Source organism: Somniosus microcephalus, chromosome 25, assembly GCF_052327205.1.
Source record: "Somniosus microcephalus isolate GS21.2 chromosome 25, FLI_Smic_1.0, whole genome shotgun sequence".
NCBI lineage: Eukaryota > Metazoa > Chordata > Chondrichthyes > Squaliformes > Somniosidae > Somniosus > Somniosus microcephalus.
In genome coordinates this window covers 57,667,968-57,740,056 of record NC_141011.1, presented here as the reverse complement: position 1 = coordinate 57,740,056, position 72,089 = coordinate 57,667,968, and the positions used below count along the sequence as shown (strand labels likewise).

At 46.3% G+C, this 72,089-nt stretch overlaps 1 protein-coding gene across 1 annotated transcript; it reads right to left on the bottom strand.

Annotated features, from left to right (window-relative positions):
* Window positions 1-23,112: 23,112 nt before the first annotated feature.
* Window positions 23,113-41,609, bottom strand: mul1 (mitochondrial E3 ubiquitin protein ligase 1). The gene is made up of 4 exons (XM_085967541.1): window positions 41,443-41,609; window positions 35,057-35,144; window positions 26,393-26,513; window positions 23,113-24,826 (listed from the first exon to the last, which is right to left on the bottom strand). Exons 1-4 carry the CDS (start codon window positions 41,575-41,577, stop codon window positions 24,097-24,099), a joined length of 1,074 nt encoding a protein of 357 aa, XP_085823667.1. The 5' UTR covers window positions 41,578-41,609; the 3' UTR covers window positions 23,113-24,096.
* Between the last annotated feature and the right edge of the window lie 30,480 nt (window positions 41,610-72,089).

Genomic DNA, 72,089 nt, shown 5'->3' with positions numbered 1-72,089 from the left:
AGTGAGTGTACCCCCTGGGCAGTGAGTGTCCCCCTGGGCAGTGAGTGTACCCCCTGGGCAGTGAGTGTACCCCCTGGACGGTGAGTGTACCCCTGGGCAGTGAGTTTCCCCCTGGGCAGTGAGTGTACCCCTGGGCAGTGAGTGTACCCCCCGGGCAGTGATTGTACCCCCTGGGCAGTGAGTGCACCCCCTGGACGGTGAGTGTACCCCCGGGGCAGTGAGTGTACCCCCGGGCAGTGAGTGTACCCCCTGGGCAGTGAGTGTACCCCCTGGACGGTGAGTGTACCCCCGGGGCAGTGAGTGTACCCCCGGGCAGTGAGTGTACCCCCTGGGCAGTGAGTGTACCCCCTCGACGGTGAGTGTACCCCTGGGCAGTGAGTTTCCCCCTGGGCAGTGAGTGTACCCCTGGGCAGTGAGTGTACCCCCCGGGCAGTGATTGTACCCCCTGGGCAGTGAGTGTACCCCCTGGGCAGTGAGTGTACCCCCTGGACGGTGAGTGTACCCCTGGGCAGTGAGTTTCCCCCTGGGCAGTGAGTGTACCCCTGGGCAGTGAGTGTACCCCCCGGGCAGTGATTGTACCCCCTGGGCAGTGAGTGTACCCCCTGGGCAGTGAGTGTCCCCCCTGGGCAGTGAGTGTCCCCCTGGGCAGTGAGTGTTGCCCTGGGCAGTGAGTGTCCCCCTGGGCAGTGAGTGTTGCCCTGGGCAGTGAGTGTCCCCCTGGGCAGTGAGTGTTGCCCTGGGCAGTGAGTGTCCCCCTGGGCAGTGAGTGTTGCCTTGGGCAGTGAGTTTCCCCCTGGGCAGTGAGTGTATCCCCTGGGCAGTGAGTGTTGCCCTGGGCAGTGAGTGTACCCCCTGGGCAGTGAGTGTTGCCCTGGGCAGTGAGTGTACCCCCGGGCAGTGAGTGTACCCCCGGGCAGTGAGTGTACCCCCTGGGCAGTGAGTGTACTCCCTGGGCAGTGAGTGTACCCCCTGGGCAGTGAGTGTACCCCCTGGGCAGTGAGTGTCCCCCCCTGGGCAGTGAGTGTACCCCCTGGGCAGTGAGTGTCCCCCTGGGCAATGAGTGTCCCCCCCTGGGCAATGAGTGTCCCCCCTGGGCAGTGAGTGTCCCCCTGGGCAGTGAGTGTACCCCCTGGGCAGTGAGTGTCCCCCTGGGCAGTGAGTGTCCCCCCCTGGGCAGTGAGTGTACCCCCTGGGCAGTGAGTGTCCCCCTGGGCAGTGAGTGTCCCCCCTGGGCAGTGAGTGTCCCCCTGGGCAGTGAGTGTACCCCTGGGCAGTGAGTGTACCCCCTGGGCAGTGAGTGTACCCCCTGGGCAGTGAGTGTACCCCCTGGGCAGTGAGTGTACCCCCGGTCAGTGAGTGTACCCCCGGGGCAGTGAGTGTCCCCCAGGCAGTGAGTGTACCCCCGGGGCAGTGAGTGTACCCCCGGGGCAGTGAGTGTCCCCCCCGAGCAGTGAGTGTACCCCCTGGACGGTGAGTGTACCCCTGGGCAGTGAGTTTCCCCCTGGGCAGTGAGTGTACCCCTGGGCAGTGAGTGTACCCCCCGGGCAGTGATTGTACCCCCTGGGCAGTGAGTGTACCCCCTGGGCAGTGATTGTACCCCCTGGGCAGTGAGTGCACCCCCTGGACGGTGAGTGTACCCCCGGGGCAGTGAGTGTACCCCCGGGCAGTGAGTGTACCCCCTGGGCAGTGAGTGTACCCCCTGGACGGTGAGTGTACCCCCGGGGCAGTGAGTGTACCCCCGGGCAGTGAGTGTACCCCCTGGGCAGTGAGTGTACCCCCTCGACGGTGAGTGTACCCCTGGGCAGTGAGTTTCCCCCTGGGCAGTGAGTGTACCCCTGGGCAGTGAGTGTACCCCCCGGGCAGTGATTGTACCCCCTGGGCAGTGAGTGTACCCCCTGGGCAGTGAGTGTACCCCCTGGACGGTGAGTGTACCCCTGGGCAGTGAGTTTCCCCCTGGGCAGTGAGTGTACCCCTGGGCAGTGAGTGTACCCCCCGGGCAGTGATTGTACCCCCTGGGCAGTGAGTGTACCCCCTGGGCAGTGAGTGTCCCCCCTGGGCAGTGAGTGTCCCCCTGGGCAGTGAGTGTTGCCCTGGGCAGTGAGTGTCCCCCTGGGCAGTGAGTGTTGCCCTGGGCAGTGAGTGTCCCCCTGGGCAGTGAGTGTTGCCCTGGGCAGTGAGTGTCCCCCTGGGCAGTGAGTGTTGCCTTGGGCAGTGAGTTTCCCCCTGGGCAGTGAGTGTATCCCCTGGGCAGTGAGTGTTGCCCTGGGCAGTGAGTGTACCCCCTGGGCAGTGAGTGTTGCCCTGGGCAGTGAGTGTACCCCCGGGCAGTGAGTGTACCCCCGGGCAGTGAGTGTACCCCCTGGGCAGTGAGTGTACTCCCTGGGCAGTGAGTGTACCCCCTGGGCAGTGAGTGTACCCCCTGGGCAGTGAGTGTCCCCGCCTGGGCAGTGAGTGTACCCCCTGGGCAGTGAGTGTCCCCCTGGGCAATGAGTGTCCCCCCCTGGGCAATGAGTGTCCCCCCTGGGCAGTGAGTGTCCCCCTGGGCAGTGAGTGTACCCCCTGGGCAGTGAGTGTCCCCCTGGGCAGTGAGTGTCCCCCCCTGGGCAGTGAGTGTACCCCCTGGGCAGTGAGTGTCCCCCTGGGCAGTGAGTGTCCCCCCTGGGCAGTGAGTGTCCCCCTGGGCAGTGAGTGTCCCCCCTGGGCAGTGAGTGTCCCCCCTGGCCTGAGCTGTCAGTTTGAGGCTCTAAGGCTCTCCCCTCACCTCCCCTCTAATTGTCGATCTCCCACACCCCAGGATCAGACACTTTGTCAGTTTTCCCCCTGCTTCCTTTCCCCGACCAACGAGTTGCCAAATTGGCCCTTGGAGCTGGCCAGCACCGTGCTGATGAGGCCGATGCACCCGGAGCATCCGCTGCCCACCCAATTACCACAACTGGCACAATCGGTCCCAGCAATGCCCGAGGATCCTCGCGGTTGGTTTCTGATCCTTGTGTTGACCCCCAGAGCTCGAGTGTTAGAAATAAACTGAGAGATGACCACTCTGACTTAATCCACTATCAACCTGTGCCATCCCACTGCTCATCCTTTCAACATCCAAATCTGGAATGGGAGATAAACCTCCCACCTGAGGCTGTCAGCGAATCCAGTGGGGTTTTCCGTTGCCACTACAATAAAAAGGCTCATGGACAGAAGCAAATCGAGCAACATCAAGCTGACAGGAGACTGTGGATAGCTTTGGTCATCTGTGTAATATTTATGATCGGAGATCATTAATCCTCGACACTGTGCCTGGGGGGATCGGGGTCAGGTGTGACCTCAGTCACAGGGAGGGTCAGGTGTCTGAATGCGCTTCAATAGTGTGACATCACATCCGCAGTAATTATTTGCACATTTGTTTTGCATTTGTCGTGTAGATGTGCAACTGTTAAAATATAGCTGCTGCTAAAAAAATTTGCCTCGCTGCGCTGCGCAAACTACATGTTCCATCCTGGCTACTTTGCTGTGCTCCCGCCCTGTGTGTCCCCGGATTCGGTTTAGAAAATATGGTCAGAATGGTGAACCGTGCCACTTTTTGGATACTTTTATCTCTAATAGAAATTTTCAAGATGCACATGGTTTCATACTCTTCTTAAGTATGACTTACTCCAGTATCTTAAGATTGTTGGAATAATAGAAGCTGTGTAACATAACTCTGCAAACCCGGCCTAAAGCAACCACTTCATACAAGTTAACAAGCCAAGGTATTTTGTTAATTGAGCAATTGCAATGAGTGTTGATATAAAGCAGTTTGGATTTTTTTCAATTCACATCCTAGAAATGTTCATTAATCAGGTGTTCAATCAATTTGCAAACTAACATCTTTTGCTGTTTTACTCGAGCATTTCCACAAGATGGCGATCAGGGACCGTGCATGTTGCAGTGTCAAGTACCGCGTGCTGTGATAATAACATTCCTTTCCGTGATATTCTTGCTGATATGTACAATACAAAATATCGGATAGTTCCAAGCAATAATGTTAAACTGTGGCACGTACTCAACAGAACTGCAATGGAGATTGGTGTAAATCAGGCAGTGTAAGCCTTGCTAGCTTTCAAAGGAATGCAGCTGAATTAAAAATCAGGTACAGTACCAATAAAGAAATGCATATTATTGATAGGATGTTGCAGGAATGACTGGGAGGTCAGGAGGTCAAATATACAGCCCAGAAAAAAACCGAGGAATTTTTACTTTGCGTGAGCCAATAAGACCAGTGTAAAATCTCATGTTATTTATTAATAGTTCTTTCTCTTAATTCCATCAGTTTTCTCCCCTTCCTTCCTTTCTGAAGGTATTGACTCCTCACTGGCACATGGTTCCAGGGCACTGGTCATCCTCCAGCACCTGGCCTTGAGCCTGGGCAGGGGATGCCAGAAGGCTATTCGGATGCATGAGGTATCACAGCCAACCCTTAACCTGTTGCTACCCAACTTCCCGCAGGGATCAGTGAATAACAAGGAGTGGGAATCCTGAGCACCTTTCCTCTCCCTATCCTGAGGACATCAAGGCCAGCTGTCCCAACACAAACCACGGATCAAACCTTCTATCTTACGGTCTTATTCCGCTGGGTCATTGGGAGATTATTTTACTATTTTTGAGAATCAGTATAAAACACACAAAATATTTTTGGATACTAAAACAGCAGTTTGATCTTGGATCAGTGCCAAAATGATAAAAATTGTAAATCAGCCAATGATGATATTACATCTCGATAGTCCAGTATTCTTCGTGATGAAGCATTATTCTCAAGCTCACAGCGGTCAGCTTTCAATCTCAGTCTTGACTGATATTTGGACTCAATCACCTCTTGTACGGATAACCGTAGCTGTCGTAAGGACAGCGGGGGTTTGATTGACAGCTGGTTGACGGCTGACGTCATATCCGGGGGCGGGATCCGACGCCATCTTGGCCATGCTTGAAGTACTGTACTACGAGACACAGAGTCAGGACTGAATAAATGGCACTCCACTACAACGGCTTTGGAGACTCGTAATTACGTTATTAAGATAACATTACATGGCACCAGGATTTATAGAACTCACGATAAGGACATACTACAACAATGGAAGGAATAAAACCTCTGGCTAGCCTGCAACTAGAAGGGAATGTGGATGAAAATTGGCGTGTCTTCAAGCAACGCTTTCTGCTCTACCTCACAGCGATTGACACTTCGACTAGCTCTGGAACATGTAAAGTAGCTTTGTTGCTAACAGTTGCTGGCCCGCAGGCAATCGAGCTGTTTAATACATTTACATTTGCAGCCGAAGATGATAAAAATGATCTGGACAAGGTGATAGAACGGTTCGACGAATACTACACTCCAAAAAATGAAACGTATGAGAGATTCGTGTTTCGCTCCCGCGTGCAAAAGCAAGGAGAATCCTTTGATTTTTTTTGACGGACTTGAAAATAAAAGCACAAACATGCAACTTTAGGGACCTGAAGGAATCGATGATACGCGATCAAGTAATTTTTGGAATACTCGACAAGAAGGCGAGGGAGAGAATGCTTAGAGACAATGACCTAAATTTGGATGCAGCTGTGAAAATATGTCATGCTAGTGAACTCTCAGCCATGCAGATGAAAATTTTCGAAGGGAGCAGCACAGCAGCGGGCGGGTGCGCCCTGGGGCTGAAAAACCTGCCGGTGGATGTGGTACACAAAAGGGACACAAGAGGGCCCACGGAGTTCAAGACGATGATGCCTTACGAATGCAGACGGTGCGGTAATAAACACGTAGCCAGACAGTGTCCTGCTTATGGGAAGAACTGTGCAAAATGTAATGGCAGGAATCACTTTGTCAAGATGTGTTTTTGGGAAGAGAAAACTGAATGTAAAAAGACAGTGCATGCTATTGAGAATGAAGAGACAGGAGCAGAGACTTTATTTGTTGGAATGGTGCAAAATGAGTCAAAACAGGGCAAAAATGCTAATGAAGTGCACTCTGTAGGACCAAAGACTGAAGTTTGGATAGCTCCCTTGCTGGTAAATGGCACCATTGTTCCCTTTAAGCTAGATACAGGTGCTAAGGCAAACCTCATAAGTTGGAGTGATGCACGGAATCTCAAAGTGCGACCTAAAATACTGAACAAGACAGTGTCTTTGACGGCATACAATGGACAAAGCATTGAAACAAAAGGAACATGTAGGCTGAATGTTAAGGTAAAAAATCACATTCACGTTTTGACCTTTGTTATAGTGCCTGAAGGACATGAGTCACTGTCGGTGGATAAGGCCTGTGTGGATTTGGGCTTGGTAAAATGAGTCTATACTATCAATGAACTGAACTGTGTGCAGAGTGCCCCCCAAGACAGTACAAATCTGACTCATGAGACTATAGCACACAAATATGCAGATGTATTTCAAGGTTTTGGAGCACTGCCCTTTACATACTCCATCAAACTGAGAGAGGATACACAACATGTGATTCACGCACCCAGGAGAGTTCCAGTGGCTCTCCGTGAAAAACTGAAGAAAGAGCTAGACCGCATGGAGGGACTAGCTGTCATAAAGAAGATTGAGGAACCGACTGACTGGGTAAATTCCATGGTCTGCGTCAATTCAAAGAAAACTGATAAATTGCGTGTCCGCATGGATCCCAAGGACCTTAACGCCAATATCAAAAGAGAGCACTACCAAATTCCAAAGAGAGAGGAAATAGTCAGCGAAATGACAGAAGCGAAAGTCTTCTCCAAGATGGATGCCTCACATGGTTTCTGGCAGTTGAAACTTGATGAAGAAAGTGCTAAGCTGTGCATTTTAACACCCGGTTTGGTCGATACTCCTACCAGCGTCTGCCCTTTGGTATTAGCTCCGCCCCAGAAATCTTTCACAGAGCAATGGAGCAAATCATCGAGGGCCTGGAGGGAGTGCGGGTGTACGTGGATGATCTGGTAGTATGGGGCTCCACTCAGGGGGAGCACGACACCAGACTGGAGAAAACACTTCAGAGAATACAGCAGTATGGACTCAAACTAAATAAAGACAAATGTCGGTTCAGTGTCAATGAAATCACATTCCTCGGAGACAAGATCTCTACAGAGGGGATTCAGCCAGACAAGTCAAAGGTAAAGGCTATACATGACATGGAGAAACCAAAGGACAAGAAAGGGGTTCAGCGGGCCCTTGGCATGGTTAACTACCTAGGAAAATTCATTCCAAATTTAGCAGTGAAAACTGTTCATCTGAGAAAACTGCTGCACCAAGAGACGGAGTTCCAATGGGGACATGAACATGAGAGAGAATGGAAGGGGCTGCTACACATTCTAGCAAGTGAACCCCTACTGAAGTTCTTCTGCCCTAAAAAGAGGACAAAAGTGTCCACAGATGCCTCTAAGAATGGATTAGGGGCTGTCCTTCTACAGGAAGATGAAGGAGAATGGCGACCAGTGGCGTATGCGTCACACTCCATGGCGGCTACAGAGTGCCGGTATGCGCAAAGAAGGAGTGCCTTGGCTTGGCATTTGAGTGTGAAAAATTTCATACCTACATCTATGGTCTTCCCAAGGTTATCCTAGAAACGGACCATAAGCCACTGCTAGGGATCGCAAAGAAGAACCTGTGTGACATGTCACCACGGATACAACGCCTAATGATGAGACTTCAACGTTACGATTTTGAGCTAACATATGTGCCAGGGACACAAATGTTCATTGTAGACACACTATCCAGGGCTGCACCTTACGCCACACAAAACAGTGAAACAGAAGAGGATGTGGCTCTTCATGTGGATATGGTCTACACAGCATTGCCCGCCACACAGGAACAACCATCAGTGATAGTCACAGAGACATCAAAGGACCCAGTCCTGAGTAAAGTAATGAGAAATCTTCAAGAGGGCTGGAAGAAAGGGTCGTGTAAACAATATTATCACATTCAGTCTGAGCTCTCTGTGGTCAATGGATTACTGCTTAAGTGCGACAGGATAGTAGTGCCCACTTCTATGCAACAAGAAATGCTCAACAGGATACGTGAAGGGCACCTGGGTGCAGAAAAGTCAAAAAGGAGAGCACGTGAGGCACTCTACTGGCCAAACATGAACTCTAATATTGACCAGTTGATCAGCGAGTGTGCTACATGTCAGGAGTATCACTACAAGCAAACAAAAGAGCCCCTCATTACCACAGAGTTCCCATCACAACCTTGGGAAAAGGTCGGAACTGAGATATTTCACTATGAAGGAAAAGACTATTTGTTAGTTATTGATTATTATTTCAATTATCCAGAGATGGCTCTCTTGTCCAGTACCACATCAAGAGCTGTGATAACTCACCTGAAGTCAATCTTTTCCAGGCAGGGCATCCCTCTAACCCTGGTCTCTGATAATGGCCCTCCCTATGCCAGTCATGAGTTTCAGTCATTTGCTTCAGAGTATGAGTTTAAGCATGTAATCTCCAGTCCGCTCTATCCTCAGGCTAATGGAAAAGCGGAGAAGGGGGTACAGATTGTGAAAAGACTATTAAAGAAAGCAGCACACAGCAACACTGACCCATATCTGGCCCTGATGTCGTACAGGACGGGCCCGCTAGCAAGTGGCAAGTCTCCAGCTGAGCTCTTACTGGGTTGGAAAATCCGTACACGACTTCCCAGTTATGTCACACCTGACCACAGAGATGAGGTGTGGGCAGACAAGGCTCGGAAACTACAACAGAAACAAAAAACACTTCATGACCGCACAGCCACTACACTAGTGCCGCTACAGGAGAAGGATATAGTTCGCATTGAAGGGCCTGATTCATGGCCTACAAGAGCCACAGTTCTACAACAGGTCACCCCCAGGTCATACAGTGTCATGACAGAGAACGGCAATGTGTTTCGCAGAAACAGGAGGCACCTACTGAAAATCACAGAGACCTTTAAGCCTCAGGAGGACGGAGAGGATGACGAGATGAGGGAAATGCCACAAAGAGATGAGATGAGGGAAATGCCACAAAGTGACGAAGGACACAGTAGTGATAATGTGACAAGGGACCTGTGTGGTACAGACATGAACTTAAGGGATACAACTGGGGTGGTTCAGCAAACACCCGTTCAGCCACGCAGGTCACAGCACACCAGAAAGCCTGTAGTTAAACTTGACCTGTAGACAGGGATTGATAAGACTGTAAACAGTTAATGGACTCCTGGGTGTGGGTAAGGTTTATACCTACCTGCAATTAGTTCAACGGTGTAGTTACACTGACTGTTTCTATATGATGTTAACAAGTGTTCTATGTGTTATGTTATGTTATGTTGTTACTGTGTTATGTCTTCATTGAAGGGGGAAGATGTACGGATAACCGTAGCTGTCGTAAAGACAGCGGGGTTTGATTGACAGCTGGTTGACGGCTGACGTCATATCCGGGGGCGGGATCCGACGCCATCTTGGCCGTGCTTGAAGTACTGTACTACGAGACACAGAGTCAGGACTGAATAAATGGCACTCCACTACAACTGCTTGGGAGACTCGTAATTACATTATTAAGATAACATTACACCTCTGACATTGGTATTCGCCCTGTTCTCAGCTAAACTGCTCAACACGAGCTCTCAGTTACAGAAAGCCCCGTCTCAGGAATGGGAACCCACCGGGGAGCCTGATCCCACCCCATGAACTAAACTGACATGGGGCAGGATTGACTGTGGAAAACTTCCCAGCCCAGAATATCCCATTTTCCTGTGGGAGGCCCAAGCAGTGCTGGTGGGATCGGGTATAACTAGGGATGAAATTAATTAAAATGCAGCAGTGTGTTGTTCTAAAGTTCCAAGATCTCTTTTGGAAGGCAGATGCTTGAGATTCCTCTAACTTGGAGTTCATTGACACTTAGCAAGATTTCAAATCAATACATATCTAATCCTCTGTATTATCTAGTGTTGGGTGAGAAAATCCAACTAGTTTGCTTAACTTTTTAAGAAAGTGTATGTCACACATCTGCACAAAAGCAGAAAAACATTTGGAGGATAACTCAGGCTAAAAACCCATTCGATGGTCAGGGTGCAGCTGAAGGTGGATTCAATCTCGGCTTTCATTTTTAAAGCAACTGCGATATTTACCTTTTTCAATCTAATAAATCATGTCCTGAATATGAGAAGACAACTGGGAATATTCCCAATAATCTGCCAGTGTGTGGATTGTAGTCTTGTTCCCACTAGTCAGAAATTCACAGGTCACTTTTACACAAAGTTGAGGGACACCATGAACCATTTCATAATGATTTTCTGAGTGTCCATATTCCTGAGTATTCAGCCCTTTAAATAGACACAAGGAAATTGTTCTGTTACCTTAAAGGAACATTCAAAGCACCAAACAACTTCAGTGTAATGCCCAGAACCCTCCTAAGCTATTTCATTCTTAGCAGCAATTCCCTTAGCAGAGAGGTCAACAACCAGGGGGCATAGATTTAAAGTAATTGGTCGGAGGTTTAGAGGAGATTTGAGGGGAAATTTCTTCACCCAGAGGGTGGTGGGGGTCTGGAACTCACTGGCTGAAAGGGTGGTAGAGGCAGAAACCCTCATCACATTTAAACAGTACTTGGATATACACTTGAAGTGCTGTAACCTACAGGGCTACGGACCAAGAGCTGGACAGTGGGATTAGGCTGGGTAGCTCTTTGTTGGCCGGCACAGACACGATGGGCCGAAATGGCCTCCTTCCGTGCTGTAAATTTCTATGAGTCTATGATTTCACTATAACTCCCGGCAGCTTAAAAAGATACTTCAATGTGGATGCTTTCCGCTTACCTAGAAATGGCTCTTGAGTGGCTCGGAGGCATTTATTGCAGCGGCCCTTTGAGACAAGATGAAGACGCTGAAATATAGAAGACTAGAATTGCGTGCCTTTTGAAATAAACTGGCAGGGAGAGGGAATGAAAGGGGAGAAGGGGATGGCATTTTTCACAGTGTGTACGAGATTCCTTTCTGACTCAATATCTAAGAAGCCCAACAAGAGAGGAGGCAGTACTCGACCTAGTAATGGGAAATGAACCAGAGCAGATAAGGGAAGTAAGAGTGGGAGAGCATCACAATACAATAAGGATTAAAATAATGATTGAGAGAGATATAGATTGTGCAAAGACCAAAGGAATAGATTGGAAAAGTACCAACTATGAGGAAATAGGTAAGGAAGGTAAACTGGAAGAAAATATTGACAAACAAAGAACAACAGTGGGCAATATTTAACGGGGAGATCAAGGCAGTTCAGGAGAAATACATTCCACTAAGAAATAAGAACCAACTAGCCAATAATGAGATGCCACGGATAAATAAAGAGGCAAGGATAAAATTGAATCTGAAAGAAAATATGCAAAGTACATAAACATTAAAGAAGTGGAAGACAAGAGGGAATATGACAAGTTTAGGAAGGAAGTAAAAAAATTAGGAGGGCAAAGATAAAATATGAAATGAAACTATCAAAGAATATAAGAAGAAAAGTATTCTACAGGCACATAACTAAAACAATGAGAATGAAGATCAGGAAAGGGACATTGAGATGAGCAAGATAAATGCACAGGAGATGATACTGAAATGGCAGGGATACTGAAAATAGATACTTTGCCTCAGTTTACACTGAAGAGGCTAATAAAGAGGAAAAGCCAACAGTGGAAGAAGTCAGGCAGGATATTACAATGGTTAAGATAGAATGAAAGGAGATACGAGACAAACTAGCTAAATTTAAAGAGGACAAAACCCTGGGTCGGGATGTGTTGCATCCGTAGATCCTCAAAAGAAACTAGGGAGGAGATCGCAGAGGCATCAGTATCCATATATTAAAAACTAGCTGGAGTGCCCGGCGGTGCCGAGGCTTTTTCGAAGGCATGTTGTTATTGGAAGAGAGAGAGAGAGCGACTGGGGGGAAGAGAGAGAGCGACTGGGGGGAAGAGGGGGGGAAGGGGAGGGGGGGAGGGGAGGGAGGGGGGGGAGGGGAGGGGGGAAGGAGGGAGGGGGAGGAGGGGAGGGGGGAGGGGAGTCCCCGAGCCCCGCCCCCAGATGTCCCGAGCCCCGCCCTCCCGAGGCCCGATCTCCCGAGCCCTGCCCCCCGATGTCCCGAGCCCCGCCCTCCCGAGCGCCGATCTCCCGAGGCCCGATCTCCCGAGCCCCGCCCCCCCCGATCTCCCGAGGCTCGCCCCCTGCCCCCCTATGATCTCCGGAGCCCCGCCCTCCCGCTGCGCTCTCCCGAGCCCCGAGTCCCGCGCGCGTGCCCTCCCGAGCTCCGCCTTCCCGAGCACCGGCCTCTGGAGCCCCGCCCTCCCGCTCTACCGCTCTCCGGAGCCACGCCCTCCCGCTGCGCTCTCCCGACCCCCGCGCGCGCGCCCTCCCGAGCTCCGCCTTCCCGAGCCACGTCCCCCGCCCGAGCCGGCTTCAAGACCAGAGAGACGCCGCCGCGCAACCTACCGCGTGAGTCCCGGTCAGACTTAAGTCGCGCTCCGGGCGGAAGATGACGCGGACGCTGACTCCCGCCCCGCCCGCCTTTACTAAGATGGCGGCGGTGGCGACGCTTGGCTCAGGCCCGCCTCCTCCAGCCTTCACAAAGATGGCGGCGATCGCTGGCCTTTTGTCGATCGCGACGGGAGGCGCCTAGCTTGGGCGTGGCTGGTCAACAGACGCCCAGGCTTTGAGGCGTGGAAAAACAGTGAAAGGTAGGAAAATTATAGAGGTTAGACAAAAGATTTACAAATGAATTAACTTTTTTTAAAAACAATTTATTTTTTAAAAGCAACTTTTTTTTTGCTGGCAATATAGATTTGAAAAGAAACATGCAGAAAGCGGGAAAAAGAAATGAAAAGTTTGGAATCAAGATGGCGGAGACTCACCTCGGTTCAGAACGGTAAGGCCCGCCCACACACGCACCGATTGGTGGACCGTCAGGTCACCGAAGCGTAGGATTGGTCAATCGTCCCGTCACTCGACCATAGGAGGGCCCGCCCGCACGCGCCAGGAACCCGCCATACGATTGGTCGACCTCGACGTCACTCGATGCTAATGAGCGGATAATGAGCGGAATGTTGAACTTTTTTGGATACCGCGGGCACAATTTTTGTCCGGCCGAAACGTAAATACGCTTAGGACGGTTCTGGAATCGTCAGCTTTCTTTCGATGTAACGCACGTGTAGGTACGCTCTATAACTTTCGAGTTTATTCAATACAGACAGACAGACGGAATAACAGACAGACAGATGTATCCTTTTATATATATAGATTCAACAAAGAATACCAAAACTGAGAGGTTATACCTATCAGGAAAAAATTAACAGGCTGGGACTCTTTTCTCTGGAAAAGGGAAGACTGAGGAAGCCTGATAGAGGTCTTTAAAATGATGAAGGGGTTCGATAGGGTGGATGTGCAGAAAATGTTTCCACTTGTGTGTGGGTCTGGAAGAAGGGGCATCATTACAAGATGGCCACTAACAGATCAAATAAAGAATTTAGGAGGAATTTCTTTACACAGAGAGTGGTGAGAATGTGGAACTCGCTACCACATGGAATGGTTCAAGTGGATTGCATTAATGCATTTAAGATGATGCTTGATGCATACATGAAGGAGAAGGGAGTAGAGGGATACGGGGCAGGGTAGGAAGAGATAATTAGGGTGGGAGGAGGCTCGTGTGGAGTAAAACAGCAGCATAGACCAGTTGGGCTGAATGGCCTGTTTCTGTGCTGCAGATTCTATGTAATTCTTTGAAATTATTTCTCTTACCGAAGAGCAGAATGCCATTTAGATACAAAAAATCCAGTGTTAGTTACCAGAAATGAACGTATTTTTGAAATAGAGTGAATTTTTTCTCAGCTATTGATACTTGTGGTTCTTGTGTCCCTCCGCCAGCAGCAGTGAGTCTCAGACACTGTCTTGTGGCAAAAGCCTTTTAATGATCTCTGCAAGGCAGTTAATGATTGTTAACTAGTGAGTGGGAAAAGTCAATTTTGTCCTGTGTAGATTTAATAATAAAAAATAACTGGCAGTAGAAGTACAGCAGACAAAGAGTAGGTGTAATGTGCATTAAACAGTTGTATGCAGACTTAAGTTTAAGCTTTAGTTAAAGTTTCTCATTTCTTGTTTATTCATGAATTTGAACCAATACACAAAGAAAGTCAGAGTGAGGGCAATGGAGTCCGTGCAGATAAACAATAAAACACTGATAAGATCCAATGTGGGAATAGAACAAATTCAGAACTGGAGGTCACAAAAACAGTCCAGACTAAATCGATTGCTGGCAAGCTCATCTCGTGCACAGCTATAGGGACCACAATATTAGCCTCTGAGATGAGGTTAGTTCAGTCCTCAGACCACAAGAAGCAAGGCTGTGAGAGCTGCTGAGCTCCAGTCCAAACACCCAACAAGAAAAAACGAGCATGTAAAATAAAGAGAGAGTAGATTGTATACCTACCTGAAATACGCTGACCATAAACCGCCATTGGAAGACGGTTTCTCCTGAGTCTGGTGACTGCTCTTAGACTAACCGCCCACCGTACTAAAGGTTTATTTCGCTGTTAATATATCAAATTGATAAATGTTGGATTTTTATAATTTAACTGCAGTGAAGGAGAAACTCATGGTTCTGGTGAAAATGACGTTGTTATAAATCATTGCTTCCTGAACTACAGGTCTTATAAAATAATTGCTAAGATGGCCCTTATACTATGAATATTGGTCTCATAGCAATATCGGTAGAGTGTGATGTGCAGTTGCCAGTTATACGGCAGCTGTGCCTCGCTCTGTACCCAGAGAGCAGAGAGTTCTGCACAGCTGTGTTGCATACAGAGCTCCACTTCCTAACCAACTAATATTTATGGACGGACACGTGGCAGATTAAATTTAAAGCAGAAATGTGCAAAGTGATATATTTTGGTAGGAAGAACGAGGAGAGGCAATATAAACTAAAGGGTACAATCCTAAAGGGGGTGTATGAACAGAGAGACCTGGGGGTATATGTGCACAAATCATTGAAGGTGACAGGGCAGGTTGAGACAGCGATTAAAAAAGCATACAGGATCCTGGACTTCATAAATAGAGGCATAGAGTACACTTTGGTAGGAAGAATAGGAAAACAGAATATTTTTTAAATGGTGAGAAACTTTCAAATGTTGGTGTTCTGAGAGATTTGGGTGTCCTTGTTCAAGAAACACAGAAAGCTAGGATGCAGGTACAGCAAACAATAAGGAAGGCAAATGACATGTTGGCCTTTATTGCAAGGGGGTTGGAGTATAAGAGTAAGGAAGTCTTGCTACAATTGTACAGGGTCTTGGTGAGGCCACACCTGGCGTACTGGGCACAGTTCTGGTCTCCTTATCTAAGGAAGGATATACTTGCCTTAGAGGCGGTGCAACGAAGGTTCACTAGATTGATTCCTGGGATGAGAGGGCTGTCCTATGATGAGAGATTGTGTAGAATGGGCCGATACTCTCTGGAGTTTAGAAGAATGAGAGGTGATCTCATTGAAACATGCAAGCTTCTGAAGGGGATTGACAGGGTAGATGCTGAGAGTTTTTTTCCCCTGGCTGGAGTGTCTAGAACTAGGGGGCATAGTCTCAGGATAAGGGGTGTTTAAGGCTGAGATGAGGAGGAATTTCTTCACTCAGAGGGTTGTGAATCTTTGGAATTCTCTGCCCCAGAGGGCTGTGGATGCTGAGTCTTTGAGTATATTCAAGGCTGAGATCGATAGATTTTGGGACTCTAGGGGAATCAAGGGATATGGAGATCAGGCGGGAAAGTGGAGTTGAGATCGATGATCAGCCTTGATCTTATTGAATGGTGGAGCAGCCTACTCCTCTTATTTCTTATGTTCTTAAAAGCAAGGAAGTTATGATGAACCTTTATAAAACACTGATTCAGCCTCAACTGGAGTATTGGTTCCAATTCTGGGCACTGCACTTTAGGAAGGATGTGAAGGCCTTAGAGAGGGTGCAGAAAAGATTTACAAGAATGGTTCCAGGGATGAGGGACTTCAGTTACGTGGATAGACTGGAGAAGCTGGGGTTGTTCTCCTTAGAGCAGAGAAGATTGAGAGGAGATTTGATAGAGGTGTTCAAAATGATGAGGGGTCTAGACAGAGTAGATAGAGAGAAACTGTTCCCATAAGGGTCGAGAACCAGAGGACACAGATTTAAGATGAGTGGCAGAAGAACCAAAGGCGACATGAGGAAAAACTTTTTTACACTGAGAGTGGTTAGGATCTGGAATGCACTGCCTGAAAGGGTGGTGGAGGCAGACTCAATCACGGCTTTCAAAAGGGAATTGGATAAGTACCTGAAGGAAAAAAATTTGCAGGGCTACGGGGAAAGGGCGGGGGAGTGGGACTAGCTGAAGGGCTCTTGCAGAGAGCCGGCACGGGCTCAATGGCCTCCTTCTGTGCTGTAACCATTCTATGATTCTTAAGGTTAGGGGGGGAAAGGCAAGAACATGGGATCACTCCTACACAACTGATACAAAAGTAAGTTTATAAAGTGCTTGGTGGTGCAAAGCCCAAGCTACAAGAGACAACATACTAGAGATGATCTCACACCGGTCAGCAACAGTGCGGTCAGGAGGCAGCCTGGTATCTGATTCCCTGGTGACACTGCCACTTCTGCATCAATGTGCAGCTGAAGCCATTTCACATCAATGTGGAATCAATAGAAGTAAGAAAAACTTGCCTTTATACTTTCACCACCTCAGGGCGTCCCAAAGCTCTTTACAGCCAATTAAATACTTTTGTAGTGTAGTTACTGTTGTAATGTAGGAAATACAGCAGCCAATTTCCACACAGCAAGATCCCACAATCTGCAATGTGATAATATAACAGCAATACCCAGGGAGTTTGAAAGCTGATGTTGGGAATCATTATTCAGTTGGATTTGACACAAATCTGCATCCCATATTTAATCTTCGAGGCCTTATTGAATCCATCTATTGATTGATCCTTATCTTAGCTGCATTCTGGGAGTGCTTTCCCCTTACAACTAATCAATGTTGGGGATTTAGATTGTGAGGTGAAGGGAGGAGCACTGGCTAAGATACAGCTCGAATAAACAAGAGCAAGTGGTGGTGCAGAAACCCATCGTCGACATTGCATTACTCCTCAGCCGATAAACCTGGGGAGATGAACGTCACAAGACCTGTCTTCAAAAGTAGGATGCTTTCTGAGCACCATGCATTGGGGACTATGCCAAGCTGTTTGTTGAACATGTCGGCACTGCCTTGCAGGATGGATTCACGCCACTGGCAGCTCCAGGGATATGATGCCAATGGTACATTCAATGATTACTTGGGTAGATGCACGCGCCTCATTAGACCTGCATTCAGCTGGTGTCTTAAGATATTACAGAAGTGTCATGATCCATGAGGATAGACGTGAATGCTCAGGACATCCTGAGACTTGTTTTTTTGGGTCCAATATTGGCGGGACAGCAGCTTGCCTTAAAATTAAGGCATTGTGATAGCTGCCTGGGAAACCAGCATTAACTTGCATAATGTAGTACTGAAGGTTGCAAATGAGCTGAGAGTAGAAACCTTTCTGATTCACGTAGGTAGTGGAAATATACAAGGGAGTATCTATGGTCACATGGGTGCAACCTGTAACTCCTGGACCTTTGGGAATCCTGCCAACACTCTGATGCTGTTGTCAGTTGTCCTTGGAGATGAAATTGGCTTCTCAAGCAAACAAAAACATCTGTCACTTGCTTTATACATCTATATATCGTGGATTGATTAATGTAGGTGTTGTCACCAGTGCCACCTTAGAATGATCTGGAGATATTTGCCACAAATTTCCATGGAAGTTCTTCCGATGTGGAATGCTGTTCCTCCAGGGATCCACTGATCATCTGTTAAAGTCATGGAGGGAGATTGGGGAAACCCCTACAGAAATGCTACCCCATGGAAGTTAAATGCTGATTCCTCCACTGCCACTGCTCGGGCTGTGCCTTTGGATGAGGGTGGCTGCAGATCAGTTTGCAGCAAGTGGCACCGCTCAACCACTACCTCCCTTGTGATTCACAGCCTGCACAAGCACTGCTCCTCTGACAGGAGGAGGCATGTTTGTCTTGGTCTGTAAATGTTGGTGAGTGCCAAGCCCCTCTGATGCAACCTGACTTACAAGGCATCAGTCTGTTAGCATTCCTCCTCTTCCAGCAAACACAAATATAGGGGGATTCCAATAAAGACATTCATAGTGGTACCATTAATGAGCTTGGCATAAAACTACTGCTGGTTCAATAGTGGCTACAAGGTTACCTGAACTGCTGAGACAGAACAGGAGGAAATAGAAAAATCATTTTGAAAATGGGCTGTAAATCCTTAATCATAGGCAGGGTTTTAAAACCATTTTTGTTGTGTCTCAGGCTGTTGCAATGCTGGGCTCAAATGTTTCAGTCTAGTCTAATGTTCAATATTCCATTACTCATGTATTTTACATTCAGAAAATATATATATATGACTGTGTAATTGGTGATGTTGTGCCTTAGTTCTTGATCAAGGGCAAGGTGATCCATTGATGTATTCTTTGGGAAGCATGAGAGTGAATGTGAGATAAGGTTGTTGGAACAACTTGTCTTTTCAGCTTGTTTATTATCAGTCACTATTAATTCTGTCAATCACTTTATCCGGCCACTCGTTTAATCACATTCTTCTGAGGTTTTCTACAATTTGGTCTCGTTCTTTTTTTTCTGACCTTGAATTAGTTTTGTAGGAGACAGGAATTTTAACTTTGTTCTGCTTTCTTTGATTTAACAGAGCAAGTTCAAAGGCAGAGTTTTTTTTTCCATATTTTGGAGGCTCATTGATGCTTTCCTAAGGGCCTAAGAACCAGTCCAAATTATGTTTTTTTTTCCCCAAAGAGAATGTGTATCATATGAAGCACACAGCAGATTTGCACTAATATCGATTGACATGCTTCCCTTGTGTAAGCACGTTAATTTAGGCCCATGTAGGTTTAACATTAGATCTGTGTGTGGAGAGGAGGTTAACCATTAAGGATCTGAAAATATGCTTTTGGATTCTTTCATCACATAACCGATACATAAGAACACACAAAGGATAGTAACAATACTGACTAACATTGTCAATACGCCAATAACATAACCTCACCCTATCCCCAATCAGTGTCACAGCCTCCAAACAGCTTGTAATCAAAATACAATAGGGCCACTGTGCTGCAGTGATTCTGGGAATCAGCCGCAGGTCTTCCTACTAGTACTTGGATGCTTAGCACAATGCCAGACAGCGAAAGGACTTGGCCAATATGTTAATTCTTTTTATTATTACTAGTCAATCTCCCATAGAGTTGCGCACAGAGTCAAGACCACGAGCGGTCACTAGGTCAAGCAAAGCCGCAGAAGGGCGAAGCAAGGAAACCATCTCGGGTGGCAGGAAAATACCTCAGAGAAGGCAAGGCAGGAAGGAAATTTGGGGGTGGGGGGGGGGTGGGGGGGAGTGTTCATGAGCCACGATTTTTCCAAATTGGAGGAGGCCGTGTTTTGTTTGTGCCTACCTGCATGGGCAAGATTTAATCATTTCCGAACAGGTACCAATTTCTCCTGGACTCTCCTTCAGACAAGGAACTATGATGTAAAGCATTATGGTGTTCCGAACACTGGCACAGTTTAGCATCAATACCCCCTATCGCAGCATCACCTACAGGTAAGTATAATAGCAAAATAAATATCTGTGATATATTAAATTGCAGGTACAATTCTACAGCTATCAACTTGAGAAAAGCAGCTTTCTAGTAAAGGTTGAAAATTTCTGAATAAATTGCATCCTCTTTAAAAGCCTTTTTTCCAGATATTGTGGGCTAGAATTCCCAAAGCTGCAGGAATGTTGCCACCAGTATCCTGCAGACAGGAAACAGGCCATTAATGGCATTCACTGGCTCTTCAGCGATTGTGTGCAGTGCACTGAACACGTGAGAGCTACATTTAAATGGTAAATTTCATGATAATTGGATGCTAATGAAATCCTCTCACTCATGCATGGATAGCACAAAGGGCTCACCCATCTATAGGTCACGGCTAAACACCAGCCACGTCCAGCCATCCAGGGAGTGATCCCTTAAAGGAGAATTCTTGTATTTTTGATTATTGCAATCAAAATTGAGGAAATGATAATACATTGAATGCTCATCTTTCCTTTAGTTTTTTTTGGATAATACAACATAATATTGGCATCTTGAAGCTTATTCCATCATATTTCTGAATACATCTAAACAACACTATTAAGTGTCCAAAATTTTAATATTCTTTATGCCTGTTAAAAAAAAAAATCACTAATTCTGCATTCAGTTTTCCAGATTTTGCATATATACAAGCAGCCAGTCTGCACTGGTTTCTCAGGGACTCCTTCTGTCCTCACAATAAACTCCCCTCCGCCAGCTTTCACTGGGAGGTTTTGTGCCTTTTACCTTCCATTGTGTGAGACGGTGCCGCTGGGAAACGATCCCCTCTGCAGCACTGTGTCGATGTTCTCTCACTGGAGTAAAGGCTTGTGGCCCAAAGGCTTTCACCCGCACAGAACCACATCCTCACTGCATTCACTCGGTTTTGTGGAGGATAAATGCAGATAAAGGGCAGGATTTTCATTGGGCCATGGAGGCGGGATTGGAGGCGTGTGGGGGGTTAAAATCCCGAAATCGGGGGGCACGAACCCATCCCGCACCCAACCCGCCTCCGTGCCAGTTTCATAGGAGGTGGGTATCCACCCAGCACTGGGACCCGCCTCCCCGAGGCTGGAAGGGGATTAGTGCCAATTAACTGCCTGTTAACAGGTAGTTAACAGGCAGTTTTAAGCCTAATCCCTATTTTTAATGTTGAAGTGTGGGATTCCCGACGGCTCCAAACCACGTCAAGTTAGAGGAGGTGGGCCGTCGGGCTGAAGGGCTTGGAGGGGTCGAGATGTCCGGTGTTCAGGTGAGTGATGGGTGCATGAGTGCAAAGGTAAGTGTGTTTGGTGTGTCTAAAGTGTTTAAATAAGTTTTACATACCTTTACTTACCTTTACAGCCTTCCTTCCTTCAGGTCTCAGGAGTCCCTCATCTCACCGGCACAGAAAGCATAATGGCCGCGATCTGTCAAAAATTGCAGCATTCAGCTTTCTGTTCCGGAGAGATCTCTAAATCAGCCTGAGAGGAAGGAATTAACTTAGAGTACAGATTGTCAGTTTTTGACAGCTTCAAACAGCTGTCGAACGCTGATATTTCATTTGTCAAAAGGTCTTGACAGATGAAATATCAATCTGTGACGTCACCTGTTGCCAGGTGGCCCTTAATTGGCCTGCTGAGCCCGCTGGGTGGGCTCAACAAGGTCAATCAAGTCAAAATCGCGTGGGTTGGCTAGAACTCGATGGAGGCGGGACTACAACCCCGAAAGTTGTAGTCCCGCCTCCTCAATGAAAATCCAGCCCAAAATGTTTCTTCCACTTTAAACTCAACTTTGTCCTTCCTTATTTGCCCATTTAAATTCAATTTTTTTTGTTAAAATAGCACAGCAGTGGAGATTATCAACGAGTTTGCCACTGAAAATTCAGGAACTTGCTCATAGTTCCTACTCCTGGATTCCCTCATAAGAAGCCTTGCATGGTGAAAACATAGGAACAGGAGTCGGCCATTCAGCCCCTCGAGCCTGTTCCACTATTCAATTAGATCATGGCTGATCTGTATCTTAACTCAATCTACCTGCCTTGGTTCCGTAACCCTCAAAATCCTTGCCTAACAAAAATCTATCAATCTCGGCTTTGAAATTTTCGATTGACACCCAGCCTCAACAGCTTTTTGGGGAGAGTTCCAGATTTCCACTACCCTGTGTGTGAAGTGCTTTCTGACATCATTCCTGAACGGCCTTGCTCTAATTTTAAAGTTATAAAGAAAGACTTGCATTTATATAGCGCCTTTCACGACCACCGCACATCCCAAAGTGCTCTACAGCCAAAGTACTTTTGAAGTGTAGTCACTGTTGTAATGTAGGAAACGCAGCAGCCAATTTGCACACAGCAAGCTCCCGAGGGACTGCCTAAGAAGAAGAAGAGAAGCAAGCTCCCACAAACAGCAATGTGATAATGATCAGATAATCTGTTTTAGTGATGTTGGTTGAGGGATAAATATTGGCCCAGGACACCGGGGAGAACTCCCCTGCTCTTCTTTGAAATAGTGCCATGGGATTTTTTACGTCCACCTGAGAGAGCAAACAGGACCTCCGTTTAACGTCTCATCCGAAAGACGGCACATCTGACAGTGCAGCACTCCCTTGGTGCTGCACTGGAGTGTCAGCCTAGATTTTTGTATTCAAGTCTTGGAATGGGACTTGAACCCACAACCTTCTAGAGGCGAGGGTGCTACCCACTGAGCTACTGGCTGACACCTATGCCCTAGAAAAGCTGTTGTTTGAGATATGGGCACATTACAGGCACTGCATTACACTGGAATATGAAATAGTATTATAGCATGATAAATATGCAGTGGGCTGTGAACAGAAAATAATCATGCACTTGGGAATTCAATGTAACTTCTAAATCAGCATTTTAAGTTCTCTATGTATATAATTAAGCAGCACCAAGGGTATTGAAGTGCTCAATGTTTGCCCTCTTTTGCTTGTGGGAAGTATATGCCTTTTTCACCAAGATTTTCAAGGTCACTATTTGCCATTTACAAAGGGGGGTGGGTGTGCCTTAATGCCGTTCCCATAGCTACACAGGAAATCAGCTCATGCTGTTTTTAAGCTCAACTATTGAGTGCTTGCTTTGTGTTTACAGAATTGAGCCAAATTTCCTGCAGTATGATGGAAACAATTTTAAGTTAAATCATCCTTACATTAACAGCGATTGGGAATGAAATTAGGTTTTCTAACCTGAACAGGATCTCAGGTCTGAGATTCATAATTTCAGCACTGCATACAAAATATATATCAAAAAACATCATAATTCACATATCTTCATCCAACTACACAAGATACACAGCCCAGAAACAGGCCATTCAGCCCAACCAATCCATTCCGGTGTTTATGCTCCACTCAATGATGATAAAGCCATTAATAAACACATTGCTTGATTGATAGCTTTGTGGGACATTACACTCACCAGCTATTGCATCTTTGGTTTAAAAACAAGAGTATTTTGTCACTATTTTAAAAATAAAGTTCACTTATCTTTTCTTCATATCTTTAATAAACACAATCCAGTCCAGAAACAATCAAAACCACCACAAAAATATGTTGAATGCACCAGTTATGTCAAAATGGATCCTTAACTTACTTATCGTAGTGCAGGAAGGAAAACCAGACCCCATAAGTAAAGTAACAGACAGTAAAATGCATGATTAAAAATAGACCGATTTGAATTTCTGCTACAAGCCAACATTAGCAATGCTGTCTTCCTTTAATAAGATCAGATCAATATACCAAAAACCGCAGGCAAAAATGGGTGAGTATTTTATGCAAACCTCTTGAGATTAACCCATTATGTAGAAGAGCCTGGTTCATACTGAAGCAGATTGATCAGCAAGTGTATTTGGCAAAATTAACAGCAATTCTTAAAGATGCTGCTGGCACTAGTTCAGAAACCAATTCACTCGAGCTGGCAATGCAGCACATCAGCAGTGAGCCCATCAGGATTCTCTCTTTAAATAAAACATTCTGGACAAAAGAAAATGTTCAACCAGCCAGGATCAGAGTGGCCATGTGATGCCTGGCTTTGAAAGATAAAATGTCAATCGCCCTTCCCAGGTGCTCTAATAGTTTTTGGGCAAAACACTGCAATTTGCAGTACTTACACAAGCTATATTGTGGGGCCGTGTCACGGATGAAAAGATATTTTATTGATAAAATATAATTTCATTAAACATCCCAAATTCTAACTGCAAGCCATAATGATGGGATGCATACCTAGCAATTTAAATATTAATTCTGCATTTCAGCAACGTATGATGATAAACAAAGGGAGATGGAAAATGTAGAAGAAAAAGCCAAATAACAGATAAATTAAGAACTGTAACTCTACTAAACATAGATTTCCACATCAGTTTTTACACAAACTAATTATACCATAGATGAAGGATGAAAGCAGTTAGTTTCCTACCACAATGCATTTTCATTATAGAAAGAGCTATAAAAAATAAACATGTGAATATTTAACTATTGTATAATGGGACTATTCTGGAGATAGTATTTCTACAAATGGGGCATTTCTTAGGAATAGGCAAGGCCTCATAACAATCAGCACAAGAGCAGACATGCCCACACTCCAGAAAGACACAGGACCGGTCCCTGGTCAGACAGATGGCACAGACATTTTGTGGGACCTCATCTTCAGTTAGGTTAAGCTCCTGCAAATGCTGTTTCTTCATTGCCAACATTTCTCTCTGCAGCCTTGACTGCTCCCATTCCATTTTGTAGCATTTATACTGTCGCCATAATATGAAAAATAAGGTTGCACAAGTTGTAATTCCGAACAACAGTGTCAGAATTTTCCACAGCTTTACCCTGGACTCCTGCTTTCGAACCAGGGACTCAAAGTCCAGTCTACTCAAGTAGTACTGCAGCCCCTGTTTTGGAGGCTGTAGCTTAATAAAGCTAGTGTCCAATACAAGCTCCCCAACCCCTGTTACTATGTCTCCATCTCTCAGCATTTCTTCAGTCTCTGTGATCCCCTTTGGCCGCTCACCACTAACGTAATGGCCAAGCATATCCGTAAATGTCTGCACTGCTGGGTGAAACTTTTTATACACCATTTCGAGGTCCAGTTCAGATGACTCCAAGGGTTTAATCACCCTCACCGATATGTTAGGGTTGCCATCAGTAGGCACAAGATTAAAGGGTACAGTATTAGTTCTTTGATGAATAATCTTCTCACAGTCATTCCTGTTGAAAGCAAACACAGTTAAATCTACAGATAAAGGAATACAAGCAGAAGCTCTGGCACGTGCAGGATTGCTGTCCACTGTGCAAGTCTCTTAAGTTTCATTTAGCCCACAAGACATTTTATTCAATGTACTCCCAATTTTTTCCAAGAAGAAAATACCAATTTCAGCTTTAAGTTCTTTGTCAAGTTTTTCTAAAATGATTTACTGACAAGGAGACACCCGAATAGGGTCCTTCATTCACTGACAGCCACTCAGAGTGGCTCCATGGCAAATAAAGGGGGCTACGAGTCAAGTCAGCCTGTGAACCTCTCTGGAAAAGCCTGACCAGATGCTTTAAAACAAATGTTAATTTTACAGAAATAAAGCTATTCAAATGTTAAAAGTAACTTTATTACTCTAATATTATCCTTAAGTAAAAGAAGCATTTAATATAATTATAAAATTTAAAATGTGTAAACACTAAATCTGCCCATCTCTCCTTTGCCCCATTTTTAAATGCCGAACCCACGAGGGAACACTGGATGGCGCCTGCACCCACAATCTACTGACTCAAAACCCAAAGTGATAGCAACTGAGCCACTCTCAGCATATCAACTAAGAATGCTGGCATGGGTAGGTAGTGCAGATTTGAAATAAAAGCTGCATCAAGGTGAATGAATATTTCAAAATAATCGCAAGAATAAAGCTGTAAAGTAGAAGAGAGCATTCAACGGAATGCAAACCTCCCACAATAACCACACAGTTACTCTTTTGCGAAATTATCTTTTAAATCTCTGTATTCACCCCAAACAACCACATCAATAAAATTACACTGGGCATCTTCGTCTCTAAATCATGGCACAGTGAAATCTTAATTTCCCCACCAAAAATGGAGGGACCCCATTCTCAGACAATAATACACATTAGCGGATAATTCAAAAGTCCCAAGTATTGGTCTTATGCAGTTATTACCCTAAGCATGGGAAAGGAATGCCATACAAATAACAAAGAAATGGAGCTGAAACACAAACAGAAGAAGCTGTACAATGAAGTGATGTCTGCAAAGCTTTGTCCTGCAAAATGTCTGGTAGATCATCAGAGCGTGTGTAATGGAAATTTCACTGTACCATTTTTAAAATGAATCCATTAGCAAAAATTCCACCAAGCTGGCTGCAGGTACTGCATTCCATCAAATGTCCTCTTCTGATGTCATTTCTGGGTCTGGCACAGCTTCTATGGAGGAATCTAAAATGGTGAGACTACATCAAGCGTTCCGAGACTAGGGCAGCGGCTCAGCTCACTTGACTTATAGCACGGGATAAATCACTGTGCATGTGCAAGAATACAAGGCTCCAGATCACATTTTAAGCAGTGTGACCACAGAATCCCAAAGTACCAGAAGACCAATTATATTAGTTCAAAAGTAAAATACTGCGCATGCTGGAAATCTAAAATAAAAACAGAAAATGCTGGAAATACTCAGCAGATCAGGCAGCTTCTGTGGAGAGGGAAACAGAGTTACTGTTTCAGGTTGATGCCTCTTCTGCCTGACATTATGGATCCTCTTTGTACATTACAAACTTACCAGAGGTGGGTGGTTCGATTCCACACCATTTTATGCTCTTGTAAAACGAGTCGCTGTATCACTCCTTTGCAACCATCCACAAACTGGCTATTCAGGGTCTCTTTGGTAGACATAACCAAACCTAAAGCAAAACAATGAGTCTATAATTATAATTACAATTGCCAGCTATTTGCACAAATACAATGGCCCGGATTTTGCGTTAATAATATCAGTGAGGCTGTCGGCGCTTGCCGTTATTACAGGGTAAATCGGACAGCAATACCCCGCTCTTCCACAGGGTACACTGTTGCAATCCGCCGATAGACTCGGCACTGAAATCACTGCAATGGCATGAACTTGGGGTACTTGCTCACTAAAGACAGCAGAAATAAGGCTAGTGCATTCAGGAGTGAGATTTTAACGGCATAATAATACTGCTGAACAACCTTTCTGGCCCTGAAAAATTAATTTACAAGTGTGGAGACTCATTCCCTAAGAAAATTAATGTTGCAGATTTAAAAAAAAAAAATTCTGTCTGTCTATTTTCTCTCCCTTAACCCCATCTGTATTTCCCAATCTTTATTTTGCTTTCTGTGCATGATTTAAATCTAATTTGTATATCTTGGTTTGGACTCTGCGTGTCTCAGTGAGGATTCTTCAATCTGATTGGTTGAAGAGTCTCACTGTTTCTTTCCCTGTCCACAGATGTCACAGATCCCCTGTAGAGGGTGCCACGCCGGAACAGACGACGGATTAGAGCAAGTCTCTGCTCAAAAGCCCGGAAAACTCTGTGGGCAGCTGTCAACAAGGTGGCCGTAGAGGAAGAGCAACAAAGGTTCACCAGACTGGTTCCTGGGATGGGGGGGTTGTCCTATGAGGACAGATTGAGTAGACTAGGCTGATATTCTCTAGAGTTTAGAAGAATGAGAGGTGATCTCATTGAAACATACAAAATTCTTACAGGGCTTGACAGGGTAGGTGCAGGGAGGATGTTTCCCCAGGCTGGGGAGTCTAGAACCAGGAGTCACAGTCTCAGAATAAGGAGTCGGCCATTTAGGACTGAGATGAGGAGAAATTTCTTCACTCAGAGGGTGGTGAATCTTCGGAATTCTCTACCCCAGAGGGTTGTGGAGCCTCAGTCGTTGAGTGTATTCAAGACAGAGATCAATGGATTTTTGAATATTAAGGGAATCAAGGGATATGGGGATAGTGCAGGAAAGTGGAGTTGAGGTAGAAGATCAGCCATGATCTCATTGAATGGCAGAGCAGGCTCGAAGGGCCGTGTGGCGGAGCAGGCTCGAGGGGCCGTGTGGCGGAGCAGGCTCGAGGGGCCGTGTGGCGGAGCAGGCTCGAGGGGCCATGTGGCGGAGCAGGCTCGAGGGGCCGAATGGCGGAGCAGGCTCGAGGGGCCGAATGGCCGACTCCTGCTCCTGTTTATTAAGACTGGTGAGTGCCGCTCCTTCGCCACTGACCGCAAAATCTGGGCCTGTGTTAAGATCCAGCCAAGATTCTTTTAAATTGCAATCAAGAATATTACAGTACTTCAATTAACATACAGTATATGGACAGTGTTGGACAGCTGATATAACTAATTTCACTGTGTTCACTTATACCTGTAATGGGTTCAATTCCCAACAAATCAACACTTAACCAAAATGTAATATTGGTTTAATAAGTGCCTGAAGAGACAAGTATCCCTACATTTAGATTTATAACCAAGTGGCCATATACCTGGTAACATTACTAGGAGACCCAAGCTGCCAGTAACCCGAGAGACTCTGGGTTTCTATAAAGGAATCTACACGTTGAGTGGATCAGAAAGTCACAGAATGAACAGCACTGACAGCAGATAACCAGTAGATGGAGCAAAACATTGGGATTATTTCTCTTTAATATTGTTTCATTCATAGAACTGGTTAGATCACACGGAATACTGTGAACAGCTCTGGTCTCCATATTATAAAGAGGATATAGAGGCACTGGAGAAGGTGCAAATAAGATTTACTAGAATGATATCAGAACTGAGAGGTTATACCTGTCAGGAAAGATTGAACAGGCCGGGGCTCTTTTCTCTAGAAAAGAGAAGGCTGAGGGGTGACCTGATAGAGGTCTTTAAAATGATGAAAGGGTTTGATATGGTCGACAAAGAGATGCTGTTTCCACTTGCGGGTGAGACCAGAACTAGGGGCCATAAATATCAGATAGTCACCAATAAATCCAATCGGGAATTCAGGAGAAACTTCTTTACCCAGAGAGGGCTGAGAATGTGGAACTCGCTACCACAGGGAGTGGTTGAGGCGAATAGTATAGTTGCATTTAAGGGGAGGCTAGAAAAGCACATGAGGGAGAAGGGAATAGAGGGATATGCTGATAGGGTGAGATGAGGAAGGATGGAATGAGGCTCGTGTGGAGTATAAACACCGGCACGGACCTGTTGGGCCGGATGGCTTGTTTCTATGCTGTAAATACTATGTAAGAATCGTAAAGTCTTACAGCACAAAAGGAGGCTATTCGGCCCATTGTACGTGTACTGGCTCTTTGAAAGAGCTCTCCAATTAGTCCCACTCCCTTAATCTTTCACCAGAGCCCTGCAATTTATTTCCTTTTCAAGTATTTATCCAATTCCCTTTTGAAAGTTACTATTGAATCTGCTTCCACCACTCTATCAATATTTCTTCATCACTCTTCACCAATATTTATCCCTCAACCAACATAATAAAAACAGATTATCTGGTCATTATCACATTGCTGTTTGTGGGAGTTTGCTGTGCGCTAATTGGCTGCTGTGTTTCCCACATTACAACAGTGACACCACTTCAAATGGAACTTCATTGGCTGTAAAGTGCTTTGAGACATCATGAAAGGCGCTATAGAAATGCAAGTCTTTCTTTCTCTTGCAGGCAGTGCATTCCAGGTCATAACAACTCGCTGTGTAAAAGATTTCCCCTCATCTCTCCTTTGATTCCATTCTTTCTGTGGAATCTATACCCTGTGACAGACCCACCGCCTAACAAAGAATCTATACCCTGTGACAGACCCACCGCCTAACAAAGAATCTATACCCTGACAGACCCATCGCCTAACAAAGAATCTATACCCTGTGACAGACCCATCGCCTAACAAAGAATCTATACCCTGTGACAGACCCATCGCCTAACAAAGAATCTATACCCTGTGACAGACCCATCGCCTAACAAAGAATCTATACCCTGTGACAGACCCATCGCCTAACAAAGAATCTATACCCTGTGACAGACCCATCGCCTAACAAAGAATCTATACCCTGACAGACCCATCGCCTAACAAAGAATCTATACCCTGTGACAGACCCATCGCCTAACAAAGAATCTATACCCTGTGACAGACCCATCGCCTAACAAAGAATCTATACCCTGTGACAGACCCATCGCCTAACAAAGAATCTATACCCTGTGACAGACCCATCGCCTAACAAAGAATCTATACCCTGTGACAGACCCATCGCCTAACAAAGAATCTATACCCTGACAGACCCACCGCCTAACAAAGAATCTATACCGTGACAGACCCATCGCCTAACAAAGAATCTATACCCTGACAGACCCATCGCCTAACAAAGAATCTATACCCTGTGACAGACCCATCGCCTAACAAAGAATCTATACCCTGACAGACCCATCGCCTAACAAAGAATCTATACCCTGTGACAGACCCATCGCCTAACAAAGAATCTATACCCTGTGACAGACCCATCGCCTAACAAAGAATCTATACCCTGTGACAGACCTATCGCCTAACAAAGAATCTATACCCTGTGACAGACCCACCGCCTAACAAAGAATCTATACCCTGTGACAGACCCATCGCCTAACAAAGAATCTATACCCTGACAGACCCATCGCCTAACAAAGAATCTATACCCTGTGACAGACCCATCGCCTAACAAAGAATCTATACCCTGTGACAGACCCATCGCCTAACAAAGAATCTATACCCTGTGACAGACCCATCGCCTAACAAAGAATCTATACCCTGACAGACCCATCGCCTAACAAAGAATCTATACCCTGTGACAGACCTATCGCCTAACAAAGAATCTATACCCTGTGACAGACCCATCGCCTAACAAAGAATCTATACCCTGACAGACCCATCGCCTAACAAAGAATCTATACCCTGTGACAGACCCATCGCCTAACAAAGAATCTATACCCTGTGACAGACCTATCGCCTAACAAAGAATCTATACCCTGACAGACCCATCGCCTAACAAAGAAAGCAAAGCAACAATGCTCCTTTTGGAGCTTTTACTCAGTGCAGCCTATTGGAGTTACACAATCATTGCTCTCCAGTCTTCTCTCAGCCCTGAAGCTGCACTGACTCAGAGCCTCACCTGAAGCCAAAGGCACCGAATGTTAAACTGATGAGATATAATGGCACCGTTCTGAAATGAAGCAACAAGTTCCAAGCATTTTAAGATCACAGCAGAATAGTGGGATTGAAAATAGAATCATACTTAATACCAATCAATGGTCAGTGGTTAGGGGATCCGGTCAGTGTGAGCATTTGGTGATGAAAAATCTGTGCTGGGTCCCACTTACCCCCAGTTCCACACCTTACGAGTTTGATGGCTAAGGCACCGACCCCACTCCTCTCCTCAGCCGCTGTCAGTGCCCTCTGTACACTGGAGGCGGGGGTGGGGAGGGGGGCAGAATGGATGGCAAGGGGCAGGGCAAAGTGGCTGCAGTGAAAGAGGGTAATGCACGGCAATGAAGGGGAGGGAGAAGGGGTAGAAGCTGAGTGGTGCATTGGGGGGAGGAAAAGAAGAGAAGCCGAGAGCAGTACAGTGGGTTGGGGGGAAAAAAGGGGAGTTTGGCATTAACCGAGGAGTGGAGGCAAAGCGTGTCTGCATGAACTCTGGAGGGGTGGAAAGACTACCAACTTGCATGGGCTGGGGGAGGGGGGTAATGGAAGCAGAGTACCAGCTTCACCAGATTAGAGGGGGGAAGCACGGCAGGTTAAACTGACGAGGGAAAGAAAATATTGCCAGCGTGAAATGGGAGGGTTGGAACTATGAGGTTGAGACTATGGAATGAGAGATCAAAAGAACCTCAATGGGACCTTCAGAGCAAGATCTGGTCATGAGCTGGATTCTTATCGGCCATTCACCGCCAACCATCTCTTCTAGTTAGAACTGCACGGTATCTAGGCTGTGGATTTCATCTATATTAGTAGGCAATCCAACCAAGGTGGCTCAAGGACAATTTTAGGATTTCATTAAAACAATGTGGAGACTTTATGGGTAGAATTAAGAAATAGGGAAGGATCTAAGACTGTAGTGGGAGTTGTGTATAGGACCCTGGCAGCAGCTCTGAAGTGCTAGATTGTATAAATGCAGAGATTAGACAAGCGTGTAGCAAAGGCAGAGTGGTTTTAATGGGGAATTTTAACTTTCATATAGATTGGGAAAAGCAGACCAGCACCTGTCAGAAAGATAGTGAATTTCTTTTATGTGTCCGGGATAGTTTCCTATAACCGTATGTCCTAGAGGCAACAAGGGGGCAAGCCATATTAGACATTGGTCCAGAAATTAGGTTCGGGGGCTTGCCGCGCGTGCAAGCCCCCGATGTGCACTTACCCGGCGCGCCGACAGCTGAAGCCTGGGCCTGCTTGGAATTCCTGTCACTGGCCCGGTTCAGCTGTCAGCGCGCTGTGCTTGCCTGATCCAGTGGCGTAGTTAGTTCGATGTGCCGGCTGGGATCAGGTGAGCACTGGGCAGCCAATCAGGGGAGGGAAAACTTCATTCATGAGTTTGATAGTAAGAACTGTCAAACTCATGAAAACTACGGGCGCCCAAAACACTACTTAAACTTTAAATAAAATTTTAAAAAACATCCCACTAATTAAATGAACTATAAATAACTTTTAAAAAACTATTTTAAACAATTATTCAAATTTAAAAAATTTTTTTTTTTTTTTTTTTTTTTTAAATCGGGTCTAAAAATACACTTACCTTACTGTAAAGTCCTTGAAAACAATAAAGCTGTGGAAAAAATGTTATAATTTTAAATAATAGACCACTTACCTTAAAGAATCAAGTCCTTACGTCTCCTTTTTACATTCGTAAAAAGTTGAGGCCCTTACACACGGGCAAACCTGTAAAAAAGAAGGAAGTTCAACGCGTGCGCGCAGAGTCCTGCGCGCACGCGTTGGACCTCTGAGCCCCTTGGAGGAAATGCCGGTTTCCCGCGCATGCGCTGTGCATGCAAGAAACCGGCACTTCCATCGGGTCCACGAACATTTATCCAATAGCAATCATAACATGATCAAGTTCAATGTAGCATTTGAAAGAGAGAAACGCGAAACAGCTACTAAGATTCTAGATTTAGGTAAGGCCGACTTCAATGGGATGAGACAGAGACTGTCCACAGTAAACTGGGCAAATCTGTTAATGGGTAAAATGATAGAAGATCAGTGGGAGATGTTTATAAAAGAATTTAATGTGATACAGAACCAGTTGGGGCAAGAGCTGCGCTTGCCAAAAAAACCCAGCCATGGACAACTAAAGAGGTAAGTGACAGCATAAAACTAAAGGAAAGGGTATACAAAAATGCAAAAAATAGCACAGATCCTAGCAAATGGGAAAGATATAAAGAACAGCAAAAGGTCACAAAACAGATAGTAAGAGCTACAAAAAGGGAGTATGAAAAGAAACTTGCAAGGGATACCAAAATCAATATGAAATTTTTTTACAGTTACATTAGGAAAAAGAGGGTGGTCAGGAGCAATGTTGCCCCCTTAAACTGAAAGTGATGACATTGCCAATGACAATGGGGAAATGGCGGACATGTTGAATAATTACTTTGCGTCAGTATTTACAGTAGAAGAGGAGGATAGCATGCTGGAAATCCCAAGGAAACTAATATTGAATCGGGGACAGGGACTCAATAAAATTAACGTAAGTAAAATAACAGTAATGAAGAAAATAATGGCACTAAAGAGTGACAAATCCCCAGGGCCAGATGGTTTCCATCCTAGGGTTTTAAAGGAAGTAGGTGAGCACATTGCAGGTGCCCGAACTATAATCTTCCAAGTTCTCCAGATTCAGGAACCGTCCTTTTTGTGCCTGTCACTCCGCTTTTTAAGACTGGCGAGAGAGGGAAACCAGGGAATTATAGACCAGTTAGCCTAACATCTATTGTGGGGAAATTGCTAGAGTCTATAATTAAGGATAGGGTGAGTGAACACCTCAAAAATTTTCAGTTGATCAGAGAGAGCCAGCATGGATTTGTGAAAGGTAGGTCATGCCTGACAAACCTGATTGAATTTTGTGAAGAGGTGACTAAAGTAGTGGACAGGGGAATATCTATGGATGTTATTTATATGGAGTTCCAAAAGGCATTTGATAAAGTTCCACATAAGAGACTGTTATCTAAGGTAGAAGCCCACGGAATTGAGGGAAAATTATTGACCTGGTTAGGAAATTGGCTGAGCGGCAGGAGACAGAGAGTAGGGATAATGGGCAGGAACTCAAATTGGCAGGGTGTGACTAGTGGTGTTCCGCAGGCATCTGTGTTGGGGTCTCAACTATTCACGATATTTATTAACAACTTAGATGATGAAAGTCATAGATCCAAATTTGCCGATGACACAAAGATAGGCGGCATTGTAGGCGGTGTAGCTGAAATCATAAAATTGCAAAGGGATATCGACAGATTAAGTGAATGGCAAACTGTGGCAAATGGATTTCAATGTAGGCAAATGTGAGGTCATCCACTTTGGACCTAAAAAGATTGAACAGAGTACTATCTAAATGGTGAAAAACTAAAAACATGGATGTCCAAAGAGACTTGGGGGTTCAGGTACATAGATCATTAAAATGTCATGAACAGATACAGAAAATATTCAAAAAGGCTAATGGGATGTTGGCCTTTATATCCAGAGTTCTAGAATACAAGGGGGTAGGTTATGCTGCAGCTGTACAAAACCCTGGTCAGACCACACCTGGAGCACTGTGAGCAGTTCTGGGCACCACACCTTAGGAAGGATATATTGGCCTTGGAGGGAGTGCAGCGTAGGTTTACCAGAATGATACAGACTTCAAGGGTTGTTACGAGGAGAAATTACACAAATTAGGGTTGTATTCCCTAGAATTTAGACGGTTAAGGGGTGATCTGATCGGAGTTTTCAGGATATTAAGGGGAACAGACAGGGTAGATAGAGAGAAACTATTCCCGCTGGTTGGGGATTCTAGGACTAGGGGGCATAGTCTAAAAATTAGTGCCAGACCTTTCAGGAGTGAAATTAGGAAACACTTCTACACACAAAGGGTGGTAGAAGTTTGGAACTCTCTTCCGCAAACTGCAATTAATGCTCGATCAGTTGTTAATTTTAAATCGGAGATTGATAGCTTTTTGTTAACGAAAGGTATTAAGGGATATGGGACACAGGCAGGTATATGGAGTTAGGTCGCAGATCAGCCATGATTACACTGACTGGCGGAACAGGCTCGAGGGGTCGAATGGCTTCCTCCTGTTCCTATGTGCCAGCTAAGACTACAGCTGCTATGCCAAATGATTCTCTCGTTGGTGCAAAACTATACTGTTTTATTCAGTGTGCAAAGTGAAATACTACATTTTACATCTCACCCATCAATGATTCAAATGCATTAACACTGCATGTATTGAGAGACAGCCATAAACATACCTTCTATTACAGCATACGGAAGACATTTTCCTGGCGCATTCAGCAGAACAGTCTTGAGATCTTGATCTAAAGGAATTTTTGGTGCTTCCTAAAAATTAAAAAAACACATCTAGACTGTAAATACGGCTGTCCAGACTGCCAGTCATTGAAATTACTCCATTTCAACATTAGAGAGTACCCGTCTTGTAAAGCATGTAGCTCCATGTAGTGTAATGAAATAGAAACATAGAAAAATAGAAGCAGGAGTCGGCCCTTCGAGCCTGCTCCACCATTCAATATGACCATGGCTGATCCTCTGTCTCAATACCATATTCCTGCTCTCTCCCCATACCCCTTGAGACCTTTTGTGTCTAGAAATCTATCTATCTCCTTCTTAAATATATTCAGTGACTTGGCCTCCACAGCCTTCTGTGGTAGAGAATTCCACAGGTTCACCACCCTCTGAGTGAAGAAATTTCTCCTCATCTCAGTCCTAAATGTCCTACCCCGTATCCTGAGACTGTGACCCCTCATTCTAGACCCCCCAGCCAGGGGAAACATCCTCCCTGCATCCAGTCTGTCTAGCCCTGTCAGAATTTTATACGTTTCAATGAGATCCCCTCTCTTTCTTCTAAACTCGTGTGAACACAGGCCCAGTCGATCTGATCTCTCCTCATACGACAGTCCTGCCATCCCAGGAATCAGGCTGGTGAACCTTCGCTGCAGTCCCTCTATGGCAAGTGTACCCTTTCTTAGGTACGGAGACCAAAACTGCACACAGTACTCCAGGTGTGGTCTCACCAAGGCCTGTATAACTGTATTAAGACATCCTTGCTACTGTACTCAAATCCTCTTGCAATGAAGGCCAACATACAATTTGCCTTCCTAACTGCTTGCTGTACCTGCATGTTTGCTTTCAGTGACTGGTGTACAAGGACACCCAGGTCCCTTTGTACATCAACATTTCCCAGTCTATCACCATTTAAATAATACTCTGCCTTTCTGTTTTTCTTACCTAAGTAGATAACTTCACATTTATCCACATTATACTGCATCTGCCATGTATTTGCCCACTCACTCAACTTGTCTAAATTGCCTTGAAGCCTCCTCACAATCCCACCTAGTTTCGTGTCGTCAGCAAACTTGGAAATATTACATTTGGTTCCCTCATCCAAATCATTGATATATATTGTGAATAGCTGGGGCCCAAGCACTGATCCCTGCGGTACCCCACTAGTCACCGCCTGCCACCCCGAAAAAGACCCATTTATTCCTACTCTGTTTCCTGTCTGTTAACCAATTTTCAATCCATGCCAGTATATTACCCCCAATCCCATGTGCTTTAATTTTGCACACTAACCTCTTATGTGGGATTTTATCAAAGGCCTTCTGAAAATCCAAATACACCACATCCACTGGTTCTCCCTTATCTATTCTACCAGTTACATCCTCAAAAAACTCCAGTAGGTTTGTCAAACACGATTTCCCTTTCATAAATCCATATTGACTTTGTCTAATCCTGTTGATATTTTCTAAGTGTCCTGTTATCACATCCTTTATAATAGACTCTAGAATTTTCCCTACTACTGATAGGGAGGTATTTGTTTAATTGCTCTGTTTGAAAGAAATTGGTAGATATTAACTGTATTCAGGTTAACATTTACAAAGTGGCAAAAACTAAATATTCGCAGTGCTCCACAACCATTTGTTTTAGCCCACATTACCTAATCACAGGCTGGGGGGGGGGGGTGGCGGTGTTAGAATCTTTAATTTTTATATTTAATGCTCATTTAATACAAAAGAAACTTATCAAATACAATAAAACTAAATAACAAGATTCAAGCTTTTGATCAACAAAATATTTTCAAACATTCCACCAGCATACAGTAAATGACGATCTGTCTGCTTCATTTCTTTGGGAAACAGAAACAGTTGTCCATCTACGCCTTGGGAGAACAACTGTCCTGCGATGAATTCAGGTTGAAACGGTGCCACTGAGCACTGTTCTATAACACCCCACCAGCAATGTCGCCCCGCTTCTCAAGCTTTTTGGTGAATTTATGTATGTTATATAACGTTTTTTCTGTAGAATTGTAAAGGTTAGAAGATTGTGGCCATGGTCTGCGAGTGATAGCACATCAGTAGATTTTCTCATAATGACTGATTCACAGTTACAAACCCAGTCTATCGGCTCGCCCTGTGGACCAGTAGTACCCATAAGGTTGACCTGTGTCCTCGGCCGGCTTGCTGTCTCTGGCCCTTCTCTTCCCCAGCTGTGAGATGTTGACCCAGCTTGGAATTCAGTTCTGTTCCCTCTCCATCAAAAAGCCCAGAGCAGGAATGGAGCGAAGCTGCTACTGTCCTAGCATCTGCAGGTCAGTCCCCAACAGGAGCACCTTTGACTTAATTATTGTAAGCTAATGGTAATAATGTTAAAAACAAGTACAATATATAATTCAAAGTAGGAAGCTATACTGTAGTTAGGGATACCATGGGTCTAAGTGATTTTACAAGTCTCACACTGGAGTGTTCCTGAAGAGAAAACGGGGAATTATAGACCGGTAAGCCTGACATCGGTAGTGGGGAAAATGCTAGAGTCCATTATAAAGGATGTAATAGCAGAGCACTTGGAAAACAGTGACAGGATCGGACAAAGTCAACATGGATTTACAAAAGGTAAATCGTGCTTGACTAATCTACTGGAATTTTTTGAGGATGTAACTGGTAGAATAGATAAGGGAGAACCAGTGGATGTGGTGTATTTGGACTTTCAGAAGGCTTTCGATAAGGTCCCGCATAAGAGATTAGCGTGTAAAGTTAAGGCACATGGGATTGGGGGCAAGGTATTGACTTGGATAAAGAACTGGTTGGCAGACAGGAAGCAAAGAGTTGGAATAAACGTGTCTTTTTCCAAGTGGCAGGCAGTGACTAGTGGGGTACCGCAGGGATTGGTCCTGGGACCCCAGCTATTCACAATATATATTAATGATCTAGACGAGGGAACTAGATGTAATATCTCCAAGTTTGCAGACAACACAAAGCTGGGTGGGCGTGTGTGCTGTGAGGAGGATGCCGAGAAACTCCAGTATGATTTGGACAGGTTGGGTGATTGGGCAGAAGCATGGCAGATGCATGATAATGTGGATAAATGTGAGGTTATCCACTTTGGTGTCAAAAACAGGAAGGCAGATTATTATCTGAACGGCAATAGATTGGGAGAAGGGGAAGTGCAACGAGACCTGGGTGTCCTTGTGCACCAGTCGCTGAAGGTAAGCATGCAGGTGCAGCAGGTGGTTAAGAAGGCAAATGGTATGTTGGCCTTCGTAGCGAGAGGGTTCGAGTACAGGAACAAGGATGTCTTGCTGCAGTTGTACAGGGCCTTGGTGAGACCACACCTTGAGTATTGTGTGCAGTTTTGGTCGTCTTATCTGAGGAAGGATGTTCTTGCCATGGAGGGAGTGCAGCGAAGATTCACCAGACTGATACCTGGGATGGTAGGAATGACGTATGAGGAGAGATTGGGTTGATTAGGCTTATACTCGCTGGAGTTTAAAAGAATGAGAGGGGATCTCATTGAAACTTATAAAATTCTAACAGGACTGGACAGACTAGATGCAGGAAGGATGTTCCCGATGGCGGGGGAGTCCAGAACCAGGGGTCACAGTCTAAGGATAAGGGGTAAGCCATTTAGGACAGAGATGAGGAGGAATTTCTTCACCCAGAGAGTGGTGAACCTGTGGAATTCTCTACCACAGAAGGCAGTTGAGGCCAATTCATTAAATATATTCAAGAAGGAGTTAGATATATTTCTTAAGGCTAAAGGGATCAAGGGATGTGGGGAGAAAGCAGGGACAGGGTACTGAATTTGGATGATCAGCCATGATCGCATTGAATGGCGGAGCAGGCTCGAGGGGCCGAATCGCCTACTCCTGCTCCTATCTTCTATGTTTCTATGTTTACAGGACCTACTGCAAGCTGACCTGGGCTACCAGACGCTGCCCTCCTCCAACCAACTTTAACCCAATAGGTATATCTGGTCTCCATCAACACCTGAACCTCACTGGCCAATTCCGGGTGCCTGGAGCCATCTCAATAACTTAGTGACACAAGAGTGAAAAGAATTTGTCCTTTCGAATGCATTGTTCAAAAATTCGATTTTACAAAAAGATGACTCGAGTGATTAAAGTAGAAAAGGTTTCAATTTCACACGACTATACAAAAACAGAGATCCCATCTTAATGCAATTTATTTTGCATTTAGTTATGTATACGTCATACGTACAGTATGACTCAGCATCACAAGTAGCTTTCTGTAAGATATTTTCATTTACCCAGAAGGAACGATATAACCATTATAAGGAAAATTGGAATATTCAAGGATTTTTTTTTAAACGTCTCAAATTTTGGAAGGGGTTTCAATGCGCTGGCACTTGCCCAATGTGGAGACAAATATCCTTCTTTGCTGCATAAAGCATTGTGCTTTATTTTCACGCAGTGCAGCCGCAAAAGGACTTGCACTCAGGAGGCTTCGGCGGGTACAAGACGCTGTTATAAGACACGTACTGTCGCACTAGACTGGCACAGTGATGCTGAGCCTGCAGACTGCTGGCTCCCTGGGGAGCGGAGCAGATCAGACGCTGGGTATTCTGCGGTGAGTGGCTCACCTCCTGACTCCCCGAAGCCTTTCTACCATCTACAAGGCACAAGTAAGGAGTGTGATAGAATACTCTCCACTTGCCTAGATGAGTGCAGCTCCAACAACACTCGAGAAGCTCGACACCATCCAGGACAAAGCAGCCTGCTTGATGGGCACCCCATCTACCACCTTAAACATTCACTCCTTCCACCACCAGCGCACCGTGGCTGCAGTGTGTACCATCTACAAGATGCACTGCAGCAACTCGCCAAGACTTCTTCGGCAGCACCTCCCAAACCCGCGACCCCTTCCAGAAGGACAAGGGCAGCAGCATGGGAACACCACCACCTCCACGTTCCCCTCCAAGTCACACACCATCCTGACTTAGAAATATATCGCCGATCCTTCATCGTCACTGGGTCAAAATCCTGGAACTCCCTACCTAACAGCACCTTGGGAGTACCTTCACCATATCGACTGCCGCAGTTCAAGAAGGCAGCTCACCACCACCTTCTCAAGGGCCATTAGGGATGGGCAATAAATGCTCTGTCTCTCTCTCCTTCCCTCTCTCTCTCTCTCCTTCCCTCTCTCTCTCCTTCCCTCTCTCTCTCCTTCCCTCTCTCTCTCCCTCCTTCCCTCTCTCCCTCCTTCCCTCTCTCCCTCCTTCCCTCTCTCTCTCTCTCCTTCCCTCTCTCTCTCTCTCCTTCCCTCGCTCTCTCTATCTCTCCTTCCCTCTCTCTCTCTCTCCTTCCCTCTCTCTCTCTCTCCTTCCCTCTCTGTCTCCCTCTCCTTCCCTCTCTGTCTGTCTCTCCTTCCCTCTCTGTCTGTCTCTCCTTCCCTCTCTGCTCTCTCTCCTTCCCTCTCTCTCTCCTTCCCTCTCTCTCTCCTTCCCTCTCTCTCGCTCCCTCTCCGTCTCCTTCTCTCTCTCTCTCCCTCTCCTTCCCTCTCTCTCTCCTTCCCTCTCTCTCTCCTTCCCTCTCTCTCTCTCTTTCCCCCTCTCTCTCTCTCTCTCCTTCTCACACAAAGACAGACAAACTCATCTATATATATAAAAATTATTTCTACTTTTTTCATAACAACACTCAAAAAACCCTCGGCACCGACGGGCACTCCAGCTAGTATATAAATATATATATGTGATAGGGGCCAAGGTTATGATCTGAAATTGTTGAACTCTATGTTGAGTCCAGAAGGCTGTAAAGTGCCTAATCGAAAGATGAGGTGCTGCTCCTTGAGTATACGCTGAGCTTCAGTTGAACAATGCAAGAGGCCGAGGACGGTGAGGTCTGAGTAGGAGTGGAGCAGAGAATTAAAGTGACAGGCCTCCGGGAGCTCGGGGTCCCTGACAGTGAGACCACAGCCAGCGGTATAACTGGGATCCACCGCTCTCAGCTCAGGGAGGGCGGGGCTCAGCACAGACCCCGCCCACACTCTGGGCCCGGCCCGGCCCTGCCCCTCCCCCAGAGCCACGCCCACTGTCTCAGAGCCCCTCCCCTCCCCAGAGCCATACCCACTGTCTCAGAGTCACGCCCACTCAGCACAGACTCCGCCCACATCACGGGGCTCCGCCCATTGTCCAGGAGCCCCGCCCACACTCCGGCCCCGCCCACTCAACACAGGCCGGCCCCAACCCACTGGAGCCACGCCCACTCGATCCGTCGGCCGGCCCCGCCCCGGGGCCCTGCCCCCAGCACCGCTGGGGCGGCTCATAGGCCCGGGGGCCGGGGCCGAGGCCGAGACCCAGTATCTCCCGCTCCCCGCGCGGTGCTGACCTGCAGGCTGCGGGCGGCGGCGCGGTGGCGGCGGTACCGCGAGAGGCTGAGCGCCGTGAGTCCGAGTCCGAGGCCTAGACTGAGGGCCGAGCCGGAGAGAAACAGCGAGCCCGGGGAGGGGCGGCTCCCCGCCATCGCCCCGCATCACCCCGCCCACCGGCACTGGCCCCGCCCCTCCGGCACTGGCCCCGCCCAGTCCCGGCCTTCCCCCCACAATATTAAAAAAAAAGCAAATTTAAATAGCAAGTATTTACCATTTTGCAAAGAATTACACCGGATTACACCGGATATACGGCACAGAAACAGGCCATTCGGCCCAACCAGCCCATGCCGGTGTTTATGCTCCACTCGAGCTTCCTCCCGTCTTTCCTCATCTAAATCTATCAGCATAACCCTCTATTCCCTTCTCCCTCGTGTTTGTCCAGCCTCCCCTTAAATGCATCGATACTATTCGCCTCAACCACTCCCTGTGGCAGCGAGTTCCACATTCTCACCATTCTCTGGGTAAAGAGGTTTCCTCTGAATTCCCGAATGGATTTCTTGGTGACTATCTTATATTGATGGCCTCTAGTTTTGCTCTTCCCCACAAGTGGAAACATTCTCTCTGTATCCACTCGATCAAAACCTTTCATAATTTTAAAGACCTCTATTAGGTCACCCCTCAGCTGCCTTTTTTCAAGCAAAAACTGACCCAGCCTGTTCATAAGAAATAGGAGCAGGAGTCGGCCATTCGGCCCCTCGCACCTGCTCCTCCATTCAATAAGATCATGGCTGATCTTCTACCTCATCTCCACTTTCCTGCACTATCCCCATATCCCTTCATTCCCTTAATATTCAAAAAATTATCAATCTCTGCCTTGAATACACTCAACAACTGAGCCTCCACAGCCCTCTGGGGTAGAAAATTCCAAAGATTCACCACCCTCTGAGTGAAGAAATTTCTCCTCATCTCAGTCCTAAATGGCCGACCCCTTATCCTGAGACTGTGACCCCTGGTTCTAGACTCCCAAGCCGGGGGAAACATCCTCCCTGCATCGACCCTGTCAAGCCCTGTAAGAATTTTGTATGTTTCAATAAGATCACCTCTCATTCTTCTAAACTCCAGAGAATATAGGCCTAGTCTACTCAATCTCTCCTCATAGGACAATCCCCCCATCCCAGGGACCAGTCTGGTGAACCTTCGTTGCAGTCCCTCTATGGCAAGTATATCCTTCCTTAGGTAAGAAGACCAAAACTACACAATACTCCAGGTGTGGTCTCACCAGGGCCCTACATAATTGCAGTAAAACGTCTTTACTCTTATACTCAAATCCTCTTGTAATAAAGGCCAACATACCATTTGCTTTCCTAATTGCTTGCTGTACCTGCATGTTAACTTTCAGTGATCCGTGTACAAGGACACCCAGGTCCCTCTGAACACCAACATTTCCCAATCTCTCACTATTTAAAAAATACACTGCTTTTCTATTTATCCTACCTTTTTTTTCCATGTGTTCATTTTTATTTAACAGATATACAATTTTGCAGTAAAAAAAAATTAGCATAAATTACGAATGTCTAAAGTACATGTTAATTGCGTAAAAAAGACTAATAAACAACAACAACAACAACTTGTATTTAAATAGCGCCTTTAATGTAGTAAAACATCACAAGGCGCTGCACAGGAGTATTTTAAGACAAAAAAATTTGACACTGATCCACATAAGGAGAAATTAGGGCAGGTGACCAAAAATTGGTCAAAGAGGTAGATTTAAAGGAGCGTCTTAAAGGAGGAAAGAGAGGTAGCGAGGTGGACAGCTTTAGGCAGGGAATTCCAGAACTTAGAGCCTAGGAAACAGAAGGCACGGCCACCAAAGGTTGAGCGATTATAATCAGGGATCCTCAAGAGGGCAGAATTAGAGGAACGCAGGTATCTCGGTGGGGTTGGGGGGGGGTTGTGGAGCTGAAGGAGATTACAGAGATAGGAAGGGGCGAGGCCATGGAGGGATTTGAAAACAAGGATGAGAATTTTGAAATTGAGGTGCTGCTTAACCGGGAGCCAATGTAGGCCAGTGAGCACAGAGGTGATGGGCGAATGGAACTTGGTGCGAGTTAGGACATGGGCAGCCGAGTTTTGGATGACCTCACGTTTACGTAGGGTGGAATGTGGGAGGCCAGCCAGGAGTGCATTGGAATAGTCAAGTCTAGAGGTAACAAAGGCATGGATGAGGGTTTCAGCAACACATGAGCTGAGGCAAGGGTGGAGACGGGCGATTTTATGGAGGTAACTAATGGTAAGAGGAGGTTCCATGAATATCCCCATCCTCAATGACGGTGGAGCCCAGCATGTGAGTGCAAAAGACAAGGCTGAAGCGTTTGCAACCATCTTCAGCCAGAAGTGCCGAATGGATGATCCATATCGGCCTACTCCCGAGGTCCCCACCATCACAGAAGCCAGTCTTCAGCCAATTCGATTCACTCCATGTGATATCAAGAAACGGCTGAGCGCACTGGATACAGCAAAGGCTATGGGCCCCGACAAAATTCCAGCTATCGTGCTGAAGACTTGTGCTCCAGAGCTAGCTGCGCCTCTAGCCAAGCTGTTCCAGTACAGCTACGACACTGGCATCTATCCGACAATGTGGAAAACTGCCCAGGTATGTCCTGTCCACAAAAAGCAGGACAAATCCAACCTGGCTAATTACCGCCCTATCGGTATACTCTCAATCATCAGCAAAGTGATGGAAGGTGTCGCCGACAGTGCTATCAAGCGGCACTTACTCACCAATAACCTGCTCACTGATGCCCAGTTTGGGTTCCGCCAAGACCACTCAGCTCCCGACCTCATTACAGCCTTTGTCCAAACATGGACAAAGGAGCTGAATTCCAGAGGTGCGGTGAGAGCGACTGCCCTTGACATCAAGGCAGCATTTGACCGAGTGTGGCATCAAGGAGCCCTAATAAAACTGAAGTCAATGGGAATCAGGGGGAAACGCTCCACTGGCTGGAGTCATACCTAGTACAAAGGAAGATGGTTGTGGTGGTTGAAGGTCAATCATCACAGCCCCAGGACATCGCTGCAGGAGTTCCTCAGGGCAGTGTCCTAGGCCCAGCCATCTTCAACTGCTTCATCAATGACCTTCCCTCCAACATAAGGTCAGAAATGGGGATGTTCGCTGATGACTGCACAGTGTTCAGCACCATTCACAACTCCTCAAATAATGAAGCAGTCCATGCCCACATGCAACAAGACCTGGACAACGTTCAGGCTTGGGCTGATAAGTAGCAGGTAACATTCGCGCCACAGAAGTGTCAGGCAATGAATATCTCCAACAAGTGAGAGTCTAACCACCTCCCGTTGACATTCAACGGCATTGCCATCACCGAATCCCCCACCATCAACATCCTGGGGGTCACCATTGATCAGAAACTTAACTGAACCAGCCACATAAATACTGTGGCAACAAGAGCAGGTCAGAGGCTAGGTATTCTGTGGTGAGTGTCTCACCTCCTGACTCCCCAAAGCCTTTCCACCATCTGCAAGGCACAAGCAAGGAGTGTGATAGAATACTCTCCACTTGCCTGGATGAGTGCAGCTCCAACAACACTCAAGAAGCTCGACACCATCCAGGACAAAGCAGCCCATTTGATTGGCACCCCATCCACCACGTTAAACATTCACTCCCTCCACCACCGGCGCACCATGGCTGCAGTGTGTACCATCTACAAGATGCACTGCAGCAACTCACCAAGGCTTCTTTGGCAGCACCTCCCAAACCCACGACCTCTTCCACCTAGAAGGACAAAGGCAGTAGATGCATGGAAAAACCACCACCTCCAAGTTCCCCTCCAAGTCACACACCATCCTGACTTAGAAGTATATCACCGATCCTTCACCGTCGCTGGGTCAAATCCTGGAACTCCCTCCCTAACAGCACTGTGGGAGTACCTTCACCACACGGACTGCAGTGGTTCAAGAAGGCAGCTCACCACCACCTTGTCAAGGGCAACTAGGGATGGGCAATAAATGCTGGCATTGCCAGCGACGCCCACATCTCTAGTTGTTAAGAAGGCAAATGGTATGTTGGCCTTCGTAGCGAGAGGGTTTGAGTACAGGAACAAGGATGTCTTGCTGCAGTTATACAGGGCCTTGGTGAGACCACACCTTGAGTATTGTGTGCAGTTTTGGTCGCCTTACCTGAGGAAGGACGTTCTTGCCATGGAAGGAGTGCAGCGAAGATTCACCAGGCTGATACCTGGGATGGCAGGAATGACGTATGAGGAGAGATTGTGTCGATTGGGCTTATACTCACTGGAGTTTAGAAGATTGAGAGGGGATCTCATCGAAACCTATAAAATTCTGTCAGGTCGGGACAGACTAGATGCAGGAAGGATGTTTCTGATGGCCGGGGAGTCCAGAACCAGGGGTCATAGTCAAAGGATAATGTGTAAGCCATTTAGGACTGAAATGAGGAGGAATTTCTTCACCCAGAGAGTGGTGAACCTGTGGAATTCTCTGCCACAGAGGGCGGTGGAGGCCAGTTCATTAAGTATATTCAAGAAAGAGTTGTATATATTTCTTAAGGCTAAAGGCATCAAGGGATATGGGGAGAAGGCAGGGACCAGGTACTGAATTTGGATGATCAGCCATGATCTCATTGAATGGCGGAGCAGGCTCGAAGGGCCGAATGGTCTACTCCTGCTCCTATCTTCTATGTTTCTATGTGTCTATAAGTGAATTTATAAAAAAGGTGGGAGTAGGCGGTCTTTGTTATGCTGTGGATATGTGGCCGGGAGCTCATTTTAGGGTCAAATATGACCCCAAGGTTGCGAACAGTGTGGTTCAGCCTCAGACAGATGTTAGGGAGAGGGATGGAGTCAGTGTCGAAGGAACGGAGTTTGTGGCGGGGACCGAAAACAATGGCTTTGGTTTTCCCAATATTTAATTGGAGAAAATTTTTGCTCGTCCAGAACTGGATGTCGGACAAGCAGTCTGACAATTTAGAGACCGTGGAGGGGTGGAGAGAAGTGGTGGTGAGGTAGAGCTGGGTGTCGTCAGCGTACACGTGGAAACTGACGGTGTATTCAGATGATGTCGCCAAGGGGCAGCATGTAGATGAGAAATAGGAGGGGGCCAAGGATAGATCCTTGGGGGACACCAGAGGTAATGATCCAGGAGCGGGAAGAGAAACCGTTGCAGGTGATTCTCTGGTTACGATGAGATAGATAAGAATGGAACCAGGCGAGTGCAGTCTCACCCAGCTGGACAACAGTGGAGAGGCGTTGGAGAAGGATGGAGTGGTCAACCATGTCAAAGGCTGCAGACAAGTCAAGAAGGAGGAGGGATAGTTTACCTTTGTCACAGTCACAAAGGATGTCATTTGTGACTTTGATGAGAGCTGTTTCAGTACCGTGTCAAGGGATTCAAACATGGAATTGCAGGAAAGATGGGCATGGATTTGGGAGGCAACAACACGTTCAAGGACTTTGGAGAGGAAAGGGAGGTTAGAGATGGGGCGCTAGTTTGCAAAGACGGAGGGATCAAGGTTTGTTTTTTTGAGGAGAGGGGTGATGACGGCAGATTTGAGAATAAAATGCGCTTTATTAATGAATAATACAAATTAGATTAGCTTTAACATGTTTACTATAACCTAACCCCAAAAGTTTTTTTTAATTTCCTTTCTTGATATGTATACCCTCATATTTCTGGTATCATTCTTGCAAATCTTCTCTGCACCCTCTCTAGTGCCTCTATATCCTTTTTATAATATGGCAACCAGAACTGTACGCAGTACTCCAAGTGTGGTCTAACCAAGGTTCGACACAAGTTTAGCATAACTTCCGTACTTTTCAATTCTATCCCTCTAGAAATAAACCTTAGTGCTTGTTTGCTTTTTTATGGCCTTGTTAACCTGTGTCACTACTTTCAGTGATTTGTGTATTTGTACTCCGAGATCCATTTGCTCTTCTACCCCATTTAGATTCTTATTTTCCAAGTAATAAGTGACCCCCCTATTTTTCTTACCAGAATGTAATACCTCACAATTATCTGTGTTGAAATTCTTTTGACAATTATATGCCCATTCTGCAAGTTTATTAATGTCTTCTTGTAATTTGTTGCAGTCCTCCTCAGTATTGACTATCCTCCCAACTTGGTGGCATCCGCAAATTTAGAAATTGTGTTTTTGCTTCCAAAGTCTAAATCATCAGTATGAATTGTGAACAACAGTGGTCCCAGCACTGATCCTTGTGGAACACCACTTCTCACCTTCTGCCCTCTGAATAGCTACCCTTTACCCTACGCTCTGCTTTCTGTCTTGAAGCCAGCTAGTTATCCATTCTGCTACTTGTCCCCTGACTCCGCATTCTCTGACCTTATTCATTAATCTTTTATTTGGTACCTTATTAAAGACCTTTTGAAAATCTAGGCATGTTACATCTACTACATTACCCTTGTCTACTCTCTCTGTTACCTCTTCAAAAATTTCAATGATGTTGGTCAAGCAAGGCTTTTCTTTTTGAATGCTGACTATTCATTATTATACTTTTGGTTTGTAGATGTTCTTCTATTTTCTCCTTTAGTAGGGATTCCATTATTTTTCCTACCACCGATGTTAAGCTGACTGGTCTATAATTCCCTGGACATTTGTATCCCCCTTCTTAAATATCGGTATTGTGTTAACTATCTGCCAGTCCTCTGGCACTACACCTTTTTCTAATGAATTATTAAATATGTGTAGTAATGCCTCTGCTATCTCTTCCCTAGATTCTTTTAAAATGCACGGATATAATCCATCCGGACCAGGGGTTTTATCCTCTTTGAGTTTGATTATTTTATTTAATATTGCTTCTCTTTTTATTTTAAATGTGGTTATCTCATTTCTAATCTCATCATCCAATGTCACATCCACCTGATCTGTCTCCCTGGGAAATACTGAAGCAAAGTAATTATTTAATATTTCTGCCATTTCGCTATCGCTGCCTGTGATTTTATCCTGACCGTCCCTTAATGTCCCTATTCCTATCCCAACTTTCTTTGTTTTATTTATGTGCCTGTAGAATATTTTACTCATTTGTTTTATGTTCCTTGATAATTTAATTTCATAGTTTCTCTATCGTCCTAATTTTTTTTACTTCTCTCCTAAACTCTTCACATTCTCCCTTATCATGCTCTCCCCTGCAGTCCATGTACTTAGTGTATGCCTCTTTCTTTACCCTCAATTGTCCCCTTATATCTTTATTCATCCATTGCATCTCATTAATAGTTATCTTGTTCTTGTTTTTTAGCAGAATATATTTTACCTAGACTCTGTTGAACATCATTTAAAATGTTTCCCATTGCTGTTCTACATCATTGTTTGCCAATATTGTTGTTCATTTTATTTTTGCTAGTTCGATTCTCAAGTTCTCTTCCCATCATCTGCCCCTCCCCGGCGACAGTTGTCATTCACAGAGTTAATGTTTCAGGTCAATGACTTTTGAAAGGTCAAACGTTAACTCTGCATTGAGAGTTCTATGAGAAGCCTTAACACTCTTTCTCTCTCCACATATGCTACCTGACCGGCTAACTCCTTTATAATGCCAATTAGGATGGCAATTGTGATCAACCGGTTAACCTTTTAAGGGGGCACAAACAATAGCTAATTGAACTAATCTATCAATATGAACAAAGTTTAAGTCCCTTCATTATTTTAAACACCTCTATCAGGTCGCCCAGAGTCGACCTTCCTCTAAAGCAAATAGACACATCTTTTTAATCCTATCTAGGTAACTAAAGTGTTTTAAACTGGGTACCATTTTTGTGGCCCTCCTCTGAACTTTTTCCAAAGCCTCTATATCACCTTGCTTGGGTATTTGGCACATGATGCATGCAATGATATTCGGAGCATAATAAGTAAGTCTTCCTATTCATACAATTAACAGGTACTCTGGATAGGAGCACTGCCTCACCAAGTGCAGTTGACAATACTAAGGACCTGTGAAAAATTAACTGTGGCATAAAACCTTTGTTGAATTGATGCCTGCTGTTCCTATGTATCGAAGCGTCCCAAATAGCAGTGTCTCAGTGGCCTCCTGTATGTGGTTAGACATAAATTGATTGCGTGATGCTTGTATTATCATCCTTTGAGCTTGGATGGAGCAAGTAGTATAGAGGTTTATGTGACCGTGATTTTCACAGCTACAAGTGAAACACTTGCAGACACAGAGGCTGATTCTATGTCTGTGTGTAACTGATGGTATACGTCAGTGAGAAATTCTCTACTTAAGAAATAAGAACATAGGAACATAGGAACATGAGGAGGCCATTGAGCCACTTGAGTCTGGTCGGCCATTCAATGAGATCATGGCTGACTTGTGACCTAACTCCATATACTCACCTTTGCCCCATATCCCTTAATACCTTTGGTTAAAAAAAGCCATCGATCTCAGAATTAAAATTAACAATTGGTCCAGCATCCATTGCCATTTGTGGAAGAGAGTTCCAAACTTCTACCACCCTTTGTGTGTAGAAGTGTTTCCTAACTTCACTCTTGAAAGGTCTGGCTCTAATTTTTAGACTCTGCCCCCTAGTCCTAGACTAGAATCCCCAACCAGCGGAAATAGTTTCTCTCTCTCTACCCTATCTGTTCCTCTTAATATCCTGAAAACTTTGATCAGATCACCCCTTAACCTTCTAAATTCTAGGGAATACAACCCTAGTTTGTGTAATCTCTACTCGTAACTTTACCTTTGAAGTCCGGGTATCATTCTGGTAAACCTGCGCTGCACTCCCTCCAAGGCCAATATATCCTTCCTAAGGTGTGGTGCCCAGAACTGCTCCCAGTGCTCCAGGTGTGGTCTAACCAGGGTTTTGTATAGCTGCAGCGTAACTTCTACCCCCTTGTATTCTAGTCCTCGAGATATAAAGGCCAGCATTCCATTAGCCTTTTTGATTATTTTCTGTACCTGTTCATGACATTTTAATGATCGATGTACCTGGACCCTAAGTCTCTTTGGGCATCCACCTGTTTTTAGCTTTTTACCATTTAGGAAGTACCCTGTTCTAGTTTTCTTAGGTCGAAAGTGGATGATCTCACATTTGCCTCCCACCATTTTTAAATAGCGGAGTGAAATGCGCAATTTTCCAATCTAAAGGAACGGCTCCTGAATTGAGAGAACATTGGAAGATTATAGTTCGGGCATCTGCAATGTGCTCACCGACTTCCTTTAAAACCCTGGGATGGAAACCATCTGGTCCTGGGGATTTGTCACTCTTTAGTGCCATTATTTTTTTCATTACTGTACTTACGTTAATTTTATTGAGTCCCTGTCCCTGATTCAATATTAGTTTTGTGAGTCAGTCAAGTGACCTCTCAGAGTTCTTGGACAAGACACAAATAGGCAGCACCCAGTAGGTTTGAGCAATAGATCAGATTTATTAAGTTTACAGTGTAATCAATACTTAACATTAGGCGATAGTTGAAATGAATAGCTCGCAGCCCTTGGTCTCTGGAGCCTTTTGGACACAGGCAACGTCGTCGTAAGTCTGTTCCTTTTCTTCACAGCAAATCTCTGTGTAAAGTTGTTCTTTGAGTATCGAGGTTTTAACCCTTTCCTTATCAACAGTTCATTTGGCCAGTGTCCATATATGGTCTTTAACAAAATCACCTTCTTTAATTGGTTCTAATGGTCAAAATAGCATTGTCCCTCAGACTAAGGTAGCATCCTGCCTTGCCACAACCCTATTCTGCTGTCTTGTTATCTTGTTTGTACTTTTTCACCCCATTGGAATTTACCATATCTCTTTCATTTCCTGCCTCCCTGGTACAAGGCCTTTATACCAAGGGCCCATATCAGCGCTGTTTCACTAGCCTTGAGGTATCCAGACTACCTCACTTTAATCTACCAGATAAATACCTTAACTTCCATGATCTCGCTCATTTTATGTCCTTATACTAATTATCCTTTAAATGTTGTTGCAATTAGTTTTGTTAAGTGAAAGCTAAGTTCTACTCAGAATTATAATATGTTATTTAATGATTTGACCTTCACTAGCAGCCTGTGACTGCTTGTTATCAAAACTTAGTCAAAACTGGGTTTGGCTGTCCCTGCAGCTGCATTCTGAACAAGTCTTAGCTTTTCAGTTACCCAGGAGTAATTATGGGTAATATTATTTGGTCAATGGCTACACTTGAAATTATACATATGTGATTCTCATCTGCTAAATATCTTTAAATATCAGCCTTTCCTAAATTTCCTTGGGATTTCCGGCATGCTATCCTCTTCCTCTACTGTAAATACCGAGACAAAGTAATTATTCCACATGTCCGCCATTTCCTTATTATCATTGACAATATCAGCACTTTGAGTTTTTAAGGGGCCAACATTGCTCCCGACTACCCTCTTTTTCCTAATATAATTTCAAAAATTTTTAGGGGGAAATTTTCGGGGGGTCAGTAGGCGTGTTCGGTGTTGGGTCGAGTGGGAAAAAAATAATTTTGACAGCGGGCCGGGACCCCGATATTAACCCACTGCCACGCGCCTCTCCCAGATGTCGGGTCTGTCAGCGCAGAACAGGCCCGACACGCAGTGGCGGGGGAAACAATTTAGGTCATTATGATCTTGTTAACAGCCCATTAAACAGTATTTTGAGCTCACCTTTACATTTTATGAGGTCACCCACGGGGTCCACGCTGCTCAGGAATCACGTCAGGTCAGCAGGTCGGGAGTTGTATGACCATGGAACCATCTCATTACTTGACATGTGCTATAAAAACTCCCATCTCACAGCTGTTCACTTTCCAAGCTCAGCAGCTGTTGCTTACTGCATTTGGAAGACAGATTGAGCTTTATGCAGGTTGCCAATGTTTGAAGTAAACTTTCTATCCAGTGTCATCTCATTGGAACAACCTCTCTCCCCATTCAGGTTGCTTCTGTCATCTCAAGTTCACCAGCTATCTATTACATCAGCATCGGTGCCCTTGAAACTATCTCACCTTGGTCCTCAGAATCCCACCACGATCAGCCCCAACACCAGCAGCACCAGCAGTATCAACAACACCAACCTTCTCTGCAATCAACTGATGCTGCACAGGACACAGGGCATCAGCTATGTGTGGTATTGGGGGCCCAGGCTGTCGGTTGGGGAAGGGGTCTGTCAGGGGTAGTGTGGTATTGGGGGCCCAGGCTGTCGGTTGAGGAAGGGGTCTGTCAGGGGCAGTGCCTAGTGTGGTATTGGGGGCCCAGGCTGTCGGTTGGGGAAGGGCCCGGTCAGGGGCAGTGCCTAGTGTGGTATTGGGGGCCCGGGCTGTCGGTTGAGGAAGGGGTCTGTCAGGGGCAGTGCCTAGTGTGGTATTGAGGGCTCAGGCTGTCGGTTGGGGAAGGGCCCGGTCAGGGGCAGTGCCTAGTGTGGTATTGGGGGCTCAGGCTGTCGGTTGGGGAAGGGCTCTGTCAGGGGCAGTGCCTAGTGTGGTATTGAGGGCTCAGGCTGTCGGTTGGGGAAGGGGTCTGTCAGGGGTAGTGTGGTTTTGGGGGCCCAGGCTGGTGGTTGGGGAAGGGGTCTGTCAGGGGTAGTGTGGTATTGGGGGCCCGGGCTGTCGGTTGGGGAAGGGCTCTGTCAGGGGCAGTGGCTAGTGTGGTATTGAGGGCCCAGGCTGGTGGTTGGGGAAGGGCTCTGTCAGGGGCAGTGGCTAGTGTGGTATTGAGGGCCCAGGCTGGTGGTTGGGGAAGGGCTCTGTCAGGGGCAGTGCCTAGTGTGGTATTGGGGGCCCGGGCTGTCGGTTGGGGAAGGGCTCTGTCAGGGGCAGTGCCTAGTGTGGTATTGGGGGCTCAGGCTGTCGGTTGGGGAAGGGCCCGGTCAGGGGCAGTGCCTAGTGTGGTATTGGGGGCCCGGGCTGTCGGTTGGGGAAGGGCTCTGTCAGGGGCAGTGCCTAGTGTGGTATTGGGGGCTCAGGCTGTCGGTTGGGGAAGGGCCCGGTCAGGGGCAGTGCCTAGTGTGGTATTGGGGGCCCAGGCTGTCGGTTGGGGACGGGGTCTGCCTTCCTCGTGCCAGGCGCTTACAATGGCGTATGGCCAGTATTGCTGCTGCAGGGATTTTAAAGCCCTTGCTAACAGCATTGCAGGGCTCAACAACGATATCCTCTATCTCCCCATCAATCGCAGTGTCCTTGGCTGCTCTGGAATTTTCCTTGCTATGTGGGCCCCCTTTTCTGTGGGCTGCTACCTTTCCTATGAAGCGGGGCTGGGATCGCTGTTTAAGGTGTGACCAGAGCAGGCGTAACCAGGGCCCGTGGATCAGGGCCTTACCGTCTGTTGTACGGTAGTCATTTTTGTGGTATAGGGGAAGGAGAGCATGGTGTTTATAGCAAAGGCACTATCGGACCAAATATTCATGGGTCCATCTGAGGTTTCTTTCACGGCGGTTAGAAGTGCGGCGATGTTGTAGGACTGTCGGTTGCATCGTCGCTGGGTGGTTCTGGCAATACCGCAGCAGACCCGGTGTGGGGGATCCCTCGATGTGATATGAGGACCCATCGACAGACATCTGGGGCTCCCTGTATGGGCTCTTTCTGCACAGGATGGGTCTCAAAGTTAATCAGGGGTAGCGGACATTCATGCGGTTCCCCCTCATAGACTAGAAATTGTGGCAGCAATGTGGTGGGTTTGGAAATGATACCAATGTCTCTTTCCATAAATTCCAATGTCCATTTGCTGAGGCGCTGCGAGGAAACTAGCAAATCTCCAGGTTTCATCAGTAGATTCAGAGACGAGTGAGCGCTGTGAAGGATGGTCGCTTGTAGCCCAGAAATTAAGGTAAAATGATGTACCGCCCAAAGATGGCCAGCAGGCGGCGCTCGCACGCGGTGTACCTCTCTCCTGCCCCCTGCAGGATTCGAGACGCACATTCAATGGGCTGTGGTCGATCAGCTCGCGTTTGGCTCAGGACTGCGGCGAGGCTTTGTTCTGTGGCCCGACCTCCAAATGGAAGGGCTGCGTGGGATCCGGAGGAATCAGACATGCGGCCTGTATCACTGCAGTTTTTAATTTGGCCACGGACTGGGTGTGAGCATCAGTCCATGCCGGGCGTATGTCATCACCCAGCAGTTTTATCAAATCATACAGGGGCTTTGCGCACTCTGCAAAGCCTGGGATAAAGTTCCTTTGGTACCCCACCAAACCCAAGAATGATTGTAGGGCTGTTTTTGAAGTGGGTAATGGTAGTCGCTGTGTTATTTCCTCCTTGTGGGAGTCCGAGGACAATCTCTCTGGAGAAATGGACACTCCCAGAAAGGTAACCCGTTCTTTCACCAACTGAGCCTTGCGGGGATTCACCTTTAGTCCCGCCTGAGCCAACAGTGTCAACAGTTGGTGCAAAAGGGACAGATGCACCTCCATGTTAGCGGTTGCCAGCAGTAGATCATCTCCGTACTGTAGCAAGCAGGTAGGGCGGGAAAAGTCTTTTAAAACGGCAGCCATTCTTTTGTGGAAGATTAAGAACATAAGAACATAAGAAATAGGAGCAGGAGTAGGCCAATCGGCACCTCGAGCCTGCTCCACCATTCAATAAGATCATGGCTGATCTGATCCTAACCTCAAATCTACTATCACTCTGCATCCACCCGAACCCATGTGATCTCCCGGGAGAGGCGAAAAACCAGATAAAGACCCAATGGCCAATTTGGGAGAAAAAAATCTGGGAAATTCCTCTCCGACCCATCTAGGCGATCGAAATTCTTCCAGGAGATCACTCTGTCCCTATATTTTCTACAGTACTTACCTTCTGTAAAGGCGATCTCCACCCCAGCCAGGAACAGGAATAAAACCATCTCCTGAAATCTAACAGAATTAGAACACAGTAGGAGCAGAACCAGGCTACACGGCCCCTGGGCCCGCTCCACTACCCACAGGGCCATGACCATTCCGAACCCAGACTCATGTCCAATTTCCTGCCCGCTCCCCGTAACCCTTTATTCCCTTTACTTCTAGGAAACTATTTCTGTTTTAAATTTATTTAATGATGTAGCTTCCACAGCTTTCTGGGGCAGCAAATTCCACAAACCTACCACCCTCTGAGTGAAGAAGTTTCTCCTCATCTCAGTTTTGAATGAGCAGCCCCTTATTTTAAGATTATGCCCCCTAGTTCTAGTTTCACCCATCATTGGGAACATCCTCACCGCATCCACCCGATCAAGCCCCTTCACAATCTTATATGTTTCAATAAGATCGCCTCTCATTCTTCTGAACTCCAATGAGTAGAGTCCCAATCTACTCAACCTCTCCTCATATGACCACCCCCTCATCCCCGGGATTAACCGAGTGAACCTTCTTTGTACTGACTCGAGAGCAAGTATGTCTTTTCTTAAGTATGGACACCAAAACTGTATGCAGTATTCCAGGTGCGGCCTCACCAATACCTTGTACAACTGCAGCAATACCTCCCTGTTTTTATATTCCAACCCCCTAGCAATAAAAGCCAACATTCCATTGGCCTTCTTAATCACTTGCTGCACCTGCATACTAACTTTTTGAGTTTCGTGCACCAGGACCCCCAGATCCCTTTGTACTACAGTACTTTCCAGTTTCTTGCCATTAAGATAATAACTTGCTCTATGATTTTTCCTGCCAAAGTGCATAACCTCACACTTTCCAGTATTGTATTCCATCTGCCAAATCTCTGCCCACTTACTTAGCCTGTCTATGTCCCTTTGCAGGTTTTTTATGTCCTCCTCACTCACTACTTTCCCTCCCATCTTTGTATCATCTGCAAACTTTGATATGTTACACTCGGTCCCCTCCTCCAAATCGTTAATATAGATTGTAAAGAGTTGGGGACCCAGCACTGACCCCTGCGGAACACCACTAGTTACTGGTTGCCAATCTGAGAACGAACCATTTATCCCAACTCTCTGCTTTCTGTTAGAGAGCCAATCCTCCACCCACGCCAGAATATTACCCCCAATCCCGTGATTTTTTATCTTGAGCAATAATCTTTTGTGTGGCACCTTGTCAAATGCCTTTTGGAAGTCTAAATACACTACGTCCACTGGTTCCCCTTTATCCACCCTGTATGTTACTTCCTCAAAAAACTCAAGCAAATTTGTTAAACATGACTTCCCCTTCATGAAACCATGCTGAGTTTGCCCTATTAAATTATGTTTATCCAAATGTCCCGTTACTGTCTCCTTAATAATGGACTCTAACATTTTACCAACCACAGATGTTAGGCTAACAGGTCTATAGTTTCCAGCCTTCTGCCTACTACCCTTTTTAAATAAGGGTGTTACATTCGCAGTTTTCCAATCTGCCGGGACCTTTGCTGAGTCCAGTGAGTTTTGGAAAATTATTACCAATGCATCCACAATCCCTACCGCTACTTCCCTCAAGACCCTGGGATGCAAGCCATCAGGTCCAGGGGATTTATCCGCCTTGAGTCCCATTATTTTACCAAGTACCACTTCCTTAGTGATTTTAATCGTATTTAGTTCCTCCCCCCCTAGAGCCCCCTGTTTGTCCAGTGTTGGGATATTCTTAGTGTCCTCTACTGTAAAGACTGATACAAAATAATTGTTCAGTGTTTTTGCCATCTCCATGTTTCCCACCATTAATTTCCCGGTCTCATCCTCTAAGGGACCAACATTTACTTTAGCCACCCTTTTTCTTTTTATATAACTATAGAAACTTTTACTGTCTGTTTTTATATTTTTTGCTAATTTACTTTCATAATCTATCTTCCCTTTCTTAATCAATCTTTTTGTTATTTTTTGCTGTCTTTTAAAGACTTCCCAATCTTCCATCCTCCCACTAGATTTGGCTACCTTATATGCCCTTGTTTTTAGTCGGATACTATCCTTAATTACTTTACTTAGCCACGGATGGCTATCTTTTCTTTTACACCCTTTTTTCCTCAGTGGAATATATTTTTTTTGGAAGTTGTAAAATAACTCCTTAAATGTACACCACTGGTCATGTACCGTCTTACCCTTTAATCTATTTTCCCAGTCCACTCTAATTAATTCCGCTCTCATACCTTCATAGTCTCCTTTATTCAAGCTCAGCACGCTTGTTTGAGATCCAACCTTCTCACCCTCTAATTGAATATGGAACTCAACCATGTTATGGTCACTCATTCCAAGGGGATCCTTTACTAGGACATTTTTAATTAATCCTGTCTCATTACACAGGACCAAATCTAAGGTTGCTTGCCCCCTGGTCGGTTCAGTTACATACTGCTCAAGAAACCCATCCCTAATACACTCAATGAACTCTTCCTCAAGGCTGCTCTGCCCAATTTGATTTGTCCAGTTAATATGATAATTAAAATCCCCCATAATTATAGCTGTTCCCTTATTACAAGCCTCAACTATTTCCTGATTAATACTCCGTCCAACAGAGTTGCAACTGTTCGGAGGCCTATAGACTACACCCACTAGTGTTTTTTTCCCCTTATTATTCCTTACCTCCACCCAAACTGTTTCACTATCCTGCTCCTTTGACCCAATATCATTTCTCTGTATTATAGTGATTCCTTCCTTTATTAACATAGCCACCCCACCTCCTCTCCCTTCCTGCCTGTCCTTCCTGATTGTTAAATAACCTGGTATGTTTAATTCCCAGTCATGGTCACCCTGCAGCCATGTTTCTGTAATGGCCACAAGATCATACCCATATGTCATTATTTGTGCCGTTAACTCATTCATTTTGTTACGAATGCTACGTGCATTCAGATAAAGAACTTTCAAATATGTTTTGTAACACTTAGTTCCTGTTTTTTCCCTTTTTAGTACTTTACTTTGTGGGGCCATTGTGGAACCCCTGAGGCAGCATGTCCAGGTGTAGCTCTGGTCCTCAAATGTGAACGCGAATTTATACTGGTCCTCCCTTTTAACAGGGATACTCCAGAATCCATTGGCGATGTCGAGGGTCGAGAAGTACTTGGAACCAGCAGGAATTTGAGATAATATAGTTGGAGCTTCTCTTACTACCGGTGAGCAGGCTGGCATTAGAGAATTTAACTTCCTGTAATCAATAGTCAGTCGCCAGCTGCTATCAGGCTTTTTAACCAGCCATGTGGGTGAATTGGTTGTGAAAGTGCCTGTCCTAACAAACCCTGCTCGACTAGGGATTTGATGGTGTCTCGGATGTAAGGGTGAATCTCCCTTGTCACGGGGTACTGTTTGGTGAATGAGTGGGGGGTCCCTCAATAGACTCTTCGCCTGCCATTTTTCCACAATCGTGCTTGCATGTGGCAAACACCGCGAGGTGTTCCTGAATTAGTTTTGCCACAGCTTCATTTTCGCTCCCCGGACGGTCAAACTCGGATGGTTTTTTAATAGCAGAAACAGAGTGAGCATCTGAAATTTCTATCAATTTTGCATTATTTCTCAGTCCCATCCAAACGCAGTCCCGATTGTAATCTATTACCGCGTCATACTGATCCAGCACATCAGTCCCTAAAATTCCCCTTCCGTCGGGGGTGGTCATCAGCATCGGCGCTGGGACCTTACAGGTGAGGCCTCCCAACTGAGGTTCAGATTCCTTCAGTGTATACGCGGTGGTTGTATCACCATTAAACCCTTTAAGGGCCGTACAACCCTTGCCCGCTGCTGCATGGTGTTCAGGGTATGGGGTGTGGATGATGGTAATGGCTGAGCCAGTGCCTAGAAGCATAATCTGCTGTCGGCCCCCTTTTAAGACAACAAGGACTACTGGTCTCCCGCTACCATCACATCGGAACCCCACTTCCGACCAATCTTTGGGGGCCAAACCCCATCATAGGGTGGATCCTTGGAGGGGTCCCTCCAATGGGTCTGCATTGGCGATAGGATTGTCCATTCCCAATGGGTCTGCATTGGTGATAGGATTGTCCATTCCCAATGGGTGTGCATTGGTGATAGGATTGTCCATTCCCAATGGGTCTGCGTTGGTGATAGGATTGTCCATTCCCAATGGGTCTGCGTTGGTGATAGGATTGTCCATTACCAATGGGTCTGCGTTGGTGATAGGATTGTCCATTCCCAATGGGTGTGCGTTGGTGATAGGATTGTCCATTCCCAATGGGTGTGCGTTGGCGATTGTGTGCACCGGTAAATGATTTTGCATCCCCCCCATGACAATTTGGGCTTTGATGAGAATTATCAACTGGTCCAAGCGTTGATCTGTCCCAGAGGGCTTGGATTCATCCTTTTTTAGAAGGGTAACTAACTGAGCCACTTGTTCCATCCCAGAGGGTTTGGGTTCGTCCCTCGGGAGGTATCTATGCATTGCATCATGGTCCGGTGCCTGTCTGGGTCTCCTGCAGTGTTTTGTTGGGTGACCTTCCTTCTTACAATTAAAGCACTGTCCCCTAAAGGGGTCGTACCTAGATCCCTCCACCACTGACACTGGTTTCTTTGCGGTGGGTGGTGACTTCACCTTTAACTGGTCTTTTACCATCTCCCAGGCTCTTTTGAACGTTAGTCTCTATATCTGTCCACTGATCGGCGGGCCTCACGGCTATGCCCAGGGTGGTTTTAACTAAAGAGTGGAATTGGGTCAGGAACATCGTTTTGAATTGTTCCTGATTCTTTCCAGCTGCAGCATTTGTGGGTGCCTGGTTCTGGGTACGTTCATAGATATCGTACAGGCGATTACTGAAGGCTCTAGCGGCTGAAAATTCAGTAGCCTTAGCGCCTCATTTGAGGCGCTAGAGGGCCTTGCGCCGGAGTTATGGCCAGTAGTGAAATTCCCTGGGGCCCTAAATCGGCGTTGCTCCGGTAGCGCTGCGCCGGCACCGATGACGTCATCGGTGTGCGCAGCGTCCCGGTTGCCGTGGTAACCCGCCCGAACTCCGAAATTGAGTTGCGGCCGCCTCGCCCGTGGCAGCCGCAACCAGCGTTTTGTCAGAGGTGCCTTACTGCAGTTAGCGCCGGCGCATTAAAGGCCCCGCGGCGGCCGGCCGCTTTCCCGCCGGCCGCCTGCCCGCAGCTCCCTCCCCGGACTTCTCTCCCCCCCCTCCCCCCCCCCCCCCCCCCCGGAACAGATGCAAGCCCGGCACTTGTCCGAGGTGCCGGGCTCATTTTTAAGCAGATTTGCGCGGGCCGCGGCCGGGTGCAGGCAGCTCCTCCTTAACGGAAGGAGGAGGCCAGCACTTCCCCAGCCTGCCGCACCGCATCGGGTGCCGCAGCGCCGGAATTGCGGCGCGAAACAGCAGTTAGCGCCCTTTTCCAGGCGCTAAGACCCTTCAGTAGCGCCGGCAGCCATTTGGGCGCGGCGCCACTGAATTTTTGGCGCGCGCAGGGGACTTAGCGCCGGCACTAATTTCCGGCGCTAAAGCCCTGGCTAAGCCAAAACCCAATTTCTAGGCCTAGGGGTCTTATCTGGGCGCTGTTTGCTCTGACTAAGCATAGCCACTAAGTTTAAGTTTTGTATCCCTAAATGGTTTAGGATCACCAGATATAAGTGCACCCAGCAACAATGCAGATACACACACATCGGTGGGTCCAACATGAGATAGAGTAATGTGTCACCTGGTGTTTCACAACTCACAAGTGAGCAAGAGCAGATGGTAAAGACAGGGATAGTAGTGGAGACTCCTCGCTCTGTTCAGCTGCATGCAGACGCTGAGCCTCAGGGGCCATCCAGAAAGAGGGCGACCCTGTAGGTGCAGGGAGAAGTGCAGGAGGCTCTGGCAGGTTTTGCAAATACGATGTCTGCAAATGTTCAGAGAATGGAGGAGTCCATCTCCAACATGAGCACCACCATGTCACAGGCAATGGCGACTGTAGACTCCTCCATGGATAGGATGGCCACCTACATGGAGCAGCTAATGCGCACTCACAGGAGCACATAGTCTTTATGGAGAATAGATGGCAGAGGCTCATAGACCTCCTCTCTAGGAGGGATGTCAGCATAGACGTGGGTCCTCATGGCCCCACTGATTTACGGCAAGGTGCTCTCCAGCTCCTTGACAGCAGGGAAGTGAGCAGGCTGCTTCTACTTCTGCTGAAGACACAGGGCTAGCATCTCGTAGAAGCATGCAGAAGAGAAAGATGACACACAAGTAGATTCACAAGGGTAGCCACTTGGGTGTTTTATCCAATGTTTATGTAAAGTTTCCATTAATGTGCTGTCAAACATAAAAATCTTTATTTTCAACACTTTCCGGTCTTGTACAGATTTGTGTGCACCTTTGTAAGTGAGTTGCAGTGAATGGTGAGACATAACAATACCTCCAGCAATGGTGGTGATTGTGAAAGGAATGGCTTGGTCATTGCAGGGATGCTTTATGTTGTTGCTGTGGGGTGGTGCCAACCTGGCGCATCATGTGGCAGCCATATGGGTGTACAGCGTCAAGTGAAGTAAATCTGGCCATGGTGAGGCCATCCCTGGCCTCCCGGGCAGCAATGTGCTTGGGTGCTGATGCCCTCTGTCCTGTGCAGCATCAGATGATTGCAGAGAAGGTTGGTGTTGCTGTTGGTGCTGCTGGTGTTGGGGCTCATTGTGTTTAGATTCTGAGGACCAAGGTGAGAGAGTATAAATGGCATCCATACTGATGGAATAGATGGCAGGTGAAATAGAGATGATGGGCGCATTCTGTCAATGGTGAGAGAGGTTCTTCCAATGAGGTGACACTAGATGGAGACTTTGCTGGAAAGACTGCAGCCTTCAGAATCTGTGCTGGGAATGCAGTGAGAAACAGCTTCTGCTGAGGAAAGTGATCATCTGTCAGGTGGGAGCTTTTACAGTACATTTAATGCTGTCAACTAATCAGCTGGAACAATGGCCACTGAACTCCCGCCTCAGGTTGACAGATGTGGTTCCCGAGCAGTGTGTTTCCCGTGGCCAAATTTAAATTTAAAAGGTAAGGTTAAAACCACTCTTAAGGATCTGACAATGAGCTACTAATACTTTAAATAGGGTCGCCTGCCTCTGCTGGTCGGGTCGAGTCCGCGCTGACAGACGCACCTGGGGGAAAAGGCGCTTGGGGGCGGGATGATAGCAGGTTCCTGACCCCCTTCCAAAAATAACAACTTTCCCACCCGATCCGCCTCCGATCGTGTCGGTTCCCACCCTGGAAAATTCCAGCCAATGTTTGAGGTGGTGGATGGGGTGCCAATCAAGCTACTACCAGATTGAGTGTGAAATGTTGACAATTACACAGGCTGTGTAATGATTCTACCTGTACAGGTATGATCATCAATTTAAGGCAATAACAGATCACAAACCTTCGATTCCCATGTGCGTCCTGCCATAGTCTATAGTGCTGGCTGCTGAAAGTCCAATCTGATGATAGTTAACTATCACCTTGGATTTGACAGCCTTCTTGACGACATGTTAAAGCACGCTGATCTGGATATGCCACAGATTATTTGGAGAGAAATCCATTAATTTTATAGCTCAACATTCTACACTCAATATAATCACTCCATCTGACTCAAACAAGCTGCACTTTGTCAAGATTTCACCAATACTCGAGCAACATTTATTCTGGGAATTCTCTGAGGAAGTTACCTAAAAAGACTAAATGCTGTGCTACTCCACCTTATAGGAGTCACCAGGACAAATGGAGTCCTTGGTCATGGGTATCTTGCTAGGGGGTCACCTTGGTCTGAACGAGGAATGGGAGGAGGACATGTGGCCAGGCAGAGCAGCACCAGCTGCTGCAGGAGAGATGGGCAGGAGGGCGAGAAAGGCAAGGTGGCATCCTTCCCTCCCCGCACCACCTCTCCCCCACAGGTACAGGACATCCCTCCTCATCTGAACCTCAGTGCCGCATCCAATAACCTGTGTTCCTTCTCCCTCGGTCCCGGAGCCATCCGGAAACCTGCCGCTGTGTGTCAGAGCACTTCACACTTTCAGTGGGAGTGGATACGAGGAGCCCACACATTCTGCTCCACGAAAATAGCATCTAATCAGCGCTTGAGTGCTAAAGCTGCAGGTTTCTGGTTAACACCTGCAGGCACGTTCAAATCATGGTAATCCACAATTAGCCAAAAGGTTGTGCGCTAAATCCAGACTTTCAAACAGGCGTTTCTTATTAGCACAGCACCCATTTAGCACCTGTTTTCCCCTAGTTATTTTTTAAAGTTTTCTGTTTATCTTATAGGAAGAAAACGATGTTGTTTATTCACGCAGCCACTAGAGGGGGAACTAAGAGTTTGTTCTGCTGGAACAGAGATCATGTGGTGATAGTATCACTGGAACAAGCAATGACGTTTCCTGTCAATAAATGATCAATGTTTATAAAAACAACTAGGACAATTTTGCTTCTTGCACAAACTCCACACCATAAACAAGCTCCCCATTCTTATCTCCCTCGGTAGCTGCTTGCGGAGGTTGAATCTGATGATGGACAAGGCTGGCTCCAATCTCACCCTCACTGTCCACATCCCACTGCCTATTTCCATCCCCACTATCTTCATCTTCTACGTCTGGGGAAAACCATCTCCCCAGCTCCTTCACAGCCACAATCTAGCTCTCAACTTCCTCTCCTGCGGCCCTTCATCTACAATGACAGCTTTGCCACTGTTGACTTGCTCACAGGTCCTTCAATTCTGTCTTCAATACCCAAGCCTTGTCCCTATTATGTCCGTGTATAATTGAGACACGGACTGCAGGAGTTGATTATAACAAGTCTTTACTGAATGGAGACAACCTGGAAACTGAAACTACAGAAGCCTGCTAGGGCCTTTTATACAGGGGTGGTCACTGCCGGTACTGCAGTCTGAGACCAGTTATTCCCTTAAAGGTACATACACAACAATTCCTCCCCTTTTAGATAAACAGTACATAACATTCATTTATCAACCAAATAATAACTAATTACAATTACAATTATGGTTGCTAGATACATTGGTTGAAGTTAAGCAATTATAAGTTCAGTCTTTGTGGAGGCTTCCTGATTCTGTCTGGATAACGCCTCTTTGGGATATCAGGTTCTTCTGGCAAGGTCGAGTCGGGATCAATGTCATTGTTTGGTTCGTCTGCTTCCAATATCACCGATTCTGCGGTAAATGCAAGTGGTACTTCGGTTTCATCGCCAGGTGTATCAGATCGTGGTGTGGAGTTGACGTTTTCCAGTGACTCTAGAATCTGGTCAGCATGGCGTCTTACAATGCTCTCTCCAATGTCCACGGTATACATTAGAGGTCCTTGCCGTGTACAGATCGTTCCTGGCTGCCATTTCTCTGTGCGGTAGTCCCGGGCCAAAACTGGTCGACCTATCTTAAAACTCCTGGTCGGCCTTTCATTCATATTCTGAAACTGCCTGTTCTCCACATCTCTTCTGATGTTTGGCTTAACCAAATCCAAGCGGCATCGTAGTCTTTGATTGAAGAACATCATGGCTGGAGTTTGATTGGTAACCGCATGTGTCGCATTCCGGTAGGCAAACAAGAAGTTATCCACCTTGTGTTGTAGGGGTATATCTTCATTACACATTGCCTTGATAGCCTTCTTGAATGTTTGAACGAACCTCTCAGCCAATCCATTGGTGGCTGGATGATATGGGGCGGATGTGTAATGCTTAACACCATTGTTCTTTAAGGACCTCCGGAACTCTTCAGACACAAACTGTGGCCCATTGTCGGAGCAAATCTGTTCAGGCAGCCCATTCCTGGCGAATATGGTCCGTAAGACTGTGATAGTTTATTCTGTGGTGGTTGAGGACATTTTTATTACCTCTGGCCACTTTGAATGTGCATCCACCGCAATTAAAAACATCGAGTCCATAAAGGGACCAGCAAAATCAATGTGCACCCTTTGCCATGGAGATGAGGGCCACGCCCATGGATGTAGAGGGGCTTGTGGTGGGGCATTTTGGACCTTCTGGCATCCTGTACAGCTCTTGGTCATCTCTTCGATTTCTCTATCAATTGCCGGCCACCACACAAACGCTCTGGCTAAGTTCTTCATTTTTACCCCTCCCAGATGACCCTCATGAAGCTCATTGAGCACTCTAACCTTCAATTTGGGTGGAATTACTACTCTGGATCCACACATCAAGGTTCCTCTGCACACTGACAGCTGTTCTCTTCTCGGCGAGAATGCTGGCAGCAGTGGTTTGCCATGTGCTGGCCATCCCTTCACCGTTAAATCATAGACCCAGGAGAGTGTCGGGTCATTTCGTGTTTCCTTTTCTATGTTTGCATTCGTCACAGGGAGACATTCGACTATGGTCGAGTGGAATATCTCCACTGGATCCACTGCAAGTTCTTCTTCCACCGTCGGCAACGGTAGGTGCGACAATCCATCAGCATTCCCATGCTGTTTAGTTCCTTTGTACTCGATGTCATATTGGTGTGCCCCTAGGAAAAGGGACCACCTCTGTAGCCGTTGTGCTGTCATTATCGGTACGCCCTTCTGAGGGTTGAAAATGGAGACAAGAGGTTGATGATCAGTTAGTAGAGTAAATTTCTGACCGTGCAGGTAGTGATTGAACTTCTTCACCCCCCACACCAGGCTGAGGGCCTCTCTGTCAATCTGGGCATAGTTACACTCGGCTGAAGTTAACGAGCGTGACGCAAAAGCTATCGGCCTCTCTGAACCATCAAGGAATTTATGTGACAGTACCGCCCCAATGCCGTAGGGAGACGCATCACACGCCAGTCTTATCGGTAGTGATGGGTTGTAGTGAGCCAATACTTCTCTTGAAGTGATTAGGTCCTTACTCTTCTGAAAGGCCCGCTTACATTCATCGCTCCATTTCCATGCTACTCCCGTTCGTAGTAGGGCGTTCAGTGGGTGCAGAATTGTGGACAAATTCGGCAAAAACTTATGGTAGTAATTCACCAATCCGAGGAATGACCTCAGTTGCGACACATTTTCAGGCGCTGGAGCCTTAACTACCGCTTCAATTTTGTCATGGGACTTATGCAACCCCTCTTCATCAATCACGTGGCCACAATACGATATCTGTTTGTTAAAAAACTCGCACTTGGGGCGATTGGCTCGTAGCCCATGTTCATGTAGTCTAGTGAGCACCTGCTCTAGGATGGCAAGGTGTTCACTGTCATCTTCACCTGTCACTAGGATGCCGTCCAAGTAACACTGAGTCCCCAGAATCCCTAGCAGGACTTGTTCCATCGCTCTTTGCCATATCGCCGGAGCTGATGCTACTCCGAATACCAGTCGATTATACTGGTAAAGACCTTTGTGAGTGTTTATCGTGAGATACTTCCTAGAGGATTCTTCAACCTCCATCTGCAAATATGCTTGTGCTAGGTCAATTTTTGTAAAACGCTTCCCTCCAGATAGTGAGGCGAAGATATCTTCTATCCTTGGAAGAGGATATTGTACTGTGTGAAGGACTGGGTTCACCATCACCTTGAAGTCCCCACAGATGCGAACCTTCCTTGGCTCCTCAGACTTATTGTTTAATGTTTTCTTCATGACAGGAACGATGGGTGTCGCCCACTCACTCCAGTCTACCTTAGATAACACGCCTGCATTCTCCAGATTCTCCAGCTCTGCCTCGACGGCTGGGCGAATTGCATATGGTACCGGTCTTGCTTTGAAAAACTTGGGAATTGCATTCTCCTCTATTTTTATCGAGGCGGTTACGCCTTTAAGAGTGCCCAGTTCTTATTGAAATACCTCTTTGGCGTCAGCTAAGATTGTTGACAATCGTCCAGGAGTGACGTCGTCATCCTTTTTACCAGCCACCGTCAGTGCCTGAATGGAGTGCCAGTCTAATCTTATTTTTCTGATCCATTCACATCCCAATAATGGTGTTCCACCATCTTGCAGTATGTAGAGATACAATTTCCGTATTTTCTTGCTGTTGTATTCGACAGGTACCCTTATTTTTCCTCTGGGGTATACTTTTTGCCCCGTATACATCCTCAAGACAATGGATGTCTCTCTCAAGGGTATGTGTGAGAATAGCCGCTCGTAGTCTCGTCGATTCATGATGGTTAGAGCTGATCCTGTATCCAATTCCATTTTGACTTGGGACCCTGCTATCGTGAGGGTGACCCAAATGGTTCGGTGATCCTCTTTTGAGATTATGTGGTGAAGTTTGAGACAGCTTAGTCTCTTGTTCCCGGATTCACTATCGCTCATCTGGTCTTCGGAACTACTGTCCGTCATCTTTTGTACTTTCCTGTACGGTTCCTTAGTAGTCTTTTTGTTGTCATTGGTCTTCTTCCCAGACCGAAAACTCATGCAAGGTGTCCCATCTTTCCGCATTGCCTGCATATTTTGTCCTTGGACCAGCAGTCCTTCTGGTCATGGTTTGTTCTGCCGCAGCGATAACATTTTGCAAATCCCCATGTCATTTCGTGGGTGCCGTATTCCTGTGGCTTTTGTTGTATTTCCGCAGCTCCCCTTGCTGCTGCTTCGTACGATACTGCCACGCTGAAAGCCTTATCTAGCGTCAACTCTTTCTCTGAGAGTAACCTCTTCTGGGTTCCTTCACTCAGGAGTCCACAGACAAATTTGTCCCGTAAGGTATCTGCCAGTCCTGCTCCGAACTGGCAGTGCTTTGATAGCTTGCGTAGTTCCGTAAGGTAATCAGCATTGCTCTCATCTTTATGCTGATTTCTCCTGTGGAATTTAAATCTTTCTGCTATCAGCAGCGGTGTAGGATTTAGGTGTTCCTGTAGGATAGCAACAATTTCGTTAAAACTCTTCGCCTTCGGTTTGGCTGGAGTAATCAGGTCCCACAATAGGTCGTACGTTCTTGCGCCCATTAAATTTAGCAATACCGATGCCTTTTTCTCATCGGCTATTTTGTTTGCCTCGCAATATACCTCGACTCTTTCCACATACGTGGTCCAGTCTTCTATTGCATTATCGAAGGCAGTGATATAGCCAGTCTTTGGCATCTTGAAAATCTAAGATGGCGCCTCCCGCGCTTTGCCTTCTTCCCCGATTTAACAAAATGGCGCCTCCCGCGCTTTGCCTTCTTCCCCGCTGGATTAAGATGGCGCCTCCCGCGCTTCTGTCTTCTCCGCTGTTGCTAGCGCTGTTGCTGGCGTTTTATGCCTTGATGGCGATGCCCTATGGTCTTCGCGCACTTCCCCCCGTGCTGCTGCTAACGTCGCTCTCCGCGGTTTCCGTGGCAAACTGCAGCTCCTCGCGGCTTTCTGCGCGTTTAATTTTTTTTTTATTTCCCCGTTGTCGGAACAACCCTTCGGAACCCTTGCCTCCCTCTTCTCGGGTCTGTGTGCTGCCCGGCTTCGTAGCACCGGCCGCGCCCAGTGTGCTCCACCCTCTCTCTCTCTCTCCTCTTCCCGACAACGCTGCTCAGCCCCGTTGCAAGCCACCCGCTTGAACTCTAGACTGCTGCAGCCCAGGAAGGATCAGTGTACTACCTGCCACCAGCCCGATTAGCTGAAGCACCATCGACAGGATAACCAAGCCCCGCTCTCGACAGCCTCTCCTGCAAATCTTCAACTCCCCTGACTCAGAGGCGGATGCCCACGGTCGACGCCCGTTTCTACTGTTTCTTTCTTCCTTCTGGCCTCGACCTCTGATAACTTCGCTTCAGGGATGGATCCCCATGAGGTGGTGCAGATTGTAGGTAAGTTCGTATCTGCTCGTCGCCAGTATTATGTCTGTGTATAATTGAGACACGGACTGCAGGAGTTGATTATAACAAGCCTTTACTGAATGGAGACAACCTGGAAACTGAAACTACAGAAGCCTGCTAGGGCCTTTTGTACAGGGGTGGTCACTGCCGGTACTGCAGTCTGAGACCAGTTATTCCCTGAAAGGTACATACACAACAGTCCCCATCAAGCTGCTCTCAATCTTCTGCCCCCATTGTTTCCCTGATATGAATCCAGCCAATCAGGCTATGCTGGCTCTTGATCATACTGGCATGGTTTCTTTCAAGCACTGCCACTGAAAGCATAGCATATGATTGGGGTGCATCCAACATTACAGTTAGTTAGGCATTCACATATCTTAATTAGGGTTCAATCGTTGCAGGTTCCTTATGCCTGCCAACATGAGATAATTTCACCTGCGTCTGCAGATGTGGGTGTGCAGGTACAATTGGGTCGATGCAGGCTGGTGTACAGCCTGACCTGACTGGCATTCCTCTATAGATCGTCCTCTTTTTCTAAACATATCAGACAGGAGAATTCCCACTGGAAAGCCTATTGGCACCAGTAATTGTGCTTGGGACAAAAAATAAATAATTAGAACAAATGATGCAAGGACTTACGGGAGCCCAGGTTGCAGCAGGAATTCCAGAGCCTCGGACCTCGATGGCTGAAGGCACAGCTACTGAGCAGGTGCCTCAACCCTACTCTCTGCAACTCCATCTTGTAATAAATCTTTAAATCCAAAGAAATTGCAAGTTATAAAAGGAATAACAATTCTGCAAAAAGTAGGTTTGCCAACTCAGCAGATGAGGGCTGGCTGATGACCGAGAGAGAATTCCGCTCCATCAGATAAGCACAGAGGGCTCAGATCATCACAAGGACAGGCCTCCCAGCAGACATACCTAAACTGATAAGGACAGCATGGAGTCAGTATGATAAGCAAAATGCCTTTAGAAACACAAGACATTTAGAACAGAGACAGCGAAATAGCTGGCCTCAGCAAGATGGGAGGAGATGGTGTCAAAGGTATCCTTTCCTTGTACTGTAATTGGACAATGGGATGGGTAAAAATGATTGACACAAAGTATCCACCAGCCCATCGAAATAAGGTATAAAAACGGGCGACCGAGAGGAAAATAGGCAGTTAGGGGCGAAGGCTTCCCCGAGGTTGATGCATGCTGGCTACAGCCTAACACCTTGGTCAAGTTTAGCCTCTGAGGTGGATCAATGCTGACTGACGGCCTAACACCTCCAACAGCTCGAAGGACGACCCAACGGAAGTGGCCACAGTCTGCAGGAATCCACCCAATCTGGGACCACAGTACTGCCTCACCGTCCATCCATCCGGTTGTTTTGTTCTGCTCCGGGGCTGTAGATCGCCCTCCTCTGTCACGGGTTGTATGTCTACTGAGTTTGCTACTGGAGCACATTTGAGAGGTCCTGCAACTGCACTCACCAGCTGCAAACTTCAGGCCTCTCCTCTAGATGTAGTCAAGCCAGCACTTTGCTCAGTAGCTGTCCGCAGAACAGAAAACCCTTGGTGCACATCAGTACCCAGCTGTGTACCAACTGCTTGCATTATGATCTGTAAGGAGGCAATTTAAATGGTGCACCCTTTCATAGACGTGAAGTATTTTCTGCTTCATAAATGACCCCATGGAGTTGGAATCCTGAAGTGACGCTGCTCGGCCAATGGTGAAACTATCCCTCTACTCAGCAGCCAGCCCTTCTTCAATTCATGTTTTTAAAGTTGCATATCCATGTTTGCACTTCTAAATCACTAATATCCTCCAGAGTGGGCATCTCTGTGCTGGCAGAGACTTGAACTAATGATGTTGCTGAGTACTGGAGTGAGGCTTATTCCTGAACACACTGTCTGTGCACTAAGAATAATCTCACACACAAGGAGTTACCTTTTACAGGGATTTAAATTGTTATATTTCTCCACAGTTAATCCAAGGTTAAAATCTAACTTCCCGATGAACTAAGGCGAGCCATTAAATCATAAGTACAAATAGAGTAATAATAAAACTATTGTATGCAGTCAACAGTTCCAAACAAGATCAATACTTTCTAATCAATACCAATGGAAAATCTCAGTAGTGATGGAGTTACTTGGCGTTAAAGGCTAAAGTAAATCTTTTTCCGTTTATTTAGTTTGATTGGATTTTGTCATTGAAATAAGGTTTGAAAATTCTGACTTAAATCATTATCCCCTTCATTGGAACTAAGAAATACTTAAATAACTATAATTAGTAACTGTAAAAAAGCATATCAAGATCCACCTTACCTTTGTACACACTGCTGCATACAAATGAAGATGCCTTGAGGTACATATATTTCAAGAAGCCAATTAATCCAGACAGAGTCTAAATTGAAACAGAAAAACTGGCAAACATGAAATAATTAACAGTCAAGACGAAGGGGAAACTGGTACTTGGCTTTTCATATTGATGCAGGAGTGGTTTACATCCTCACCTCAGCACTTGTACAAAGGGTACATTGTTTCTACGGTAGCTAAACGCATTTCAGCATTGAGGCAGTCACAGGGTGGAATAGAATAGCCAGTCAGATGTGCACAGGAGTGCGGCCAGCTCTTTGAAGGGTGTTTTTGGGTTGGTCGCTCTTTCTGTTCCGCTCATTTACTGGTGCGCTGTCAGCGGCATGATCACTTCCTCCCTCTGCATGGTGTTTTCTGGAGTAATGAGAGGAGATCTCTGCAGAAAGGGAGCCCACACTGCTGGATACTAATGGCAGCTGAATTTCAAGACTCTAGCTTATTGCGAGAGATCTGGGATTGAAATCCCCCATGTAATATGACTGGGGAATATTCCAGCTCCAACAATTATGCATGAGACGGATCAATTATTTATATTTTTAAATCCACTGTTCTAGTCTTGGTGTTTGCCTCAATCATATGAAAGGAAAAAGAATGTGCAGCAATAACACTGAAGGAAGTCAATGCAATGTGGCACAAAGGAGTGTGTCCCAGTGACTCTAATGAAAGTATTCACAGGGTACAGTGTCTGTGGCAGGAAAGAAAGTCAAGGACATCAGTGCAACCTCTTAATAGAAACATTTGTATAATAGCTTCCCTGATGATGATCCACATGGGTAAATAACCACATGATATGACACTGAGCTACACAGACAAGGAAG

What these genes read in the sequence shown, in the direction of transcription:
- mul1 (XM_085967541.1), bottom strand. Translation starts at nt 41,577, where the DNA reads ATGGCGGGGAGCCGCCCCTCCCCGGGCTCGCTGTTTCTCTCCGGCTCG. An exon ending in CCGCCGCCCGCAGCCTGCAG is followed by an intron (nt 35,145 to 41,442) that starts GTCAGCACCGCG and finishes TTTAATTTTTAG; the next exon opens with GAAGCACCAAAAATTCCTTT. An exon ending in TCCGTATGCTGTAATAGAAG is followed by an intron (nt 26,514 to 35,056) that starts GTATGTTTATGG and finishes GTTTTGCTTTAG; the next exon opens with GTTTGGTTATGTCTACCAAA.